At 45.5% G+C, this 69,931-nt stretch overlaps 1 protein-coding gene across 1 annotated transcript; it reads left to right on the top strand.

Annotated features, from left to right (window-relative positions):
- Nucleotides 1-9,373: 9,373 nt before the first annotated feature.
- On the top strand, nucleotides 9,374-53,639 carry LOC311234808 (TRPM8 channel-associated factor homolog; the record flags this gene model as incomplete). The annotated part of the gene is made up of 10 exons (XM_084322052.1): nucleotides 9,374-10,020; nucleotides 14,231-14,447; nucleotides 16,666-16,942; nucleotides 21,565-21,863; nucleotides 22,312-22,461; nucleotides 36,222-36,435; nucleotides 39,035-39,265; nucleotides 40,603-40,853; nucleotides 50,516-50,629; nucleotides 53,394-53,639. 10 exons carry the CDS (start codon nucleotides 9,374-9,376, stop codon nucleotides 53,637-53,639), a joined length of 2,646 nt encoding a protein of 881 aa, XP_084178178.1.
- Nucleotides 53,640-69,931: the final 16,292 nt, after the last annotated feature.

Below are 69,931 nucleotides of genomic sequence, written 5' to 3'. Positions count from 1 at the left end.
AGTGCACAGATTGGGTATGTAAACAGGAATATATGCAGATATATTCATACAGATATATACTGTGAGCTCCCCTCTGTGGCCTCCATTTATGCCACACAAATCCGGCGGAAAGGGGAAAAGGTGATCAGGGACCCGTCTCACCCTGCTTACGACCTCTTTAACCCCCGTCCCTCTGGCAGAAGACTCCAAAGTCTCAGGTGCAGGACATCCCGTTTTAAAAACAGTACATATCCCAAGGCTGTCCGTCACCTGAACTCAAGTACAAATGTACAGGCACTTTGCACAACAAGGGCTAGCACCAGCCAACATGCACTTTAAGGCAATATGCACTTTAAACTGGAACACTGAGCAATTTATTTTAGGTACTGTTGCATTTTTTTTTATTGTTTGTGTAAAACTTTTATTGTGGGGATTGTATTGCATGTATTCTTGTGTTTTTTATTGTATGTTTTTATAATGTCTGTACTGTATGTGGCACCAAGACAAAGGTAGGGGGGGGGACACACACTGTACATTGGAATACTGACATACATTTGACATGGAAACTGTACATTGGAGGAGGTTGGGTAGGTGGGGTGGGGTTGGGTGGGGCTGTACATTGGAATACTGACAAAGCCATGCTTGGTCTTTATTGTACAACTGGGTTAGGACATTTGTAGGGTCCAGTTTTGAATTGCAGTCTCCCGTAGGTGTTCTTTGAGAGTGTTTTTGAAGGTGGGTAGTGATTTACATTCCTTTACAGCTTTGGGTAGGGCGTTCCACATTGTTGTGGCATAATTGCGAAACGTGTTTAGTCCCTTGTTTGAGCCGAATCTGGGTTTTACATGATTTGTGGAGCTCCCTCTGGTGTTGTGATCGTGGTATTCACTGACCTTTGGGAAGTATTTTGACATGTACATGGGTACCATGGGGTAGGGATGGGTACAGAACCGAACCGAATTAAGGGTACCGACTGATTCACGTGAGATCCGCCGGTGCCACATTTCGGTAAAAAAAATTAAATATATATATATAATTTTTTTTTTAATATCTTGATGACGTCAACATTTCGTTTACCGCGAAACAAAACCTATGAAGTGTGCCGCATGTTCACGTCAACGTTCACGCGGACAACACACGCTTACCTAGGATTTGACTTGATTCAACAACAAAGCAGTCGGGGTAATGCCAAGCCAAAAAACTTCGCAAGTGTTGTTACACTTTACAAAGCTAGATGCAGACAATGCTTTCTGCAATATTATATACAGTATATATTAACAAATTGTTCTAAATAAATAATAATGACAATAAATTATTTGAAGTTTGGATTTTTTTTTGTTAGAGACTAAAGTACAGGGAAAAAAGGTACCGTTGGGTACCGGTATCGATTCACAGGTACCGGTATAGGTTCAAATGTGAAAGGTACCTATACCCAACCCTAGATGGGGGTGAGTGCAACAGGGCGGAAGCCATCGCCGCACGATGGAGGTGGTTTTGAAGCACGTGGGAACAAGCTGGTGACAGATTGAAGATGTCAGTTAGGACCTCAGTCAGCTGCTGTGAGGACCATGGGATGCCGTCAGGTCCGCGTGAATATTTTCCCTAAGGTGGTTGCACTTCCGAGTTTGGTTTGCGCGATCTGATTGGCCACTGACGTTTCTGGTCATGTGACATGTGCGCCAATCGTGTGACGCCTGTTTCTGCACTTATTTCCGCCTCTAACAGCCTGCAAACTACCTAACGCCTAGTTTATCACTGGTTAAGCTTAGGCGACTCTTTCGAAGTTGGTTCAGGTTAGAGTTTGGAATCAGGGCTGGTGTTCTATCGCCCTGCTCTAAGACAAACTCTAACCTTAATGATGTAAATGATGTAAATGATGTAAATGACCTAGTATGGTTGTCAATATCCCAATGTACAGTTTTGCTTGTACAGTTGTACAGTGTTTCCCCCCCCCAACCCCTCCCTACCCAACCCCACCCAACCTCCTCTAATGTACAGTTTTTACGTCAAATGTATATACTCCCTTTTCTGGACTCTTTTTGTATCACAAACAGTACTGTATTTGCAAATCTGGTATGTCATAAATGTATAGATGTAGCAGTACTGTCTATCTGTATGTCATATATGTCCTGATGAATTGAAAATGGGGGACCCTGATGTAAACAAGACGAAAGTCTTTCTCTGGTCTGCATCCCCTTAACAAATTGTGTGTATTGAGCTGTACTGTATTGTACCCATTCTGCAATCTGTTAATAAAGTTTTCAATCAATCAATCAATCAATCAATCAATCAATCAATCAATCAGCCCTGAAGCAGCACCTCCTCTCATGGTCTCTGGACCTAAAGCCAACCAGCGCAGACCAACATGGCGCTCACCCTGCAACTACGCCTGTCACGCAATAGAGATCAAGGAACCAGGCGAGACAACCGCAAGAAACACAGACAAGCCCTATAGAAGCCAAGCGTATCAACCAGCCTGTCTTATGCCCTATATGTAATCTTGTGACATGTGTTCTCTGCAGAGCTGAAAGGCGTTTCTACAGTAGTTGTCGGATCTGGCTGTCAGTCAAACTAAGTTTTTCTTTTACAAATATTGACGTGAGAATTGTGTTTATATCTCACGGGTTGAACAAACCTCAACGTTATTGCCATTAAATACAATGTATAGTATTGTTTCCTTACCTTTCTGTGAATGTCTACAAAAAAAAAAAACACGTCGCAATCTGGTGAAAATGGCGGAGCTATGGACATTATACAAAAGTAACTGTACTTTTGTACAGAATGTATGTATAATAATAATAATAATTTATATTCTCCTTTGGTTCATTACAATTTACTCAAGCATAGTAACAGACACAGCAATCTTCCATTTACTTGGGTATGTACTTTTAGGCAAATTTTCTGAAAATATGGCTAGGGCTTAACTTGTTAAGTCAACTTAAGCCCTATTTTCTGAAAATCCGCCTAAAATAGTAAATGGAAGATCGCTCCATTTTTACAAGGTCCATTTGCATGTTCTTGGTATCTAGGGACATCTATGGATCTCAGGGAATGTATTCCCAGTGTCAGAAATATTGTGTCTGTTACTAGGCTTGAGTAAATTGTGATGAAACAAAGGAGAATATAAATTATGATTTTTCTTTGCATCTTTGACAGTGAAAAACACCATGCAAAAAATCAACAGCTGCCACTGAGCTCATTCAGCACCTTCTTGAGATCACTGAGCACAAATCTAAGCAAATGAATAAAGGGAAGATGATTAAACAGAAGGTTTTGTAGATACAGTACTGAATTCTGCCATCCGGACACATGCTATTTGAAATATTATTATAGAATATAGAATCCGGCCTATAAATTACCGTTATTATAGTCAAGTTGCACATTTATGGATTGGGCCAAATCTACTCTTTCCAATGGGAGAGTTCAATCTGGATTTAGTATCACCAGGCGTGCAGCAAGAACCGTGAATGAAATCTACTGTAACTACAGTTACTTTTCTATTATGGAAACTGATCCGCCATTTTGAATCGGATTACAACGCGGATTTTGCTAAACGTTCACAGAAAGGTAGATAAAGACTAACTGCGTTCTAATTTATGCCAGTAACGTTCAGTTTTGTGGTAGAATCAGGTAGATAATCGGGAAAAATAAGGGAAATGAAAAAAGTGATTCGACAAGTCATTTGAGCTGGGTAGTGTAGTTTTGCGAAATTTCAGTGGTAAGATGGTAAGAGATGTGTGTGTGGAGGGGATGGTAAGAGGTGTGTGTGTGTGTGTGTGTGTGTGTGTGTGTGTGTGTGTGTGTGTGTGTGTGTGTGTGTGTGTGTGTGTGTGTGTGTGTGTGTGTGTGTGTGTGTGTGTGTGTCTGTGTGTCTGTGTGTCTGTGTGTGTCTCTGTGTCTCTGTGTGTCTGTGTGTCTGTGTGTGTCTGTGTGTCTGTGTGTCAAGTCAAGAGTTTTATTTGTCACGGCATACAAGTATACAATGAAATGCGGGTGGTCTTGCCCGCAACGATATGCAATACAGTAGTACAACATATAATAGAATCCAATAGACAACATTGTGCAATAAACAGGTAACATAGTGGGATATCACGGTATTTGTAAATAGTTATTTACAGAGCATGAAGGACATGCTAGGTCCCTAGGTAGTGCAATACACTGTTACTATACTATTTTTAAAGTGACCTTTCTTTGTGTCCATAAGTGTGGGCGTGTGCAGCATGAGTGAGTGCTTTCTCATGTTAAAGTGGCTGCTAGTGTGCAAGTGTGCACAGCGTGTGTGTCGTGTGTGTGCTAATGTGTGCTTGTGTGTGTAGGGTTCAGTGTTCTGTGACCCTCAGTGTTCATTGTTCAAGGCTCTGATGGCCTGGGGGAAGAAGCTGAGCCAAAGCCTCTCTGTCCTAGTAGCTGGTGTTCGCAGGCGTCTGCCTGACCTCAGCAGCTGGAACAGGCTGTTATTGGGGTGGTGAGGGTCTTTCATTATTCTGCAGGCTCTGGATTTGCACCTTTTGTTGTATAGAACCTGCAGGGGAGGTAGTGCAATACCCGTGGTGCGCTCGGCAGAGCGCACCACTCTCTGTAGGGCCTTCTTGTCCTGTGCCGTGCTGTTACCATACCAGGCAGTGATGTTTCCAGTCAAGATGCTCTCTACAGCTCCGGAGTAGAAGGACTGGAGTATCTTCCCCGATACTCTGAACTTCCTTAACTGTCTCAGGTGGTAGAGGCGCTGCTTCGCCTTTTTTACAACTGTGTCTATGTGTGTTGACCATGTCAGATCCTCTGAGATGTGGACCCCCAGGTACTTAAAGCTGCTCACCCTGTCCACGGTGGCCCCGTTTATCCTCAGTGGTGTGTGTGTCTCCTGCTGTCCTCTCCTATAATCCACGATCAGCTCCTTGGTTTTACCAATGTTCAGGAGCAGGCTGTTGTCCTGGCACCAGCGTTCCAGTACCTCAACCTCCTCCCGGTAGGCCTTCTCGTCGTTGTCCGAGATCAGCCCCACCACCACCGTGTCGTCTGCAAACTTCACTATGGAGTTGGAGCTGAACTTGGCCACACAGTCGTGTGTGTATACTATAGTGAGTACAGCAGGGGGCTCAGAACACAGCCCTGGGGGGACCCGATGCTCAGGGTGATGGTGTTGGAGGTCTGACCCCCCACCCTGACCGCCTGGGGTCTTTCACTCAGAAAGTCCAGTACCCAGGCACTCAGAGCGGAGCTCAGACCCAGCTCGATCAGCTTGTCCACCAGTCTGGTGGGGACTATGCCTGTGTGTGTGTGTGTGTGTGTGTGTGTGTGTGTGTGTGTGTGTGTGTGTGTGTGTGTGTGTGTGTGTGTGTGTGTGTGTGTGTGTGTGTGTGTGTGTGTGTGTGTGTGTGTGTGTGTGTGTGTGTGTGTGTGTGTGTGTTCGTTCTCCAGAACACTGCAAGCAGCAATACTGCGGTTCTCAACAACACTGTAAGCACTAAGCAGCCCTTCTGAGGATCAAGCAGTCGCCCAGCTCCCAACGGACAGGCGCTCTGAACAGCCATGTTTCCAACCGGCACTGCACTATAGTCTAGTCTTAAGTCAGTCCCCACAACGCATTATGAATACATAGGAAACTACTCAGACACAGAGACAGACATATGCCCATTGGGGCTGCGGTGGCCTAATGGTTAGAGAAGCAGGTTTGTGACCGGAAGGTCGCCGGTTCGATCCCCGGGACCGGCAGGAAAAATATGCCGCTGAAGTGCCCCTGAGCAAGGCACTTAACCTCCAACTGCTCCAGTGGAGTTGCTCAGTGGCCAATGGTGTCAGACTGTGGTTGTACTGGGCAGCTCCCAGGTGTGAATGGAACTGTGTGAATGTGAAGCAGGGCGTAGCTGAAAAAGAGCATCTGTGCTCAGCGAACCTACCCTGGGTAAATAAAAGGTTGAACAATTATGAATACATAGGCAACTACTCACACACAGAGGGGCTGTTGATTGACAGACATCTTTCAGTCTCCACCACCCATTATGAATACACAGGAAACTACTCACACACAGAGGGGCTGTTGACTGACAGTGGTCAACAGCAGGGGTGTATTGTACTTTGTTACAATACTGCCCTGTCAAGGCAGACCGCAGTAACTTCCAAACAGTGAAACTGAGAAAAATGGCTTTAAAGTTTTTTGACTTGCCATCCAAAATGTGTTATAGGTAGATAGATGATAGTACCCAGATGTAACATGTATTAATGAAGTAATCTTTAGGCATACAAAAATATCACGTAGTTATTTTAATTAACCCCAAAAAAGCAGATACTGCACTCTGCTGCACGATTTCCTTAAATAATTATACAGGTAATGTACAGGCAAAGTGCAGTAACTTCAAATACAATGTTGTTTTCCCTCCAGCTTTCATAACTTAACCTAGCCATTTTATTTGGATCATCATCATTCCAATATATTCAGGTATTAAATTTCATTTTCAAAATGGCTAGGTTAAGTTATGAAAGCTGGAAGTCAAAACACTTTAAAGCCATTTTTCACTGTTTGGAAGGTACTGCGGTCTGCCTGGGTTTTGAGTGTGATTTTGTAGTTACTGCAGTTTTTAAAACCACATATCTCCAAAACTGAGCGACATTAACATCTGAAACTTGGTCACAAGATAAAACATTTATTGACAAGGTCAATTTCACTCATAACAAAATTTTTACTTTTTTCAAGTTACTGCGGGTAGCCTTGACAGGGCAGAATACTTAAGTACTGTTTAGGGGGATTTGTACTTTACTCGAGTATTATTAGGTTTGTATACTTGTACTTTTACTCAATTACATTACAGAGAAAAAAAACATTTTACTCCTTACATTTTAAATGCAGACCTACAAAGTACAAAGTACAAATCTCGCAGGTCCAACCATTTTAATTAGTATATTTGTTTCTCTGGCCGAACTAACGTTAACGTTATTAATCCTGCAGCCGGACTTTATTAAAAAACAGCCAATCAAATGCCCATCAATGGAAAATTAACCCACCCATACCCATGCTGCTTGGTCCTTGTGCAAGACTAGATCTTTGATTAAACACCTGCTAATATCAGAAGAATAGTTTCATATCAAATGAAAACTTGGCCCACGATGGAATGAGTTTGAGACCCCTGGTCTCTATCCCTTGCAATAAAAAAAAGTTTTTACTTTAACTTTTTTAGTACTTAAGTACATTTAAAAGTAGAAACTTTTTTACTTTTACTCAAGTGTGTTTTTAAGCCAGATACTCTGACTTTTACTTGAGTACGATTTTGAGACAGTACCCATACTTTCACTTAAGTATCATGTCTGGGTACTTTTCAACAGTGGTCCTCATTCCCACTTTAGGTTCTCAGTCTCTGTCCATTCTCTCTCCTCTCAAGGCAGCCTGGCCGACTCCAAACAGGAACTTCAAACCTCTTGTGGTCGAGCACCTCAACATGGTGGACCAGCCCTGAAGCAGCACCTCCTCTCATGGTCTCTGGCCCTAAAGCCAAGCAGCGCAGACCAACATGGCGCTCACCCTGCAACTATGCCTGTCACGCAATAGAGATCAAGGAACCAGACGAGACAACCGCAAGAAACACAGACAAGGGGCGCCCCAGTGGCGAACCACATAGCGCGCTCGGCCGCGACACGGCCGACCCGGGTTCGACTCCCGAACCCGTCGTTATTTGCCGAATGTCTTCCCCCCACTCTGTCTCCCATTCCTCATCTGTCTTTCCCTACTGGACTGCCCAGTAGAAATAAAGCGATAAAACGCCAAAAAATAAATCTTTAAAAGCCAAGCCCTATAGAAGCCAAGCGTATCAACCAGCCTGTCTTATGCCCTATATGTAATCTTGTGACATGTGTACTCTGCAGATCTGAAAGGCGTTTCTACAGTAGTTCATGTCATGATAAATCTGGTTAGGTCAAAACTACAGGAATATACATATATATATTTTTTTTATAATACAATAAATATATATATATTATCGGTTATCGGTAGGCCTATCGCTATCGACCTTGAGGAACAGAAAGTTATCGGTATCGATATCGGGGTCAAAAAATCAATATCGTGCACCCCTAGTTATAATGTTACCAGAATGGCTCGAATTTTACAATTGATGGCTTATTTTGAAGGTATGAACCTGTAGTTTCATATTATGTAAAAAAAAGAAAAATTTGACAATTCCCGGGGAGGAGGGGCCCAATAGCCCAGACTCCCAAGGGTTCCGCTGGCGCAGACTCCCAAGGGGTCTCTGGACCTAAAGCCAACCAGCGCAGACCAACATGGCGCTCACCCTGCAACTATGCCTGTCACGCAATAGAGATCAAGGAACCAGACGAGACAACCGCAAGAAACACAGACAAGCCCTATAGAAGCCAAGCGTATCAACCAGCCTGTCTTATGCCCTATATGTAATCTTGTGACATGTGTTCTCTGCAGAGCTGAAAGGCGTTTCTACAGTAGTTGTTGGATCTGGCTGTCAGTCAAACTAAGCTGTCTATCATCTATAGCATTACTAGCTGCCAATCATTCTGTCACATTATGTTACAGCTATGACTCAACAGAAAAACCCTGCCCTCCTATAGGATTTGGAAACGTATAAAAGCACTTTGGTTAGAACTAGAGGACATGATGTGTGTATCTGGCACTGTGTTGTATCACACACACTTGGACCTTGTGCTTCCTGCTTTTTGAAGACTCATTTTCTGTCTGATCTTTTTGATCAACTTTGTATTCTTTGTCTCGTATACATCTTCAGAAGACTTTCTTCGACTCGTTCCTCGTATGTGAGTATTCTCCTCTCCCACCACCTATGCTGGGTAAGAAATTGACTTGGATAGGATTTACATAAGATTGAACCATAGTAGTCGGGGTTGACTTATCACTAGATAACCAAAAATAACTAAAATGGTTACCTTTATACCCGAATAAGAATGACTCATCACTAGGTCTCTTGTGCAAACTGTGTCGTTTTAAACTGCAAATTAAAAAAAACTAAGGCTATCTTTATACAGAAGAACACACCGTTTTAGCAGCACTTTGGTGGGTATACCAAAACAAGTATTAAGATTGTCATTGTAATTGTAATCACTAGGTCACTAAAACACAAAGATAAGGGCTTCAGGCTTGAACCACGTTGATCTCAGGAGGCAGTAAGGAAGAGAGCAGGCCTCCACACGGAATGTTCTCCCCGTCGGACCCCTGAAGGAGGCCTATCCTAATAGAAACCATATTCTCTGTTTATCTTCGTCTTTATTTGGTATCTATTGGGACCAAGGACACTCTAGACTTTACTCCACCCTAAGGTGACAGCTTGACTCCACCCCTACATCCCTACATCCTTACATTGTACTTGTCTCTTCCATCCTGCCTCCACACTCTCCACTTGCAGAGTCTCACTCCACCACTATCATGTCTGCCACGCCTGCTCCATCCTACCATGAGGAGGCCTACAGCTCCTTGATGAAAGGCCTGACGGAGCTGGACCTGCAGGGCCCCTCTGTCCCCTGTCCCTTGGTCCTGATCGGGGACGACGCCTTCCCTCTAGCCATGAACACCCAAGGCCAGGTTCTGATGGCAGCCTCCCGGTATGGCCGTGGAAGGATAGTGGTCCTGGGCCATGAGGCGTACCTGACTACCTTCCCTGCCCTGGTAGAGAATGCCCTCACCTGGCTGAGGGGGTCTGGATCAGACAACCTGCTGGTGGGGGTCCACCAGAACTCCAGGTCAGTGGCTCAGAACCTCAGCGGAACCAGCTTCCAAGCCAAGGAGGTGGGGGGCTTCCATGAGAAGCTGGGGGTCGGAGTGTACGTGACCGATGCCTCCGGCGTCGGCGCCTATGCTAAGGGCCTCGTGGAGTATCTGAAGGCCGGAGGAGGCGTGCTGATAGCCGGTGAGGCGTGGAACTGGGCTGCGCTGAACCCTGAGGAGAATGTACTCCAGAGCTTCCCAGGGAACAAGGTGTCCAGTGTGGCAGGCGTCTACTTCACAGATCACCGCGGGAAGGTGGAGTGTCTGCCTGTCACCACTGGGATCCCATCTTCCTACCTGGCCGTGGCGTGAGTTTATACATTTATACACATTTATACACATTTATACACACTTATACACATTTATACACACTTATACACATTTATACACACTTATACACACTTATACACACTTATACACATTTATACACACTTATACACACTTATACACATTTATACACACTTATACACACTTATACACACTTATACACACTTATACACATTTATACACACTTATACACACTTATACACATTTATACACACTTATACACACTTATACACACTTATACACATTTATACACACTTATACACACTTATACACACTTATACACATTTATACACACTTATACACACTTATACACACTTATGTGTGAAGCACATGGGTGTATTTACTTTACTACTAACAGCAGTAGTAACCTTCATATTTCTTATCTGTTCAAACTTGATAGATACTAGTAGGTTGACATCCTGCACATTTGAAGTTTTTCAAAGATGATCAGTGCAGAAGGAGATCCGTGTCTTAGCCATTGGTGTATATCTTAATAAAGGAACGAGACGGGGCTCCAGTGAGGTTAATATGATGACAATACTTTCCTCAGTCTACTTGGTATTTTAAATGTGTACAGGTAGCCTCTCTCTGATTGTCATTCTAGTTGTTGTTTTTTTTAACAATTTTTTACTACTAAAAGGTGTAAACCAGGGTCTCAAACTCGCGGCCCGCGGGCCAATTGCGGCCCGCTGGATGATATGTTGCGGCCCCCCAGATGATTTAAAAAAAAGAATAAAAAATTCCCACATTTATTATTTTAATTTCCAGTCATGTCATCACAAACACTGGCATTTAAAGGGTACAAATAAAACAATTCACAAAATCTCCTGGTGGGGGACCCCCCGCTTAAAAAGTGGCCTGACTTATATTTCGCACTATATTTCCTGGCCTGAATGATTTCCCCAGTCCGGCCCTGGTTTGCGTTTGAACGTTTGCATGTTTCAACCATACATTTCCATAAAAATCAAAAAAAATACTTGAAACCCTTTTTGTGTGGAATATTTGATGCGGCCCAGCCTCACCCAGACTCTACCTCCAGCGGCCCCCAGGTAAATTGAGTTTGAGACCCCTGGTGTAAACTGATTCCAGGTCAGTTTACCCTCTACTGTCACCTATCCAGGGATGTGGTGAAGGATAATTCTCTAAACTCAGTTTACTCACCTGTCTATTTGTCAAACTGTTTAGGGTTAGGTTCATATAGTGTAAATCTTCATGGTTTAAATGTGTGTTACATGTTGTAGTAAGTAGTATCAGATTGATAAATCCTCCATAATAGCCTCTTTATATTATAAATATAGTATTTATTTTTGTATATGAGTGATTATTGGTGTTGTTACTGTGATCTACTGAAGGGAGGTCATAGTTTATTCCATAGTACCACTACATCACTGGTGCCATTATTTATTCATTGTTGTAAGTCAGTACTTTATGAACAAAGAATATAGACCCTTGAGGGTCCAGCCAAGTACAGGAGAAGCATCCATCTGCAGAGCGGCGCTCTCAGGCCCCGCGCTCTCAGGCCCCGCGCTCTCAGGCCCCGCGCTCTGGGGCCCCCGCTCAGCAGCGCCACCCACCCAATGGCTGAATTGGAGTATTGCACTGTGCGGGCACAGCTGTGAGATCCGCACGAGGCCAGATATCTTGAATGAATGCGTTTATTTAAACTTTAATTAACAGATTGCAGAATGGGTACAGTACAGTACAGCTCAATACACACAATTGTTAAGGGGATGCAGACCAGAGAAAAACGTTCGTCTTGTTTACATCAGGGTCCCCCATTTTCAATTCATGAATGACATTTATGACATACTCAATATACAGATATAAAAATCTAATCTAATCATCTAATCTAAACTAATCATGACATTTATGACATAATACATATATGCAGTACTGTTACATTTGTGACATACAAGATATGCAAATATACAGTACTGTTAAACAGAGATCCTAACAGTAAATATATACAAGGGGGAGGGAACTGTACATTTATGATGAATTGAAAATGGGGGACCCTGATGTAAACAAGACGGAATTGCCCATGGGGACAATACTTTTGCTATATGCTATACACTACAGTCTATGTGATGTGGTGGGTAGTGGGTACGTATGATGGTAATTAAGGAATTATTATACATGACTATTATATGCAAGTAGGCTATGTCTAAGCTATTTTACAATATTATACATGAACTGCTTGTTTTTTTTAATCTGTTTATTACTTTTTTTTATTATTATTTATTTTCAATTTATGTTCGAAATAAATAAACTCATTCATTCAAGATATTGTGTGAGCAAAAGTATAGTTACTGGCTGTACAATACTGCTGTAGGCCTATAATACTTAAAGTAAGGCAATTGAAATATAACAGAACTTGCGGCATCATATTGTTAATTTTGTTGTCAAAATCTGCAGTACAGCTCAATACACACAATTGTTAAGGGGATGCAGACCAGAGAAAGACTTCCGTCTTGTTTACATCAGGGTCCCCCATTTTCAATTAATCATAAATGTACAGTTCCCTCCCCCAGAGCGTCGGGCCTGAGAGCGAGGGGCCTGAGAGCGCGGGGCCTGAGAGCGCGGGGCCTGAGAGCGCCGTGTTCTGCGGCTCTGCAGTTGGTTGCTCAGTGACTAACTGGTGCCTCTAGGTGGCAGCGTGGGCCACATGTCCTACTGGACTAGGCTCTCTGGGTCCATTATTCATAGTAGGACTGTCCTTAAAAGATGCCTTCTGGTAAACAACTGTGGCAAACCTCCAGTAAACAAATGTACTTTTTTAAAGAGATGAATTACCCAATATTACTGGATGGAGACTCATTTAACTCATTGACTGCCACGCTGTTTTTCCATCTTTACTCCCTGGCGCCAGCGTTATTGACCATTTTCACGATGTTTGCGGACCCATCGTATATTCTGTATTATAGCTATGGAGACAATGGTATGGCTCATTTGACAGGCACTATTTATACTCCAACAGGGACAAAACAGCTTATTTCTACATACCTTCGTTTGTGCGCTATACCACGCTAAAAATCACCCCGTTTCACAATAATCCAGGCTGGTTTTCTAGAATCAGTGGATATAGTGTTTTGTGCGCATATGCAAAAATCTCACGGCTGCTCGCCTGGAACCTATATTATTGCCAGGTCAAAGGTAAACACGACCGTGTTTCTTCACAAAGCGTTTTCCGACGCTGCTATCATTACGAAAGCATGTTTTATGATGGGGTTCGGTAAAATAGACGTAAAATAGACGTTACCTTTGTCAGAAGGTACTCCACTCTCGCTCCGAGTGTCTTGAATCAGAACAGGATCAATACATATAACGTTAGGTGGCCATTATCCGTTGTCTTCTTCTTCTATAGTCAGACTATATCGGGCCAGAATATACCACGGAGCCGAATAGGTTTCCTCATCGGCCGGTTTGACTATAGTATTTTTATGATTTATCAGAAGTGCTGAGTCCAACATAGTCTGGTGGAAACGCACCTTATCATCCATAATCATCATCCATATAATACGTTTTGTCTTCTTCATAATATCCAATGTTCGCTCTAGGCGATCGCCGTTGTCGAACGTTAGATTGCTGTAGTTTGCTCAGTGCTGCCATGCCCCTGCTGCCACTGCTGGGAGCGCCCTAGTGATCCCTAGTGATTTGGTTGCTCTCAGCCGCATGCAGGTCATAAGGTAGGTGATACTGCCACCTGTCGGGATTCAATCGTCATTGCAGGTCCCAGCCACACTCACAAAGGCCAGTGCGAATGTTTAGAATAAGAAAATAGAAAAAAAGGAACTAAAAACAAGATATCTCGTTTTTGGCGCTCAAGCGTTGGCGCTCAGAAACGAGATATCACTTTATTGGCTCTCAATGAGTTAAGGGACAAACAAACTCTTGAGTAACAAAAGAATAATGTGAAAACTAAAACTATTGACTACTACTGACTATTAACTCACATTGAAATATAATGAGCAGTGGGGCATAGATAGATAGCATGCATCCTCTTATATAAAATGTAAAACAACTAGAAATGTATCTAAAGAGCCAAATAATGCTTTTTTTGTGTGAATATGACAAACCCTTTCATAGTCATTTTATGTTAAGTTAACATGCCAACTTAATTATTTACACCAAAAGGCACCTTACAGCAATATTGACCCACTTATCTATCTTGTCCTCCATCTCTCCTTCTAGAATGGGAAAGGATTTCAAGGACGACTTAGAGTTGCTGGTCCGGGGTGTGTCGGAGTTTGATATCAGTGGCGGAAAAAGATTTTCTCAGATTCTGGTTCATGGCCCGCTGGCCTTCCCCATCGCTACCGCCTCCTTCAATGTGGCCTTTGTGGCCGGGGCGTACTACGGACAGGGCAGAGTCATTGTGATCTCACACGAGGACCTCCTGGGAAATAAGGTGTGGTGTGAATAACTTCAATTTGTGACCTGGTGACAACATTTAAAAAGTATTTAAATATATTCTTTCTTAGTAAATTAATACTATGTCTGAAGAAATGTTGATATTCCCAATGGTCTCTTTCCTCTGTCATTATGACGTTGCATTTAGTAAATCGTTGGTCTTTGTGGCTCCAAGACGCATTGCCCAGTTGCTTAGCAACAGTGACCTTTAACCACTTGAGTGCAAAGCACATAATTTACTCAACTTCAGATGTCGAGACCACAAACTCACACGTTCCATTTGAAGGCAGCATCTGTCTCAGCATGGTAATGGGGGCCTTGCATGGAATGATTGTGAAGTTCTCGTTTTTACAGTATGGCTGCCTGTAACATAGCAGCCATTGTTTTTTTTACATCGGTTGGTTGCTATGTGTTGAAAATAGCTAATATTTTCTGGACCTTGTAAACAAATCGTAGTTATTTTCCAGTGTTCTACCTATACTCTACCACTGCACAGAAATTAGGTATTTTCTTTTGAAAGTGGTTACCAATGGCTCCAGACAGCCATATTGGAAGAGAGAGAACTACACAAACATTCCATCAAGGCCTCTATTTGATCACTTGCTAACAGGGGAGGAAATTAGGCCACTTTACTGGCCAAATGCTAGTATTTTTTACGTTTGGCTGGTAAAAAAAATCAGATACCCGCCAGTTGGCTGGTAAGCCAAAAAGTTAGTTTCCTCCCCTGCTGGCGAGTATACAAAAAAATAAAACATTCTGCAATCACTGCACTGGCAAACAGTGCGTGTCTTCTGAGTGTTCGCTTTAGTTGACAGTGCCACGAGAGCACTGCACAAGACCACCCGCGGACATATAATGTTTAATAAACGTTTGCGCAGTACTGGCCAACCCGCGGACATATAATAATAAAAGTCCCGCAGTACTAGGCTAGCCATCAGGAGCACTCGCAAACAGATAACGTTAAACACAGCAGAAGATGGAAAACAGACAGACTGACCAACGGGGAACTGCATCCAACCCTAGTACAACCCTAGAGTATAAGTTACTAAGGACACATTTAAATCACAGAGGTGTAATGTTAGTCTACTGGACTAAGTGGTTAGCTTCTAGTTAGCGTTTTAGCTATAGCTGCTTGCTAGCTAACGTTAGCCCCTTGTGCTCAAAGCAGCCAGCTAGGTGTATCTGTTATGACTATAATGTTTCCAAAAAAGCACCGGACTACGACGTAAGGTTAGACATTTTATTTCATGCTCAAAAGCCCCTGGCTTGCACATCGCAGTCACGAAAGGGGCTAGCTCAACCAGTGCACTGTGCACAACAGCACACCAACCCAACTGACGTTACCACAACACTTGACGGTACTTCACAGCACTGTCGTAAGACCACCGTGCTGTCTTAAAGGCACAGTGTGCCTACCCAGATGCATACACAACATTGACGCGGCTTGACATACAAAGAAGTAATTATCACAATTAGCGATTTTTTTTGTCTGGTAAAAAATCTGCTTGGCTGGTAAAAAAAATCAGATACTCGCCAGTTGGCTGGTAAGCCAAAAAGTTAGTTTCCTCCCCTGCTTGCTAATATGCTTCTATTGTATATTTTCAACCTGCACACTTTCAGTATCTCTGTATCTCTATTCACCACCCAAATCCTACACCCGATGATGCATCACGGGTGACAGTCGCATAGTTTGTTGATGATAACAATGATATTGAATGTGAAAGAATGTTTATTTTCAACCTTTATAGTGGATATAATTAACTCACAAATGCAAATGAACAAAAAAAATATAGGCAATTCAAAATAGAAATCATACACTGTATTAAAACTTTACATGGACTGAAGAAGAGTGGGGCAATGAAAACAATATCATTTGTATGTATTTGGTTGTTTGTTACATGATGCCCCTGTTTATATATTTTTGTCTTTTTCATTTAACTTTGCTTTAAATTAAACCAATGGCTTTTTCCTAGCGGCAAATGCAAATGGCCTCAGAGGGAAACCAGACAAGTGGACACCTCGGTGCTGCTACTCGGCGTGTGACGGCATAATCAGGCGTAGGATTTGGGTGGTGAATAGAGCGCGTCTCAGAGACAGTACTGACATGCATGAAAGTGTATCGGCATGTCATACTATGATACATACATACATAGTGATGATGAGCAGAATGATCTTTTTCATATTTTTAATACTATCTGATGAACTGTCCTCTCCAGGAGCTGCAGACATTTTGGAACAACGCCATTCAATGGTTGGACCAGGGACGTAAGGGGGTGGTTGGTGTTTTACCAGCGCTAGGCCGCGGTGCCCACTCCTTGTTCAGCGACGCCGGACTGAAGTGTAGGAAGACAGACTTCAGAACGGACTTGAGTGTATATGTCTGTGACTCATACTCTGACGCACATATGGAAGAGATCCAGGCCTTTGTGGCTGAAGGAGGAGGTCTTATCGTAGGAGGGCAAGTCGACAAGTCTAGTAACGCTGACTACCCAGGTAAGACCCTGGTACCATACACTACGCCAAATCAGACCACAACCCACTAAACCATTTTGCAAGTCATTGATCAAAAGCTCCTCACCACCTATTCACGTGTGCACTGATATTACATTGTATCCGGCTATGACATGTGAAAAAAGTTGTAGAACGCGCTCACCTCACTAGACTTGACACTGGGAGCTGTAACCTCTGATACCATACATAAAAAATAGGGAAACAAGTCCAGGCACACACTCCAGGTTTTTCAAATGTATTGGCAGCCTGAAATCAGGACGTTTCGGTGTGAACACACCTTCTTCAGAATGGCTTGCATGAAGCATGAAGGGTAAGTGACCAAGTGTATACAAGTCAACAGGAAGTGACAACATAGGAAGTGACAGCACATTCCAACAAGAGATCTGCACAAGAGTACAAAATACAAAATACCACGTACAAGCACAACCTTTTCAGAAGTATGTCAATCAAAAAGAAGCATGTAAATCAAAAAGATATATCTATATATATTATACAGAGTAGGCCTACATCTTAAACTACTGAAATATAAACACTCATGACCCATAGTAGCCGTCTTTCAATTATAAATATAAAGAATGATAAATGAAAATTAAATAAAAATAATTAATAAACAATCGAATGAAATTAAATAATCAAATGAAACGGGTCAAAAAAAGTTCCTCGTTGAGGCCTCTAGGCTCTAAAGTTTAAAACAATCCAGAAAATGAATATAAAAGCTTTCCCTTTGTAGCAAGAGCCTGTCTCTGTCGCCGCCTCTTGGTGGTCTCAAGACTTGTTCTAAACCCATGTATTTTAAGCCAGAAATATCATGTCCTAACTTATTAAAGTGCCTTCTCTTTTTTTTATCCACTTTTTCTCCTTATTTTCTATTTTTCTCCCATCCCAATTTTGTAACGCCAATTCTCCCCTCCCCTGTCTTGAACGTTGCTAGACTATGCCCCCCACTGGTCGGTTGTAGTGAGGATAGAAGCCTTGCATCACATGTCCCCTCCGGTACATGAGGAGGCAGCCTGTCGCATCTTTTCACCAGACAGCGCGGACTCTTAGTGGCGAGGAGTGTCGCGTGGGAGGCTCACGCTGCCCCCTATACTTCCTGTCTCTGCTGTGCAGGCATCACACAACCGACCTGTAGGAGTCGCTATCCACAACGTCCAATCCCCACCCATCGACTTCCACCTGCTACCTCTGCCAATTGAGATAGTATGACGACTGGCCCAAGCCGCAGGCAATCGTCATTTCTTCTTATAGAACATTTGTGCTCAGAAATTCGATTTTTAAAACGTCTTCTTGTTTTTCCAACATAGTAAAGGTTGCAAGGACATTTAAGCAAGTAAACCACAAAATCAGAATTACAGGTGATCCGGCCTCTAACAGCGATACTCCTACCTGTACTTGGTTGTAAATAAAATTTCTCTTTAATCATGCCATGACATTGGGTACAAGACAAACATGGAAAATTGCCATTTGGAATATTGGCTATAAAATGGGTAAATTTTTTGGGAAAATCTGTTTGAACTAACTGGTCCCTTAAGTTAGGTTGCCGTTTGTAGAAGTATTTGGGTGGTTCCTGGAATACACCTCTGATCTTAGGATCTGACTTAAAAATGTACCAGTATTTGTTCACAATATCACGCATATCTTTAGAAATAGGGCTGAAGGTGGACACCAATGTTACTGAGTTGCTTTTTACTTTGTCTTTATGTGTAAAAAGGGATTGTCTGTTTATCTGTTTAGTTTTATTAAGATAATTCTCAATAAGGGCCTCACTATATCCTCTAGATCTAAAGTTTTGACAAAGCTCCTTGGCTTGTGTATCAAAAATGTCATCTGTATTACAAATACGTTTATATCTCAAAATCTGACTAAATGGAAGGCTCCTCTTGAGCTCTGGCGGGTGATAAATGCTATAATGGAGAAACGAATTTCGATCAGTCTCTTTTTTGAAAACTTCGGTATGGACAATATTGTCTCTCCTTTTCACCAATACATCGAGGAATGCTATGGAATGTGAATCATAATTCATAGTAAACTTAATAGTCTCTCTCTGAGAGTTGAGAAACAAGTGGAACTCTTCCAGAGCCTCTTTAGTGTCTGACCATACAAAAAATAAATCATCAATATACCTCCAATAGGCTTTAATCTGTCCAACATATGGATTATTATTAAAACTACATTCAGACTCAAACTTCGACATAAAACAGTTGGCCATATTAACCGCTACCGGGCTGCCCATAGCTAGGCCTCTTTTCTGTAAATAATATTGATCCTGAAAACGAAAATAATTCTTATTAAGGACTTCCTGAGTCAATGATATTAAAATGCCTCAGTACAGGGATGTAGCTCTATTCGCTGATCCAAAATATTTCTAGATGCATTTAACCCATCACTATGTGGGATGCTAGGATATAAACTAGAAACATCCATAGTACACAAAATATCAGTAGCTTCTATACTGCACTCATACAGCTTACTTAGAAAGTCGGTAGTGTCCTTTAAATAACCAGGTTGTGCTGCAGCCAGTTCTTTAAGGTGCGAGTCAACACACTTTGAGATAGGTTCTGTAGGTCAGGGGTTCCCAAACTTTTCAGGCCGGGACCCAGAAAATAAGGCGTCAGAGAGCCGCGGCCCAATGCACATCGTCAGGCTTTTCTTCTTTTTTTTTTTTTGCCAGGCGACCGATTTTTTAAGCCAAATATCACTTCAATCCTATTAAGTTAGTTCAAGTTAGTTATTCATTTTTATACAACGGCATGCAAATTTCTCGATTCTGATTGGCTGAAACAGTCCATTTACACGTATGTATTGCGATCAGTCCACGCTTGCTGGCCCAGGACCCGCCCACAACCGAATCACATCACATCAATCCGCCGGATCACAAGAAGGTGGACAATAATCTTTACAAATGGATATGTTGATAGCGACTAAACGACTAAATATCAAGCGATTCTGTCACAGCGAATGTCTTAGTCGTTTAAACAATGTTGGATGATGTAATTGATGGGTCTTGAATAATTGTGTAACAAAAGAAAAATCGCGATTTGATTGATTGATTAATTTACATTTTTTTTTCAATTTCTTTTTCCTCCTCTCTGACTGTCAGTGCTAGCTCTAGTCTCCACCCACCGCCACCCCCCCCCCCCCCCCCCCCCCACACACACACACACACACACACACACACACACACACACACACACACTCCTGTCTGCAACGCGGGTCAGACTGAGAGAGAGCTGGGTGCTGCGCTGTTCTAAGTGAGCATGGCCTATTGAGTTGATTGATTGATTGCTAATTTTATTACTGTACGCTTGGTTTCCAACTGGTTAAGTTTAGGCCCTCTACAGTAGGTTTAAAAAAATAAATAAAAAAATAGGGCGAAGAAAACGTTTTTTTCCTATAGGGCAAAGAAAACGTTTTAATTTGTTTTACCTACTTTCTATAGAAGCATCTAAGAATGAAGTTCTATGGAAAGTAGGTCTGCATCCCCTTAACAATTGTGTGTATTGAGCCGTACTGTATTGTACCCATTCTGCATCTGGTAATAAAATTTTCAATCAATCATTCCAATAATACACAGTTGGATGTGTTAGTTGGTTGGATGCACTTCAAGCTGCTTCCACATGAGGCAACTTCTCTCAATCATTCCAATAATACACAGTTGGATGTGTTAGTTGGTTGGATGCACTTCCGATCTGCTTCCACATGGAGGCAAATTGTCTTTTTTGTAGTTGTGGGAACTACTTTTTCTGGCGGATGGTTTTTTCAATAAATCTTCGATTAATGTGTGTTTATTGTATAGAAATAAGGTTGGATGAATGTGGCAGTTGTATAAAAGCTTTACACCACTTGCAGTCGTGATTTGTGAACAATAAACCATGCCTAGGGGGGTCTAACGACCACCCCTAGGCATGGTTTATTGTTCACAAACCACTCCTGCACGTGATGTAATGCTTAAATATGTACTATTTATGAGAGGGCTAACTTGTTGCAAAATAATAATGATAATAATAATAGCCTCATTAAAATACTATTGTTACTTTGAGATAGGTTCTGTAGGTGACCAGTTACCAGCCACAACGGGTCGACCTGGTGGGTTATGAAGATCCTTGTGAATTTTGGGCAAAGTGTAAATAATAGGTCTTACTGGGTTATCATTCACCATGAACTTAAATTCCTTCTCAGAAATCTCACCCTCCTTAAGAAGGCGCTTTAGAACCTCTTTGATCTCAAAAGAGAACCGAACAGTTGGATCTGTGCTTAAAGGAATATACACATCTGTGTCTGCTAATTGTCTGTTTATTTCAGCAACATAGGAGCTCTTATTCTGCACCACTAAGGCCGAGCCTTTATCGGCCTTCCTGTACACCAAATGATCTAATTATCCGGCTATGACATGCGCCACAGGCGTGACCAACAACTTTCTGTATAGCTTGATATATACAATACCACTGCATACACCGTGCTCTACGTGAGAAATAAAACATGTTTTGCGGCATAAGTATTATTCTAAATAAATACTTTTGTCACTGTCTGACTGTATATAATAATGGACTCTACCGTACAATGCATCTGATCAATAAATCACTTATTTTAAAACTGTGTTCCAGTGAACCACATTCTGACCAAGATGGGTCTGAGCATCATGAAGCATAAAGCGAAGCCAGGCTGCTTCAAGGCCCCTGTCCCTGGCAGGACCCGTGAGGATGGCTACCTCTTCCGCCACCTGCTGCAAAGGTTTGCCAGTCATGTGATCCGGGGGGAGGAGCTTACCGAGCATGAAAAGGGGCTTTTCACGAGGCTGACCAAGGACTGTGTCAGATACCTGCGGATGAAGACTTATGCTTCTTCATCATATACACCGGTCCTGTCCCTCCTCACGGACATATCGAAGAAGGCATTCCCACAGGTGGGCAGGGGATGACCAGTCCAGTGTTTCACCAATACTTGATGCAATAATATTGTGATTCTTAATGTTTTGCAATGCCTTAAACGCACCAATTAAGGTTTTAGATGAGTTCCGTGCAGACTCAACCACATATAATTACGTCCTAAACGCGTTATGTAGTAGTTGAGTCTACACGTGTAAACAACTCAAAATATGTACAGCCGTGATTGGAAGATCATTTTAAGTGGTTGAGTCTAAAGTTCCCTCATTTAAAATCATCTAAAATCACTGTAACCCCCCCCCCTCCCCCCACTAATCCCAGTTCAGCTCTAGACTAGTCATGATGTACAGAGTGTCCACTCTTCTCAATAGTACCAACAGACAGAAGTTTACGTAACCATTGACACTTATTCTAATGCCAACGTGCCTATCTCATTCTCTCTGTGATGTCCTCTTGTCTTACACCCAGGTGTGTGCCACTTGCCCGGTGAAGACACCTGTGCACCGCTTGCTCCTCCGTGTGGGAACAGAGGTGTACAAGGTGTGCCCAGACCCCGAAGCCCTCCTACCTTACCTCATCAAGGACATTCCTGAGATGCCCGCCGTCTATAACAGCACGGTGCATATTAATGTCAACACAGCAGGTAAGACCTCATTATACCCCATGAAGACAAGATGGAAACCTGGATATACTCTATATCAGGGGTCAGCAACCTTTTTGACATGAAGTGCCAGTTTGAAATATAGTTGTAACTAGTGTGCCTTATCAACAATATTCCATGCATCGTAATTTTTTTCTTCTCATAATCAGGTATTTTTTATGATAATTTTTACATTATTACATCATTATTGTTATTGTTATTATTAACAATATTATTATGATGGTTGTATCAAATCAAATCAAATCAAATCAAATTTATTTATAAGGCCCGACAACACACGTTAATGTCCCCATGGGCCGTACAGGTCTTCTTTAAACAAGTCAAGAAGAAAACATAACAATAAGTCAAGAACAGAACAAGAACACCATAAGGTCCAAACATTTTTAGATGAATGCAAAATTTTTTAATAAAAAATTAAAGAATGCAAGCACTCCCAGACATACCCCACGCGAAGGTAAGGAAAAACTCACTAAAACCTAACAATAGGGAAAAAAGCTCCACAGGCAGTGTGGAGGAGAGAAACCTTAGAAGGGCCATTCAAGGGGGGGTCTCCCTTCTTAGATGTTGGTGATAGTAGTATCAACCCTAAATCTGAGTTGGGGCGGGGGTGCAATGCAGACAAACAGTTTTGGTTGTGACAGACACAACACCAGGCTCACCAAACACAGACGCAGAACGTGTGGCGTGGGAGACGCTTGACAGCACAGCATTCTCACGGACAGACCCAGGCCTAGCCAGCAACTGGGTGTCAGCACCTGTCCCCATGAGAAGCGAAACGTGGGGCCGCTTGTGCTTCACTGAAGGCACGCGGCCCGCAGCCAAAGGGAACAAATCAGAGCCCGTATCCCGCTGGTGTTGGGGGGGGGGGGTGACTGGAGAGCGAGCTAGACACAGCTAGACGGCGAAGTTTTTTTAGGGCGTGCTCATCTAATGTAGCCGATCCCTCGGCCGCCAAGGCTGTCGGCCTGTTGTCTCTGTGTCCAGGGTACCTCAGGCGGGGAAAACATGGCCGCTGGTCGGGGGCCTCGCCACAGCCGCTAGCGAGGCCGCGCCCTCACCTCTGGCTGCGCGGTGTTAGGCGGTGTGGGGCCTAGGTCAAATACTGCCTGCGCTCCTGTGGAAAGACCAAAGTCCCTCTGCGGAGAGGGGAGCCCTGAGGAGGGAAAAACCTTCTCTCCTCCTCAAGGGGAGACTGATCCAACCAAAGATGCCTGTGAACAAGCGTTGACAGCATCCTAGCCCTCCCTGTGGTTATAGCTTGCGGCTAGGTCAAAAGCTAATAACCTCAAAACCTTGCGCAATGTTTTGACGTCGGCTGGTCATAAGGCCCCACCACCATTTTTGACAGAAAAAACAGCAATTCTAACAATGTTGCCAGTCGCTGCTAATTCTATACCGCAGCGGTATAGGCTTTAACAGCCCACCAGTCACCTGCCAGGCCAACTCGCCTCATGGCGTCAGCCGGGCGGGACACCATTCCACCATGTCAGAGGCAAAGGACAGATGCCACCTGCTTCACAAGCACAGAGCACCAGTGGTGGCTGCAGACAAAAGACTACTACTAGTGAAGCACTGCCTCACTAGTAGGCATGCAGCAACCTCCACTGTGGTGTGCACCCATGAAGGGGTAAATGAATAAATGAATAAATGAATAAATGAATAAATGAATAAATGAATAAATGAATAAATGAATAAATGAATAAATGAATAAATGAATAAATGAACGAAAACTCCACCAACACACTGCAGAATGGGCTAGACCATACACACAATTGTTAAGGGGATGCAGACCAGAGAAAAACACCAGTCCCGCACACAATTCATAGATTCACAAAAAGCACACCAGCCCTGAGCCTCAGCCCATCCACCCATGAAAATGGTAAACAAGCCCCCATTAAACCCCCAACATTAGACACCGATTGACCGTCAGCATGAATGGTTAAGAGGAGGGAAGACCTTTTAGAAAAGACAGCCCTCGGCGGGGAACAAAGAACGGAGACCCAGCATTGTAGCATTAGCATTAGCCGCGCGCACTAGGATAGTTGGGAAAACACCCAAAACAGAGTCATGACGGCCATGCTTTCCCAAATATCCTGCCCCTCGCGCCAATACATCACACAGCTGTCTCACGGGACAACGAGCAGTATTACTCATGCTAGTATCAATGCCTGACAACGCAGGCCTACCTGTGCGCGACGTAGCTCGACTGCTAACCGTCGCGCGATGTCGGTGTGAGTGCAATTGTTTGTTCGTGAGCACAGTAGATGCTAGGAGATAAGAGATATCTCATAATGATGAAGAGCGAGACACGATGGCCAGTATGATAATATAACTGTGCTACCTCTCTATCTCTTTGTATTTAATTTTTTATGCTCGCTTATGCCTGTATTTTTTACTGTTGTGAAGCACTTTGAATTGCAACCTCTGTATAAAAAGTGCTATACAAATAAAGTTATTATTATTATATAATTGTTTATGCAAAACTATAATATTTAGGGAATAACAGCATGAAGACAATCTTTATTACAATATTATTTCCAATATTAACCTAAATTGATCTCGTCCAATGCACTACATTTGAGTAAAAAGGGAAAATTGAGATTTCTTTGTTTTTTTTTCATCGTTTTTTGCTTTTTCTGTCCTGAAATGTAATCAAGATGTGTTTGAATCTTAAAAATAACAATTGTACTAAATTCCTTGGGTCAAACTTGTTTGGGAAAATGTTTTAATTTGTCTCTATACAAAAATGTTAAAGGTATGTTTGATATGCTATTGTTGGATATTGAGTAATTTTCTGTGTATGTGTGTGTGTGTGTGCCTGTGTGTGTGTCTCTGTCTGTGTCTGTCTCCTGTCTGTCTGTCTGTCTGTCTGTCTGTCTGTCTGTCTGTCTGTCTGTCTGTCTGTCTGTCTGTCTGTCTGTCTGTCTGTCTGTCTGTCTGTCTGTCTGTCTGTCTGTCTGTCTGTCTGTCTGTCTGTGTGTGTGTGTGTGTGTGTGTGTGTGTGTGTGTGTGTGTGTGTGTGTGTGCCTGTGTGTGTGCCTGTGTGTGTGCCTGTGTGTGTGCCTGTGTGTGTATGTCTGTCTGTCTGTGTGTGTGTGTGTGTGTGTGTGTGTGTGTGCGTGCGTGCGTGCGTGTGTGTGTGCGTGCGTGCGTGTGTGTGTGTGTGTGTGTGTGTGTGCGTACGTGCGTGCGTGTGTCAGAACAAATCGAGTGGATCAGCACAGGTCTCTATCTCTCACCTGGTCAGACCACCATGACGATGCCACCTGAGATGATCAATACGGGATGGAAGGTACATGATAACATGTTATTTACTGAGGGTTTCCACTCATTATAAGGGATGGAAGGTACATGACAACATGTTATTTACTGAGGGTTTCCACTCATTATAGGGAGGTGTAGTGGTTACGTCATCTTCATTTTTCCCTGTTCCACCCTCTGTTCCACTCCATGTATTTCCCCATTGACCATTTCTAAATCGGCTCATTTTAGAGAAATAAAGCATTAACGTTGGCATGGTGTACCTTTCTGCACGTATTCATCCGCAATCTATAGCTCAACATGAAAATATTCGCAATTAATCGTAAAGGTAGCAAAATAACAACGTTTATGTTTTCGTTCGCTGGGAAACTACACTGCTATTTGGCGCTGCTGACTGACGTCACCACAGCGTAGACGCCTGGCTTTAGCCACAGACCTAGGATCAGATTTCCCTTACATTCCATAAGCTTAACAATTCGTACAATGGGAAAATAACTGACCCTGAATCTGTGGCTAGTATCTCTCTGGTGGTCATAACCATTAATCTCTAAAGCCAACCACCATTTTTAAAATCAACAATCACGTTACCATATTTGTATTTATATTTTAAATCGTATAACGTTATTTCGCTGCATATTAAATCACTGTAAATACTAATGTAAATCATTGTTTCGTTGTACATATTGTGTATAGTTTATAACGTTAGTTTTTTACATGACGTTAGTAGCTAGCTAGCTTGCTAGCCGGCATGCCCGAAACTGTCACTACGGATGTTTGGAGGGAGTGAGTTCCAGAGGGTGGGTGCGGCCACAGAGAAGGCTCTGGGACCAACAGTCTGCATGTTGGTGGTGGGGATGGAGAGGATACCGGAGTCAGAGGACGGCAGCCTCCAGGGCGGGATGTAGGGATGGAGGAGGTCCGCTAGGTACCGGGGGGCAAGGGAGTGAAGGGCTTTGTAGGTGATGAGGAGGATCTTGAAATTGATGCAGGACTTGACTGGAAGCCAGTGGAGGTGGATGAGGGTGGGGGTGATGTGGTGCCAGGACTTGGTGTGGGTGAGAACCCTGGCAGCAGAATTTTGGACATATTGTAGCCTGTTCAGGGCATTACTGGGTAGCCCTATGAGGACAGAGTTTGCGTAGTCAAGACGGGAGGTGACGAAAGCGTGGATGAGAGTCTCTGCTACGGAGTCGGGGAGAGATGGCCGGAGTCGGGAAATGTTCCTGAGATGGAAAAAGGCTGATTTGGTTATTGTTTTGATGTGGGAATGAAAGGAGAGGGTGGAGTCCAGTATGACGCCCAGGTTGCAAACTTCTGGGGAAGGGTGGATTAGGCAGCCGTCCACTTCAAGGAGGAGGTCTCCAACCTTCCGGAGCAGTGACTGCTTGGCCACAACCATGAGCTCAGTTTTCTTGCTATTTAGCTTCAGGAAATTGGATGACATCCAGGCCTTGATGTCAAGGAGACAGTTGATGAGGTGCTGTGGGGGGAGTGGAGGGTGAGCTGCTGATGTAGAGCTGAGTGTCATCAGCGTAGGAGTGGAAATTGAGACCATGTTTCCGGATGATGTGACCAAGGGGGAGCATGTAGATTGTGAAGAGGAGTGGACCAAGAACGGAGCCCTGCGGCACACCTTGGTTGACTGGGGCAGGGGTGGAGGTGGAGGTGGAGTTGCAGATGGAGAGGAACTGTTTTCGGTCAGTAAGGTAGGACTCAAACCAGGTGAGAGCGGTCCCAGTAACACCCAGGTGGTCAGAGGGGCGGTTGAGGAGAATGGAATGGGAGACCGTGTCAAAGGCTGCAGATAGATCCAGGAGGATGAGGAGGCTGATGTGACCGGAGTCGGAGGCAATGAGGAGGTCGTTGGTGACCTTGGTGAGGGCAGTCTCTGTGCTGTGGTGTTTCCTGAAGCCAGATTGAAAGGGTTCATAGAGCTCATGGTTGGACAGGTGTTGGTGCAGTTGGGCGGCCACTGCTCTTTCCAGGATCTTGAGTAGCAGGAATAGTGAACAGAACAGTGTGGTGGTCAAGACACTGTATATCAGTTGGAGTTGTACCAGTGGAGCATACAAGATCTAAAGTGTGACCTTTGGTGTGGGTGGGACCTATGATGTGATGTGTGATATTAAAGCAGTCCAATAGGGAGATGAGATCAATGGCTGCAGAGCAGCTGGTGTTGTCCATGTGGATATTGAAATCCCCAAGCAGGAGTGTGGAGGAATAGGTGGTGCTGCCCCGTGCTGCACAAGGAGTGCACCTGTCCTAACCCCAAGAACATTCTTGTACCTGTTGCACATTCTATTTGTTAAACTGTCTGCTTGGGGAAACAACATTAAAACACCCTAAAACGCTCCATTCTCTCTCCTCCTGTGTTCTGCTATTGGGCTCCGCCAAACCCCATCCTCACAGAAACTCTGAATGAATGAATGAATGAAAACTTTATTTAACAGATTGCAGAATGGGTACAATACAGTACGGCTCAATACACACAATTGTTAAGGGGATGCAGACCAGAGAAAGACGTTTCAATTCATAGTGTTTTCAATTCATAGTGTACATGCCCTCTAACATGCCCCGATTTAAAATGGTTCTCTCCTCTTTGTATATGTTTGTCCTCACAAACAAAGTATTCTGCCAGGGAACTTATGGACACGACAGTAGTAGTAGTTATAAGGTTTTTGAGCTTGTAACGTTAACGCACCGAGTGCATCACAGTCACGAAAGGGGCTACTATCGTGGTATCAACGGGCCGTGTAGCTAGCTAGCTTGCTAGCCGGCATGATGCGTGCAGTGCTTTGCCCCACAGGTCTGAGAAGAGGACCTGCACATTTTACTTGTTCCCGAAACTCCTCTACATGCCCCGATTTAAAATGGTTCACGACAGTAGACATAATGCTACGTAATAGCATTTAGCGGGGTAACGTTAACGTTAGCTAGCTAGCTTGGTACTATGACCCGTGACGGGGATAAGGCGACAGCTAACAGACCAATAGCGGCTGCGTACTGAACAACAGGCTGCCTATGTAGTTCTTTTTTTTACGACAAATTAAAAACCTTATAACTACCTTTGTTTCAACCAAAAATGCTTAAACAATCATGTTAGTGGTAGAAGGGAACTCATTTTGTGCAAAAATGGAAAGCTTGCCAATGTTAATGCGGCAGAATTGTTACAATAGCCGATAATCCATTTTCCCAATGATAAATCCCTATACGGGTGGAACAACCAGTGACGTCAGACTACACCTCCCTATAAGGGATGGAAGGTACATGATAACATGTTATTTACTTCAACTTCTTGAGATCAAGTCTACAAAAAAATCTAAGCTAATTAATAAAGGGAAGATGATTAAACAGAAGGATTTGTAGATACAGTAATAAATTATAATTCATTTGAATTATAAATTCATGTTTGACCTTGGACTTGACCTTGACTGTGAGGTTTTGTCCGCTGCTCACCAACTTTCTCTGTTTTCTTTAAGCCTACTGTTAAAAATTCCCTTCTCACTCACTCTCTCTAGCCCCCACCCTCTCGTTCTTTACTCTCGTTTACTCTCAGTGGCCACACCTGGACTATTATCAATTACCTCTCGCACCTGTGGTGGCAGGCTAATTAGTTCCCCTGTGGGCTTTAAATACCAGGGCTCTTCCCCTCGTTTCGGCGTGGGGTCGTGTTGTATTCATGCTGAGTCATATTCTCTAACATCTAGACTCTTTCGGGAGATCCTCTGGTCTACCAATGCTGTATATGGATTTCTCCAGCCTTGAGATGTTTTGCTCCAGCCTTCGTCTGCTGTCGCCGTAGCCTGTGGAGGAGACTGTTCTGCGCTCCCTGTACTTCCACGGGAGGCACCCCAGCGCTCCACTGCAGACCCCAGCAGCTGTTCGTCCTGACGCACATCTAGACCAACGCGCATCTCCCGGACCCTCGGGCTTGGCACGCTCTCCAGTCACCAGCGCGCAACGCGCATCTGCAAGGGCTTGGCACGCTCTCCAGTCACCAGCGCGCAACGCGCATCTTCAAGGGCTTGGCACGCTCTCCAGTCTCCAGCGCGCAACGCGCATCTTCCAAGGATCCTCGGGCTTGGCACGCTCTCCAGTCACCAGCGCGCAACGCGCATCTGCAAGGGCTTGGCACGCTCTCCAGTCACCAGCGCGCATCTTCAAGGGCTTGGCACGCTCTCCAGTCTCCAGCGCGCAACGCGCATCTTCCAAGGATCCTCGTGCTTGGCACGCTCTCCAGTCTCCAGCGCGCAATGCGCATCTTCCAAGGATCCTCGTGCTTGGCACGCTCTCCAGTCACCAGCGCGCAACGCGCATCTGCAAGGGCTTGGCACGCTCTCCAGTCACCAGCGCGCAACGCGCATCTTCAAGGGCTTGGCACGCTCTCCAGTCTCCAGCGCGCAACGCGCATCTTCCAAGGATCCTCGTGCTTGGCACGCTCTCCAGTCACCAGCGCGCAACGCGCATCTGCAAGGGCTTGACACGCTCTCCAGTCACCAGCGCGCAACGCGCATCTTCAAGGGCTTGGCACGCTCTCCAGTCTCCAGCGCGCAACGCGCATCTTCCAAGGATCCTCGTGCTTGGCACACTCCTCCTCGCAGACGCACCCCGAGGCGTCTCTCGGTTCCGACGTGCACACCAAGGTGTGGCGCGCCACTCTGTTCCTCGGCTCCGACAGCGGCTACCCGGTGGACGACACCCTCGCCACCGCCGCTGTTCCAGCACCCTGTTCCTCGGCTCCGACAGCGGCTACCCGGTGGACGACACCCTCGCCACCGCCGCTGTTCCAGCACTCTGTTCCTCGGCTCCGACAGCGGCTACCCGGTTGACGACACCCTCGCCACCGCCGCTGTTCCAGCACTCTGTTCCTCGGCTCGGACAGCCAGCTACCCGGTGGCGACACCCTCGCCGCCGCTGCTGTTCCTGCACCATTACGCATACGCCTGGGTGAGTTTTGATTGTGATGTCACTCACCCAGCGTAATGCCTCTTGCCCCCGTCCCGCTGCGTTTCCTGTACCATTACGCATACGCCTGGGTGAGTTTTGATTGTGATGTCACTCACCCAGCGTAATGCCTCTTGCCCCGTCCCGCTGCGTTTCCTGTACCATTCCGCATACGCCTGGGTGAGTTTTGATTGTGATGTCACTCACCCAGCGTAATGCCTCTTGCCCTCGTCCCGCTGCTGTTCCTGTACCATTACGCATACGCTTGGGTGAGTTTTGATTGTTAAGTCACTCACCCAGCGTAATGCCTCCTTTTTTGTTCTCACTTAGTTAGTAGTTTGGACATTTCATCTCCCACTCTGTTTTTGTTCTCACTTAGATAGTATTTTTGGACATTACATCTCCCCCTGTGTGTTTGTCACACGAAGATATTATTACTTTGTTACTTTGTTTATTTGGACTGTTCTGCATCTGCTCTGTTTGTTCCCTTTTGAATATTAACCCTCTCCTCTGTTCTGCAGAGCGGCCCAGATGTTTTCCCACCAGTCCCCAGTTCCTCCCTGTCCCCAGCCCGCCTCCGCGGGCCTCAGTCCCCTCTGTCCCTAGTTCTCCCCTTTCTAGTTCCACCTAGTTCCTGGTCCCAAGTTCTCCCCTTCTAGTTCCACCTAGTTCCTTGTCCCTAGTTCTCCTAGTCCCCAGTTCTCCTGTTCCCTAGCTCTCCTTGTCCCGACATCTCCTAGTCTCTAGTTCCTCTGTTCCTTTAACCTTCCCCTAGCGTTTCCTTTAATGTTTCCCCTAGCGTTCATTAACCTTCCCTTAGTGTTCCCTTTTCCTGCCCGCCTCTTAAAGGCACCTAGTTTTTCCCCTCTTGTTATATTCCTGTATTTGTGTTCTCCCTTAAAGGGACAGTGCCCTTTTTTCCCTGTCTCTCAATAAATATCTGTTTCTTGGCAAACCATCATACCTGTCTTGTGTTGTGCGATTGGGGTCGGTTACAAACCTTAACAGTACGACCCCACCAAATCGACGACCCCAGCCAGCACAGACGGTGTATGTTGAGTTTGCCTTTTTTTTTTCTTGTTCCCTCTAGCTCCCCATTTGCTTCCCTCTTAGCCCTGTTTGACCCCCCTGCAGCTTGTTAGGCCTCTACTACCAGCATGGCCCTGTCTGCTAGCTTTGCCCCGGCGGCTAGCACAGCCTCTATGTTAATGCAGCCCTTACTGCTGGCATGGGCCCTGTAGCTAGCCATGCCCTGGCAGCTAACCCTGTCCCTCAGCAGAGCCCCAGTCTGCTAGCTTAGCCCCGGCTGCTAGCACAGCCTCTATGTTTATGCAGCCCTTGCTGCTGGCATGGGCCCTGTAGCTAGCCATGCCCTGGCAGCTAACCCAGTTCCCTCTGCATGGCCCCAGTCTGCTAGCTTGGCCCCGGCTGTTAGCACAGCCTCTATGTTAATGCAGCCTTGCAGCTGGCATAGGCCCTGTAGCTAGCCAGGCCCAAGCAGCTAACCCGGTCCCTCTGCATGGCCTCCACTTTTTTGTGTAGTTTATCCCACTGCTAGGACTGCCCTTTCAGCTAGCAAGGTCAGTTTATCTCCCACTGCTAGGACTGCCTTTTCAGCTAGCAAGGTCAGTTTATCTCACACAGCTAGGACTGTCCTTCCAGCTAGCTTGTTCTCTCATGCTGGTCCAGCCCTGTCTGCCAGCCTAGCTCCGGCAGCTAGCGCAGCCTCTATGTTAATGTAGCAGTACAGCTGGCATAGGCCCTGTAGCTATCAGTGCCTTGGCAGCTACCCTTTCCCCCTGCTAGCCTAGCTCGGCAGCTAGCGCAGCCTCTATGTTGTTGTGGCAGTACAGCTAGCATAGGCCCTGTAGCTATCAGTGCCTTGGCAGCTACCCTTTCCCTCTGCTAGCCTAGCTCCGGCAGCTTGCGCAGCCTCTATGTTGATGTAACAGTACAGCTAGCATAGGCCCTGTAGCTCGGTGCCCTGGCGGCTACCCTTTCCCTCTGCTAGCCCTTTCCCGGTGCTACCATGGTTACCCCTTAGCTACCCTGCTTGCCCCTCAGTTCCTCTAGACCAGTTCCTCTAGACCAGTTCTCTAGACCAGTTCTCTAAACCAGTTCTCTAAACCAGTTCTCTAGACCGGTTCTCTAGGCCAGTTCTCTTGGCCAGTTCTCTAGGCTAGTTCTCTGGACCCAGTTCCTCCTGACCCGGTTCCTCTAGGCCCGGTTTCCTCTAGGCCAGTTCCTCCTGTTGCCCCTCTGCTACCCTAGTTACCCCTCTGCGACCCTGTTTCTTTTGCTAGCCCCACTCTTGTGGTGGCTTCCCCTGCTGGCTTGGCCAGTACCTTTTGTTTTTGTCTTGTTTTGCCCCCTGCCACTCTGTCTGTATTTGTTTTGGGTCGCCAGGTGGCTCCCGTTGAGGGGGGGGTACTGTGAGGTTTTGTCCGCTGCTCACCAACTTTCTCTGTTTTCTTTAAGCCTACTGTTAGAAATTCCCTTCTCACTCACTCTCTCTAGCCCCCACCCTCTCGTTCTTTACTCTCGTTTACTCTCAGTGGCCACACCTGGACTATTATCAATTACCTCTCGCACCTGTGGTGGCAGGCTAATTAGTTCCCCTGTGGGCTTTAAATACCAGGGCTCTTCCCCTCGTTTCGGCGTGGGGTCGTGTTGTATTCATGCTGAGTCATATTCTCTAACATCTAGACTCTTTCGGGAGATCCTCTGGTCTACCAATGCTGTATATGGATTTCTCCAGCCTCGAGATGTTTTGCTCCAGCCTTCGTCTGCTGTCGCCGTAGCCTGTGGAGGAGACTGTTCTGCGCTCCCTGTACTTCCACGGGAGGCACCCCAGCGCTCCACTGCAGACCCCAGCAGCTGTTCGTCCTGACGCACATCTAGACCAACGCGCATCTCCCGGACCCTCGGGCTTGGCACGCTCTCCAGTCACCAGCGCGCAACGCGCATCTGCAAGGGCTTGGCACGCTCTCCAGTCACCAGCGCGCAACGCGCATCTTCAAGGGCTTGGCACGCTCTCCAGTCTCCAGCGCGCAACGCGCATCTTCCAAGGATCCTCGGGCTTGGCACGCTCTCCAGTCACCAGCGCGCAACGCGCATCTGCAAGGGCTTGGCACGCTCTCCAGTCACCAGCGCGCATCTTCAAGGGCTTGGCACGCTCTCCAGTCTCCAGCGCGCAACGCGCATCTTCCAAGGATCCTCGTGCTTGGCACGCTCTCCAGTCTCCAGCGCGCAATGCGCATCTTCCAAGGATCCTCGTGCTTGGCACGCTCTCCAGTCACCAGCGCGCAACGCGCATCTGCAAGGGCTTGGCACGCTCTCCAGTCACCAGCGCGCAACGCGCATCTTCAAGGGCTTGGCACGCTCTCCAGTCTCCAGCGCGCAACGCGCATCTTCCAAGGATCCTCGTGCTTGGCACGCTCTCCAGTCACCAGCGCGCAACGCGCATCTGCAAGGGCTTGACACGCTCTCCAGTCACCAGCGCGCAACGCGCATCTTCAAGGGCTTGGCACGCTCTCCAGTCTCCAGCGCGCAACGCGCATCTTCCAAGGATCCTCGTGCTTGGCACACTCCTCCTCGCAGACGCACCCCGAGGCGTCTCTCGGTTCCGACGTGCACACCAAGGTGTGGCGCGCCACTCTGTTCCTCGGCTCCGACAGCGGCTACCCGGTGGACGACACCCTCGCCACCGCCGCTGTTCCAGCACCCTGTTCCTCGGCTCCGACAGCGGCTACCCGGTGGACGACACCCTCGCCACCGCCGCTGTTCCAGCACTCTGTTCCTCGGCTCCGACAGCGGCTACCCGGTTGACGACACCCTCGCCACCGCCGCTGTTCCAGCACTCTGTTCCTCGGCTCGGACAGCCAGCTACCCGGTGGCGACACCCTCGCCGCCGCTGCTGTTCCTGCACCATTACGCATACGCCTGGGTGAGTTTTGATTGTGATGTCACTCACCCAGCGTAATGCCTCTTGCCCCCGTCCCGCTGCGTTTCCTGTACCATTACGCATACGCCTGGGTGAGTTTTGATTGTGATGTCACTCACCCAGCGTAATGCCTCTTGCCCCGTCCCGCTGCGTTTCCTGTACCATTACGCATACGCCTGGGTGAGTTTTGATTGTGATGTCACTCACCCAGCGTAATGCCTCTTGCCCTCGTCCCGCTGCTGTTCCTGTACCATTACGCATACGCTTGGGTGAGTTTTGATTGTTAAGTCACTCACCCAGCGTAATGCCTCCTTTTTTGTTCTCACTTAGTTAGTAGTTTGGACATTTCATCTCCCACTCTGTTTTTGTTCTCACTTAGATAGTATTTTTGGACATTACATCTCCCCCTGTGTGTTTGTCACACGAAGATATTATTACTTTGTTACTTTGTTTATTTGGACTGTTCTGCATCTGCTCTGTTTGTTCCCTTTTGAATATTAACCCTCTCCTCTGTTCTGCAGAGCGGCCCAGATGTTTTCCCACCAGTCCCCAGTTCCTCCCTGTCCCCAGCCCGCCTCCGCGGGCCTCAGTCCCCTCTGTCCCTAGTTCTCCCCTTTCTAGTTCCACCTAGTTCCTGGTCCCAAGTTCTCCCCTTCTAGTTCCACCTAGTTCCTTGTCCCTAGTTCTCCTAGTCCCCAGTTCTCCTGTTCCCTAGCTCTCCTTGTCCCGACATCTCCTAGTCTCTAGTTCCTCTGTTCCTTTAACCTTCCCCTAGCGTTTCCTTTAATGTTTCCCCTAGCGTTCATTAACCTTCCCTTAGTGTTCCCTTTTCCTGCCCGCCTCTTAAAGGCACCTAGTTTTTCCCCTCTTGTTATATTCCTGTATTTGTGTTCTCCCTTAAAGGGACAGTGCCCTTTTTTCCCTGTCTCTCAATAAATATCTGTTTCTTGGCAAACCATCATACCTGTCTTGTGTTGTGCGATTGGGGTCGGTTACAAACCATAACATTGACCTTATTATGGCCAAATCATACATCTATCTATGGATAGGGAAAATGCTCCTCTTTCCAATGGCAGTGTTACATCTGGATTTAGTCATTTCCTTGGGTTTTTCTTCTTTTTTTCGAGAGATAGAATTTGCATTTTTTCTGATAAATTCATATTTTCGGTAAATCTTAAAAACATCGGTAAACAAACGTAGTGCTGACAATATACACTTTGACTGCTGTTTCGATAGGGTTAAGGTCTTTACTCTGGGCTACATTTGAAAAAGAAACACAACATTAATTAATACGGTCTGTATTGATCGATTTATGATAAAAACAGGGGGACCCTACAGCTGAACAGGTTAAACCTATGATATAATTGATGAGTCCGGATCCACCACAATGTCTTCACATTCCCTGCTGTATCTTATATCCTAAGAGCTTGTTTTACTGGCTGCCTTTGTGGAACTGATGACTCTGATTAGTGTGATTACTCTGTTTTGAGCTTCCAGGCACCAAGGACACCTCCATCATTCTGGGAAATCTCACAAAGTAACGTATAGTTCACTCTGTGTGTCGCTCAGGTCCAGATTGGCTGTCATGATGACAATCTTAAGAACAAGGAAGTGTTGAAGAGGGCAGAGACTGTCGTGGAGCGTTTTCCTGTCAAGGCAGAAAAGGTGCAGGTGTCGAACATGTGGGGCGGCCTGATCTACCTGGTGGCTCCACCCAGAACACAGCTGGAGGGGTCAGAGGTCATGGTGGAGAAGGCCATACGTGCACCATACTACAAGTCTGGTGAGTGGGTTTATGTCTGTGGGTGAGGATTATATGCGTGGGGGGGGGGGGGGGGGGGGTGCTTGTGTGTACATTGTAAGGGGTGGTGATAAGGATGCAGGGGATAAAGGATTTATGGGATAAGGATGCAGGGGATAAGGATGTAGTGGATGGTGATTTGTTACTGTCCCATGCTGCATCTCCATAGAAGGCTCATACTATGCTCTTAATGCATAACTCAGCACCTTCATTCTAGCCGTTGCCCTGTAATGATGATGACTGGCACGGATCAAATAGACCCGTTGGTCTCTATTTTGGTATAAAGCCAGAACACAACGGCAGGCTATTGAATGGAATGAACTATACTCTGTGACGTCACACAGTTTCTGTCTGCTTTTAGTACTGCAACAACTCACTGAAATCACCTCTCAAAGTGGTTTAGGCAACTGATTTGTGGTTTAACTTAAAGGGGAACTCCACTTTTTTTGGAAATTAGCTTATTTAACATCTTCCCTGGAGTTAGACAAGAAGATACATACCTTTTTTTTCTCTGTGCGTGCATTTTAGCTTTGGGAATAGACGCTCCGTTAGCATAGCTTAGCTTCATCACTGGAAGTGAGGCAGGACAGTAGCCTTACAGTGCCTTACAGTGTATTGCAAGGTCTGACATTGACCAAACTTGATATGCATGACCTTGGTGGGCTCTAGGTCAACTCCTGAAAAGGGGGTCAATGTCAGACTTTCCAATCAAAAGTTAGGGGGCTAATAACCCTTGCCATAATTTCAGTGCGCCCCTAACTTTTGATTGCAAGGTCAAAAGTCAAGGTCAAGAAGATGTTAAATAAGCTAATTTAAAAAAAAAGTGGAGTTCCCCTTTAAGCATCGGGCAAAAAAATTGGGCTATTTTTTTTATTTAAATGTACAATTGCATAACCAAAGTAATATGCGATTTATTATACTTAATACTTATAGCACATACATGAGTCTGGTCTCCTTTGAAAGGTAACATTCTGAAGTTTCTTACACAATAATGAAATAGAGTACCACTGAAGTAAAGGCTTTGTGTACTCCCATTTCTTTTTACTGGTTGCCAGATGCCTGTTTTTAAGTCCCAGCTGAGAGGTAGGAGCTGGAAAACATAACGGTTCCATAGCCTGAAGTCTTATGTAGGACAAAATACGACAGATTCATTCATCATTTTCGCCATCAGCGGTGACTGGTAAGTTCAGGACTGTGCACAAACCTCGTCTGAACGGCTTGTCAAATGACACTCGCCGGATTGTTTCATCTTGTAACTCGAGAATGGAATCACGCAATAGTAGAGTGTGGTGACGATCGATAGATGGCAAATTCAACTTTCCAACAATGTATTGGTTGATTGGCGAAAACGCAGCCCGGAGCCGACAGACGAGGACAACGTGCTGCGACGTGCCGTGTCTGTAGTAAGGGTTAGGGTTAGGGTTAGTGCCGTGTCTGTAGTAAGGGTTAGGGTTAGGGTTAGTGCCGTGTCTGTAGTAAGCCCATTCAAAATAGCCTAGATGCATTTAGTCATCTAGCATTTCTTAAACTTTTTGCACTTGGGGACCAGTAGATGGTTGTCTTTTTGTCTTGGGGACTGGCAAGCAATAATATTACCACCTCCAAGGTGACTAATCAGTAACATCCCAGTGACTGCTCAGTAACATCCCACTGACTGCTCAGTAACATCCCAGGGACTGCTCAGTAACATCCCACTGACTGCTCAGTAACATCCCAGGGACTGCTCAGTAACATCCCAGGGACTGCTCAGTAACATCCCACTGACTGCTCAGTAACATCCCACTGACTGCTCAGTAACATCCCAGGGACTGCTCAGTAACATCCCACTGACTGCTCAGTAACATCCCACTGACTGCTCAGTAACATCCCAGGGACTGCTCAGTAACATCCCACTGACTGCTCAGTAACATCCCACTGACTGCTCAGTAACATCCCAGGGACTGCTCAGTAACATCCCACTGACTGCTCAGTAACATCCCAGGGACTGCTCAGTAACATCCCACTGACTGCTCAGTAACATCCCAGGGACTGCTCAGTAACATCCCAGGGACTGCTCAGTAACATCCCAGGGACTGCTCAGTAACATCCCAGGGACTGCTCAGTAACATCCCACTGACTGCTCAGTAACATCCCACTGACTGCTCAGTAACATCCCACTGACTGCTCAGTAACATCCCAGGGACTGCTCAGTAACATCCCAGGGACTGCTCAGTAACATCCCAGGGACTGCTCAGTAACATCCCAGGGACTGCTCAGTAACATCCCAGGGACTGCTCAGTAACATCCCACTGACTGCTCAGTAACATCCCACTGACTGCTCAGAGGGATTTTGATATTTTCTAATTTCCCTACCTGGACATTCAATATTACGCTTATTAATCTCTAAATCTAAGAGGCAATCACTATTCCTGGGCCTTGATAGTCTTCAACATGATTTATATCCCTGTGTTACTAAAGTTTAGGAACAAAAGCATCGAATCCCTGTTTATTCCCTGAGTTATTTCCCCCCAAAAGAGCTCTGGTATCATCAGAATAGAGATGAATTATTGCTGAGACCTTGACCGCGCCTCTCTTTCTCCAGGTGTGACAACACCAGCTGATTGGTTGTCACTGCGTACAGCCCCCGCCCCCTGGGCGGAGCTAGAGTTTGAAAATATCATCCTTACCTTGCCGTCAAAAGAAGTCCGGGGTCTGGATCATCCCGACCAGGTTGCGTCACTTTGGGACGACGTCATGAAGGCCGTCTATGACCTGGCGGCCCATAAGTTCCAGCGCAAAGAGCGCATTGTTGCAGATATCCAAATCTCCGTGGGTGAGTCTTTATTCTTGTTCCCTCCAGGGCTTGGTGATATCTGAAAAGATAATAGTACTATATCCTCATGTGTAGTCATTTACGCCCCACAAAGTTTTCACAGCAGAGTTTTAGTTTCAATGGGGTTTCAATGGGGAATCGAAGGATTGCTGCCATTCTGTATCCATTCATTTATACAAGTTTAGGCTGCCAACTGCAAAAAACTAGAATTAGTTTAGAGGATTACATGCTGTGGAAATGTAATAATTATAATAATAATACACTTTATTTATGTAGCACCTTTCATACAAGAACTGCAGCCCAAAGTGCTTCACAGCAGTGATGTACACATAAAATAGACATAGGCATAAAATTGGCATAAAGTTGGCACAATTATAGAAAAAAAACGAATAAAATTGAGAAAGTATTGTAATATTAAAATATTGAAGTCATTCAAATCTATAAAAAGTAGGGATGCTCAATATTGGCTTTTTTACCGATACCGATATACCGATATTGTCCAACTCTTAATTTCCGATACCGATATCAACCGATATCAACCGATATATGCAGGGTTCCCCCCCCCCCCCCCCCCCCCCCAAAAAACGGAATAATTTCAGGTAATTAACATTACATATCTCTTGTTGTGGAATTAACACAACATTATGCATACCTTTGACAATAAATGAAATCAGAATTTGTTCTTACTTGCTTGCCTGGTTAAATAAAGGTTATAGAAATGTAAAAAAATAAAAATAAAAATAAAAAATTTAAACCGATACCGATATTTTCCGATATCACATTTTAATACCAATATCGGCCGATAATATCGGACATCCCTAATAAAAAGGATTGTGATAGATGTTAAGATTTCCAACCCCAAGAGGGCTTCCTGCACAGGTCCCCCCCCCCCCCCACTACAGTGTCTGAGGCGGAGGCCCCACTTGTACTGGGAACGGTGCAAAATAAAAGCAATGCTTAAAAAGTGCAGACATAGAATGAGTAACAAACATGTAATATAACACGTTACTAATGGAATCTCCGGTAATATTATAAGTAACGTTACCGCGGACATGTTTCTTTTGAATTGTGTCATAGTCTAATACTCTAATCTCTTCCAAACTGCGTAAATGGCTGATGCATTCAAATCTGAAAATAATATATGTTTAAAATGTATACCTCACTCCAATATTCAGATAACTTTGGTCTGGTTTGAACAGATCAAGTTGAGTATCACTCTCTCTCTCTCTCTCCCTCCCTATCTCTCTCTCTCTCTCTCTCTCTCTCTCCCTCGGTCCCTCCCTCCCCCTCTCTCTCTCTCTCTCTCTCGCTCTCTCTCTCATGAACTCCTATACCAGGTTCGCTGCATGACGGCTACCCTATTATGATGCATACCACCGGAGCCAATCAGCTGGTCGACGTTGAGGAGACCCGGCGCTCTGGCCAATGGGGCTTCTACCATGAGCTCGGGCACAACCAACAGCGAGGCTGCTGGGAGTTCCGACCAAACGCCACCGACTTGGAGTTCCGACCAAACACCGGAGAGTGCACGTGCAACCTGTGGTCTGTGTACGTGAACGAGGAGGTGCTGGGGATCGACAGTGCAAAGGTGGAGTAAAACTGTCCTGTTGTAATACAGTACTTTTACCTTACCACTAGATGGCACTATCAGTCAATACCACCTCTGCTTGTAAACAGAGTTTTACAACATGAGCAATTTGATCCCGTAGGCGTAGATAGACTGGCTGTCACACAAACCCACTGCACATTAAATCCATTTTGGCCATTACAGTCTGGAATACAGTTAAATGGCTGCTTTTTTATATAGCGCTTTTATCCAAAGCGCTTTACAATTTGTTACTTACATATTACCCATTCACACACCGACGGCGGAAGCAACCATGCAAGGTGCCAACCTGCTCATCGGGAGCAATTAGGGGTTAAGTGTCTTGCTCAAGGACACATCGACACGCTGCCCAGGAGGAGCGGGAATCGAACCGGGAACCTCCGGATTGCCAGACGACTGCTCTACCTCCTGAGCCACTGTCGCCTCTAGTTTGGTATCATACCACATGAAAACAGTCTGGAATACAGTTAATAGCCTCTAGGTTTGGTATCATACCACATGAAAACAGTCTGGAATACAGTTATATGCCGTATTAGCTATCGCGTTCCGCTCTGAGCCGTATGAGATATTCCATATTCTATGATACCTATTGTATCCCCTTACGAACAAAAATTACATGCACCCCACCTGTATGGGGCTCCGCCCCCATGGTGGCACCGCCCATATAGTAGTGACGATAGTCACCACACGCCCTTCCTCTATGTTCGTCCCAGCGTACTCGGATACGTGCACCATACGATAAACTAGTAGGATGAAAAGATTAAGGAAGATTCGTAATATTGAGGGCTTACCGGAGGATTGTGTTTCCCTGGATTCTCCGGAGCTTGTTTCGACGATACAGACCTGTGCTGGTGGTTCCTCGGCTGACGGCGACGGACCGGGGGGCAGCGTACAAGGTTTGGCTAACGGGTCGGCTTGTACAAAGGTGAGGTCTGTGTCAGTAGGCATCGATGTCGGTGTTAGTCGTGCTGTGGAGTATGTTTCAGCACCGGGGCCGGGACGGCTTGGCGATCGTTCCACTGTCGTGGGCGATGTCTTGGCGATCCTGGAACATGCTGTTAACACTAATGCTACTACTGTTTTTTCTGCTAACACTGATGTTGACGCTGGAATGTCTAGTAATCCCCGCCGCGGGGTTCCGCTCTTCCCTCCTCTTACCAGCTTCATTGATGAAGGTCAATCGGTGGTGGATGTGGGGGGGGGTTTGCTGAGCTTTATTTACCTTTTTTACGGGTGAAGGGGCTGACAACGGGGTGCAGGCCGGGGGTACCTTGGCTAAGTAGTCAGGTAGCTTTTTTCCTGTGCCCAGGCGGGGATGAACGGTGTTCCGCCCGGCCGATGCTTGATAGCATGTCGGCTCGGAGGGTGGCAGTATGGACGGATGAATGGTATACTGCTGCAGGATGGCATTTAGCGGCGGCCAGTGTTGTGGCTCAGCTGGCTACGTTCCTATCCAAGATGGCGTCGGGTTGTGGGTCTTTGGGTCAGACCGACATTGTAAACATGATTCATGTTTGTGGTGTTATAGAGATCTTGACTCAGTCGCAAGCTATAACTGCGGGGAGGATTCGGATGCTATCAACTTTAGTTGTTAGGCATGTTTGGTTGGAGCAGTCTCCTCTTGGGGAAGAGGATAGGTTTTCTCTCCTCATGACTCCTTTTTCCACAGATAGTCTTTTTGGGCGTTCTGTGGAGGCGCAGGCGGTTTTTGATCGGGGTCCTACACCGTCTCACGCTGTGCGGCCAGAGGTGGGGGCACGGTCTCGTCAACGACTGTGGCGAGACCCTCGACAGGCGGCCATTTTTCCCCCGCCAGTGGTGCCCTGGTTGGAGTGTCAACGGGGTATCGCGAGGCCGACAGCCTTGGCGGCCGAGGGATCGGCCATTTTGGGTGATTTCGGGTTTGGTATACCAACCCGTCGTCATTTTGCCGCGAGCAGCCCGCTCCCCGTTCGGTCCGTTTTCTGTTACCCTCAGAAGCGGGGCTCTGAGCGTTCTCCTTTGGCTGCGGGCCGCGAACCTTCTTTGAAGCGTATGCGGCCCCATTCTTCGCTTCTCATGGAGACAGGGGCTGACACCCAGTTGATGGCTGAACCTGGGTCTGTCCGTGAGAATGTTCCGTCGTCGCATGGTTCCTACACCACAGGTTGTGGGTGGGTGGAACCTGGTGTTTCAGCTGCCACTAGCTCCAGTGGTCAGCAGGGGGACTCGGTGCCTCTTCTGTTGAATGCTCAGCAGGGGTTACCCCGGCCTCGCCCTCGCCAGGCGGGGTGTCGCGCTGTTGCCTCCCACTCCCGTCAAACCGGCAGTGGTCTGCAAAGAAGAGGCGGGGGTGATGTAAGTGGTAGCAATATCACTGCAGGGCTTCGGCGTGTGGGAGCCCATGGGGTCCTCATGCCTTGCGTGTCTAGCTGCAGAACGACTCCTCAGCTTACGCTGGTGGGGTGTTCAGGGGGCGAGTATGTGTCCACAAGTTTGGTAACAGCTCCTCCCGTATCAAACCGGCCCTTTCTGTCGGGGTCCTCCCTTGGGTGTTTTGCACGACGGGGGGGACCGGGCCAACTATCTACGGTTCCTTGCGGCCCAGCGTCAGTTGACGGCGGGGGCGCTGTGGGATTATGTTCACATATGGCGACGGGAATGCCTTTTGAATCGGTGGTTGCAGAGAACGTTAGAGGCGGGGCTGGTTTTGCAGTTCGCACAGCCCCATCCTCCGTTCTCAGGTTTGGTACCGACCCTGTTGTCAGGGTCGGACGCGGTGACAGCCCTGGCCGACGAGATCCACTCTCTGTTGGCGAAGCAGGCCGTCGTTGTGGTCCCGAGCGAGGACGCAATGTCGGGCGTCTACTCCCGTTATTTTCTGGTGCCCAAGAAAACAGGGGGGGTCAGACCTATACTGGATCTGTCCGCGTTCAATCGGTTGATTGTAGCGAGACCGTTCAGGATGTTGACCGTCAGACTCCTTCTGCTTGCTGTCAGGAGGGGGGACTGGTTCACCTCCATAGACCTGAAGGACGCGTATTTTCACGTTCCTATTTTCCCTCCTCACAGGAAGTTCCTACGGTTCCTGTTTCAGGGCGTAGCGTACGAGTACCACAGAATGCCGTTCGGGTATTCTCTGGCTCCCCGCACATTCACCAAGTGCGTGGCGGCTGCGTTGGGGCCTTTACGTCGTCGGGGGATACGAGTTCTGTTCTATCTCGACGACATGCTACTCCTCAGTCGTTCGGAGGAGGTTGCCAGGTCTCATACCAGGCTGGTGGTGGAATTCCTCACCAGCCTGGGTTTTGCTGTGAATTGGGAGAAGAGTACCCCTCTTCCCAGTCAACAGGTGGAGTACTTGGGCTTGACCTTGGGGTCAAGGCCCATGGTTGCGACCCTCTCGGTGCAGCGTCGGGGGTCTCTCCGTCGCGCGCTCGGGGGTTTCCGTCCGGGAGGGACGGTTACGACGCTGCAGGTGATGCGTCTGCTGGGCCTTATGTCGGCTGCTCACGTGGTGGTTCCTCTTGGCCTCCTCTTTATGAGGAGGATACAGAGGTGGTTTGTCTCTTTGAGACTGGATCCAGTGAGGGACAGGAGGAAACGGTTGGCGGTTCCTTTGTCGATATGGGGGGACCTCGTCCATTGGGGGAGGCTGGGTATCCTCTCCGTTGGGGTCCCCATGGGCGGCAGGAGCTCACACGTCACGGTCTTCACCGACGCCTCTCTCACGGGTTGGGGAGGGGTGCTTCGGTCTCGTGCAGTGGGGGGCAGCTGGACGGGTCATGCCGATCCGGCTGTCCTGCATATCAATGTGTTGGAGTTGAAGGCGGTTCTTCTGGTCCTTCAACGGCTCCACCATTTTGTGGTGGGCAGGCACGTTTTGGTCAGGACGGACAATGTGACGGCGGCGGCGTATATCAACAGGCAGGGTGGGACTCGTTCCGCCCACCTGCTCCGGGCGGCACGCGAACTGCTGCTATGGGCATCCCGCAGGCTCCGCAGTCTGACGGCGCTCCACGTTCCTGGTACGGAGAATGTGGGGGCGGATGTGATGTCTCGGGGCGGTCTTCCTCACGACGGGTGGGAACTCCGCTCCGACATAGTCAGGCAGATTTGGGATCGGTTCGGGGAGGCCTCGGTGGATCTGTTTGCGTGCCGACGTTCTCACAAGTGCCCCTTGTGGTTCTCGCTCAGGCGAGCGGATCGCCCCCCCTTGGGGGTAGATGCCTTCTCGACGTTTCCGTGGCCGCCCGGTCTTCTGTACGCCTTCCCTCCGGTACAGCTGTTGAGTCAGCTGTTGGAGCGGATACGGAGGGAGCGCAGGACGGTGATCCTGGTCGCGCCGGACCGGGCCATGGCGGTATGGTTCCCGGCCTTGATCCAGCTTCTGATCGCTCCTCCTTGGGTCATTCCGTGGTCGGAGACGGCCCTCTCTCAGCACAACGGGGTGTTTGTCCGCCCTCCGGTGTTGGGTCAGCCCCTGATGGTGTGGCTGGTGGGGGGGTGAGTCTGGAGGGCATGGAGCCTTCTGTGGTTGATACCATTCGGCGTGCGTTTGCTCCCTCCACTGTCGCGGTTTACGCGGGCAGGTGGCGTGCGTTCAAAGAGTGGTGTAAGGGGGGGGCTGGGACCCAGTCTCCTGTCCCCTGGATGCTGTTCTGAGTTATCTCCAGTCTCTCCTTGATGGGCTGTCGGCTTCGACAGTGAGGGTCTATGCGGCAGCTATATCCTCTTATCATGAGGGTTTTGAGGGGACTGTTTTGTTCAGCCACCCTCTTGTAAAGCGTTTCCTGCTTGGCGCTCGACGCGTTAAGCCGGTGCAACGCTCCTTGGCTCCGAGTTGGGATCTTCAGTTGGTCCTCGGTCGGTTGTCCTTGGCTCCGTTTGAGCCGCTCGAGCAGGCGTCTTTGGGCCGGCTTTCCTTCAAGACCGCGTTCCTACTGGCTGTCACTTCCGCTAAACGCGTAGGTGAGCTCTGTGCTCTCTCGGTGCGTCCAGAGTGCCTGTCTTTTCGTACCGATTGCGGTGCCACTCTGTGACCTAATCCTGCTTTCGTGCCTAAGAATATCCGGAGTTCTTTCCGCTCCCGGGATATTGTGATTCAAGCTTTTCGTCCTCCTCCTCACGCTAGTGAGTTGGATGCGGGCCTTCACCTGTCATGTCCGGTCCGTGCTTTGGGGTTTTACCTCAGCCGTACTCAGGGCTTCAGGGTCACCGATCAGCTTTTTGTCTGTTACGGTGGGGCTCATGCTGGTAAAGCGCTGTCGACGCGGCGTCTGGCTTGTTGGTTGTGCACGGGTATTGCCCTCTGCTACACGTTGGCTGGGCAGGATCCTCCTGGGGGCGTCAGGGCGCACTCCACTCGTGGGGTGGCTGCCTCTGCCGCCCTTCTGGGTGGGGCCTCGGTGGAGGACATTTGTGCTGCGGCTTCTTCGTCCTCCCCGGGCCCCTTTGTTAGGTTTTACCTCATGGACATGACCGGGGGTTCTGTCTCCCAGGCGGTTCTGGGGTCTGTGGCCTTGCCTGCTTCCCGTCCTTTGGTCGGGTAGCGGGAGTGTATGGGTATGGGCCACAGTGTGTTGAGTCACACGTGGTTCCGCCTGTACGGTGTGTTCAAGGGGTTCTAGTTTCCCTCTTGTTCGCATTCAGGTGGAGTTGACTGCGCCCCCTCTTCATTAGGGAGGGTGGGGTGACAGGGCTCCCCGCACCCCTTGATGTGGGCTTACGGGTCCTCAGGGGGTACATTTGTCGGGCTTCGCGTCCGCTCTTCCCCATATCTCATACGGCTCAGAGCGGAACGCGATAGCTAATACGGCATATAACGGTAGGTTATGTAGATAACCTAGTTATATTAGTATTGGCTGAGCGTTCCGCTCTGCGCGGCCCTGAGTTCCCTCTTGAGGAATCTTTTTCCTGGGACGGGTTTTTGGCGAGGAAGGGCGTGTGGTGACTATCGTCACTACTATATGGGCGGTGCCACCATGGGGGCGGAGCCCCATACAGGTGGGGTGCATGTAATTTTTGTTCGTAAGGGGATACAATAGGTATCATAGAATATGGAATATCTCATACGGCTCAGAGCGGAACGCTCAGCCAATACTAATATAACTAGGTTATCTACATAACCTACCGTTAATAGCCTCTAGTTTGGTATCATACCACATGAAAACAGTCTGGAATACAGTTAATAGCCTCTAGGTTTGGTATCATACCACATGAAAACAGTCTGGAATACAGTTAATAGCCTCTAGTTTGGTATCATACCACATGAAAACAGTCTGGAATACAGTTAATAGCCTCTAGTTTGGTATCATACCACATGAAAACAGTCTGGAATACAGTTAATAGCCTCTAGTTTGGTATCATACCACATGAAAACAGTCTGGAATACAGTTAATAGCCTCTAGTTTGGTATCATACCACATGAAAACAGTCTGGAATACAGTTAATAGCCTCTAGTCTTGGTATCATACCACATGAAAACAGTCTGGAATACAGTTAATAGCCTCTAGTTTGGTATCATACCACATGAAAACAGTCTGGAATACAGTTAATAGCCTCTAGTTTGGTATCATACCACATGCAAACAGTCTAATTAAGCATTACATCACGAGACAGAGTGGGTTATAGAGATTAGATCACGCCTATGGGTGGTTGTTAGGCCCGAGGCGCAGCCGAGGGTCGTTAGACCCCCATAGGCGTGATCTAATTTTTATAACACACTCCGTCGTGTGATGTAATGCTTTTATACAATGGCCGATTTCATCCAACCTTATTGCTATACAATAAACACACATTAATTGAAGATTTATTGACAAAACCATCCGCAGAAAAAGTTGTTCCAAAAAACACATCCAACTGTCTCTCACTAACACATCCAACTGTTCTCACTAACACATCCAACTGTTCTCACTAACACATCCAACTTCTTTTTTTTTTTTTTTTTTTTACATACTTTCTATAGAAGCATCTAAGAATGAAGTATTAATGTCCGCCTTGTTTCGAACTGGTAAGAACTGTTAAGAACTTCATTCTTAGATGCTTCTATAGAAAGTAGGTAAAAAACAAAAAAATACGTTTTCTTTGATCTATAGGAGGCAATTTTTTTTAAACCTACTTTCTATAGAAGCAGCTGGGAGGTGCACTGTTTTAAGTGAGCGTGGGTTATTGAATTGATTGATTGATTGATTGATTGAACATTTTATTAATGTCCGCCTTGTTTCAAACTGGTTAGGCTTAGGCCCTCTTTCGAAGTCGGGCCTAAGCCTAACCAGTTTGAAACAAGGCGGACATTAATAAAATGTTCAATCAATCAATCAATCAATCAATTCAATAACCCACGCTCACTTAAAACAGCACACCTCCCAGCTGCCTCTATAGAAAGTAGGTTAAAAAAAATGACTGACCATTTCTTGTCTTTACACGTTGGAGTCAATCAGATAAGTAGCTCTGAAGCATTTGAATCAAAGCCAATACAGCATAGTTTTTGTAAAAGAAGAGGAGGCTCATTGTGTCAAGCACCTTTGACAGATCTACAAAAAGGCTGCACAGGCTGTTTTCTTTTGTCAAGGGCAGATACCACCCGAACATCCCACCCACCCAGACAGTCACACTTTACATTCTCTGTTCCTGTGTAGCCAGGGGCGTCCATTTGGTATGGCAAGGTATGGCACTCGCCATACCTTGGCAAATAAAAATGTAAAAAAAAAAAAAAAAAAATTTTTTTTACAATTTTTTATGTTGATTTAGAATTCGAATGTCAACATTATGAACGAAGCTTCGAACTATTCGGTACAGCCCTAGCATGTTTTGATATTGTCAATTATCTCACTTTTACTAGGTGACTTTTGCTGTGACTAACTGAAATATGCCCCAAAAAAAGGAAAATGGACATAGGGACGTTTTTTAATCAAAGGGCAGCAGAGACAAGTGATACAGGGACACAGGTAAGGTCTGGCTTAGTGATTATAATAGTGCAGTTCAGCATTCAGTAACCCATACTTTTTGTGAACGTGTTTTTGATACTACATTCTGTTGAACACACACCTCAAAACCGTACCTAAGGAAAATTGGCTCAATTGCAAGAAAAGTAATAGACAGTTATGATATTACATTCTGCATAATTCGTATGCAAAATATTGTGGTTCCCTGGTTCCCTGTCTGTTGACACATTTCTATACTAAAAATGCTTGTGTAGTCCTGTGTCATACCTAAATGTCATATAACTGAATTGTATAGAAACAACTCACCAAAAGTGACTATTGCACAACTGATTTGACAAAATAAATCCACCAAGGGGGGGAAACCCCACCTTCAACCCCCCCCCCACGCCCTCCCTTCTCGCCATACCTTGCCTTTTAGTGAATGGACGCCACTGTGTGTAGCTATTTGTGTAATGACAGTATAACAGGTATTGTACTTAGTCATTGTTGCAATGTACTTACTGCATTGAATTGACTCAATACCTAGGAACAAGGTCAGGGTTAGGATTAGGAATATAGTTAGGGTTATTGTTAATGTTAAGGAAGTGTAATGCGCCGGTAAGTACACTGTGTAACAATGAGTACTGTATGTAATTACAAAAACCAAGTACAAACTTAATTAATTAAATTGTAGAGCACTGTGATATATTGTTACCAATATTTGCTTTGTTGTCTAGTCCTCTATTCAGTGTGTGTGTGTGTGTGTGTGTGTGTGTGTGTGTGTGTGTGTGTGTGTGTGTGTGTGTGTGTGTGTGTGTGTGTGTGTGTGTGTGTGTGTGTGTGTGTGTGTGTGTGTGTGTGTGTGTGTGTGTGTGTGTGTGTGTGTGTGTGTGTGTGTGTGTGTGTGTGTGTGTGTGTGTGTGTGTGTGTGTGTGTGTGTGTGTGTGTGTGTGTGTGTGTGTGTGTGTGTGTGTGTGTGTGTGTGTGTGTGTGTGTGTGTGCGTGCGTGCGTGCGTGCGTGCGTGCGTGCGTGCGTGCGTGCGTGCGTGCGTGCGTGCGTGCGTGCGTGCGTGCGTGCGTGCGTGCGTGCGTGCGTGCGTGCGTGCGTGCGTGCGTGCGTGCGTGCGTGCGTGCGTGCGTGCGTGCGTGCGTGCGTGTGAGTGAGTGAGTGAGTGAGAGGCATCCGGGGCAGCTGTCCATGGTGCTGAGAGCTAACTCAGAGGCCGCGCAGTGATAATGTGCAGCATATATTTGCGAGTGCTATCTTGACTGAGAGGGTGGCCAGGACAGTCTTAGTCGCCCCTTATGCTTCTTAATGTTAAATTAATGTGGCTAGCTAGCTAACAAACACCGTAATATTAGTTTAATAATACACGTTGTCAAGCCCTGCCCCTGACCCATGTTTATTCACAGTAGGTGTTGACCCTTGACCCATGTTTATTAAAATAGCTGTTGACCCCTCCTTATTCTTGTCTACTCTACCAGCTAAGCTCAGTATGGTTGTTATTGACCCCTGACCCTTGCTTATTCTTGTCTACTCTGCCAGCTAGGGCCAGTATTGTTGTAATTGACCTCTGACCCTGGCTTATTCTTGTCTACTCTGCCAGCTAGTCGTTTGCCCCCATTCACAGCAGGATCAAGAGGACAGGGTTTGAGATAGGTCAATAGGTCAATAGCATCAAGAGACTCACTCTGTCTTGGTCCGTGTCACGCGTGGTGAATGTGATGTGTGCAACACAGGCACATGGAGCCTTGACGCTGGAGAAGAGGAAGAAACTAACCGAGGAGTACGTGGAGGGAGGCAGGAGACTCGACAGCTGGAGTGTGTGGACAGCCCTGGAGACCTACCTGCAGGTGATCAAAAGTTGACCTACTGTACATTCCGAAGGGGAAGAAAAAGTAGACTTAGTTCTTTTTTTTTTTGATCCACTTTTTCTCCCATTTTCTATATATTTTCTCCCATCCCAATTTCGTATATCATCCAATTCAACCCTCCCCTGTCACGAACGCTGTTTCTTGCCTCCCCACAAGCCGGCTGCAATGTGGACTAAGTCATACATAGCACAAGTCCCCTCCGGTACTTGAGGTAACAGCAGTCGCATCTTTTCACCTGCGCAGCTCGATCTCTCAGTGGCGAGGAGTAACGCGTGGGAGGCTCACGCTGCCCCCGACACTTCCTGATTCTACTGCGCAGGCGCACCAACCGACCTGTAGGAGTCGCTGTCCACAACGCCCGATCCCCACCCATCAGTTTCCCACCCCCTAATACGGCCAATGTGTATTAGTATGAACGACCAGCTAAACTGAAAGCAATGTGGAGCGCTGGGCTCGAGCAGGCGAGCCCAGCGTCTCCGTCATTCGTGGCGAGCGCCTTGCCCACTACGCCACCTAGCCGCCCAAAGTAGGCTTAGTTCTATGGTTAGAGGGATAGTTCAGATATTTTAAATCCTAGCTGTATACTATTGATTATGTTGATGGGGTCAAACTTCTGTCCGTACAAGCCGACTGGAGTTCACTGAACTCTTGTATACAGACAGGAGCTTGACCCCATTGACTTTGCATTAGTTTGGCTAACTAGCCAGAACTTGTATAAGCAGGGATCGTGCTGGGAAAGGATGCTACCATCGACAACATCATCGGTTATTAGGAAATAGGGCTAGCATAGGGCAGCTGGGTGGCGCAGCGGAGGTTGCGCTCGTCACCAATGCAAGAGGCTCCAGTCTCGAATCCGGGTGTCAGCATTGCTTGGGCCGGCCGTCATACTGGCTCAATTGGCAGAGTCAGCGGGTGGAAGTCGATGGGTGGTAATCTGGACGTTGTGGACAGCGACTCCTACAGGTCGGTTGGGGGACGCCTGCACAGCAGAGACAGGAAATGGCGGGGGTAGTGTGAGCCTCCCACACGTTACACCTCGCCAATGAGAGTCCGCGCTGGCAGGTGAAAAGATGTGACAGGCTGCCTCCTCGTGTACCGGAGGGGACACGTGATGCAAGGCTTCTATCCTCCCTACAACCGACCAGTGGGGGACATATGTGAGCAACGTTCAAGAGGGGGGAAACATAGAAACACGAAATTGGGATGGGAGAAAAATTGAAAACAAGGAGAAAAAGTGGATAAAAAAAGAGGAAATAAGGCTAGCGTTCCACCAATCAGAACTATCCCTTTAACCTAAATAACCAGTTAACGGTATGGGTTTGACCTACTTTAAACGGTATGGGTTTGACCTACCTTAAACGGTATGGGTTGGACCTACCTTAAACGGTATGGGTTGGACCTACCTTAAACGGTATGGGTTGGACCTACCTTTAACGGTATGGGTCAGATCTACCGTTAACGGTATGGGTCCCGACCTACCTTAAATGGTATGGGTCCCGACCTACCTTAAACGGTATGGGTTGGACCTAGCTTTAACAGTATGGGTCAGATCTACCTTTAACGGTATGGGTCAGATCTACCTTTAACGGTATGGGTTGGACCTACCTTTAACGGTATGGGTCAGATATACCTTTAACGGTATGGGTTGGACCTACCTTTAACGGTATGGGTCAGATATACCTTTAGCCCTCCTACACCTGCAGGCCCAAACATTTGTGATAGATTATCAAAGTACCTCATATTTGGTACCATTTTGAAGCCAACAACTAGGGCTTTCCAATGATATAAAATATGTGTATGATTATCATCAATATTATTTGTTATTATTATTCATATGTAGTTGCACTTGAACTTGTTGAACTTAAACTTGAAGATACAAATTTATTTTCAAGCACTTTCCTTACTTGGGATTAGAATAATTAGAGTATATGGAATGTAGACAATCTTGTTGGCACTATAGAACAGTTGACAGATTAGAAATAGCAACTGGTTCAAAAGTTATGAATGAATTAATTAAACTATATTAGATCATTATATTAGATTTTTACATAAAAATGTGCATGTGTGTGTTAAAATTCTTCTTCAAACTTACCCCGTTCTCTTACTAGAGCCTTGTCTTCCTCCATACTCTCTGCCTCAATATGAGCCTCTTGCCTGGGGGCAGGGGGTAGCCAGAGCCCTCTGGATCTCGACTTCCTTGTTGATAGCCACTGGTTAGCCAGCTGTCATCTCAACTTCCTTGTTGATAGCCACTGGTTAGCCAGCTGTCATCTCGACTTCCTTGTTGTTATGCCAGCTGTCATCCTCCGTTCTGGGTTGATACAAATGAAATATATTATATGTAGAATTAAAATGATCCAGTAATGAATCAACTAAATACAGCAATGTGGCTATTTCAAAACATTGCATTCGCTAAATAAATACATTGTCCGTAGTTGTTGTTGTATTATTATTATTATTATTATTATTATTATTATTATTATTAGTAGTAGTAGTAGTAGTAGTAGTAGTAGTAGTAGTAGTAGTAGTAGTAGTAGTAGTAGTAGTAGTAGTAGTAGTAGTAGTAGTAGTAGTAGTAGTAGTAGTTTTGACAGTGGTGGTAATTGAACCTTTTCACAACAACAATAATGCAATGTATTTATCATAATATTTGTAAACTTTGTCTATAGTTCACAAAAATAATCGTTAACAATACCTCTTACAAGTCTATCTTGCCCCCCCCCCCCCCCCCCCCCCTTCACAGCTCAAGGAGGAGTTTGGCTGGGAGTCCTTTAAGAAGGTGTTTGCTGCCTACCACAACATGACACGTGACATCCCCAACAACAACAAGGTCAAGATGAACCTGTACGCCGAGACCTTCTCCGAGGCTGTAGGGAGGAACCTGGTGGACTTCTTCAAGGCCTGGGGCTGGCCTATAGAGCCAGCTACTGAGGAGAGCCTGTCCAGCCTGCCTGCCTGGGGGGACCACCCCATGGTCCAGTATGGATGAAGGAAGAGAGACAAGAGAGAGATATACAGTATATACGGTAGAGACAACACTGGGCTTTTAGCAAATCCATCCCAGGGGATCCAAGTGGGACGGGGTTTTTGGTGATGAGGAATCTGTAGTTGTCCATTGTAAGAGTGATTTGACCACTGCTATTGACACAATGAATGAATATGTATAACCACTAACTGTGTGTGAGATATATATGCCACCTACTAGGGTAATTGCATGTTCACATTCATATTATATTTTATTACAGGGTATAAAACGGGCATTAAATGTGGGCCAGATAATCTTATTCGCTTTTTTCTTTGGCGTTCTATGCAATACATAGCTTTGAAAAAGTATAAAGTTAAAGTTAAAAAATGTTCATCTCACAAGGATATCACACCTGGACATTTCTTGGTTGTTCTTGTTATTTTTCTTGGTTATTTTCTGTTCAGGCATACATGATTGGATTGTTTACAAATCGCTAAAAGAATTATAATAAAGGAATTGCAATACTATTGTGTGTTGTGAGTTTGGATTGAATAACCTCTTGAACAAACTGTCTGTCATGGAACAAGTCCCTGGACTGGTCCTGTTCATGGCCGTAGCCAGCTATGAGGTGGTAACTATTTGTAACTACAAAATAATTTTTTTTATAGAAATATCTCAATATAAATGTACAGTCGGGAGTTTAAAATGTCCGGTAATGTCTGATGTTTGATGCACTCCACAGGTCCTGAAAAACAAACTTCAGACAGCTGAAAACAAATTAATGAGAGTAGTCCTTAAGCTACCTCCACGCACTCACCTAGGGCCAACTTTCTTTAGGCAACTAAACTGGCTTCCGTTCAATAAAAGGGTAATCCACATCAAATTAGGTCTCACACACAAGATAGTTCAAAATCCAGGTCCGAAATATCTATCCAATTACTTTAATCGATTCCGTGACAATCATTCATATTCCACTAGAAGGAGCAGTACGGATTTTATTCTACCAAAATGCAACTCATTAATGGGCACAAATACTTTTTTATATTCTGCGGCACTGGAGTGGAACAAGCTTCCAGTGGCCCTGAAAAACATCGAAGAGGGGGGAAGCTTTAGACGTGCCACAAAGAAATGGCTAGCCAGCGAAGTATAGAATAGCCACGTCTAGGAAGGAGAGGGTAGGGCGTGTTTTATGGGGTTGCTATATGTTTTATTACGATGCTCTATGTTTTTTATTATGATGATCTATGTTTTATTATGATGCTCTATGTTTTATTATGATGCTCTGTTTTATTATGATGCTCTATGTTTTTATGATGTCTGTCCATGTCCAAAATCAGGGACCATGATGGAAATAAGTGCTTGCACTTTCTCATGTTTTTATCCCTTGGATGCTGTCTTTTACTCCACAATAAAAACCAATCAATCAATCAATCAATCAATCAATCTATCTGGCTCTGTAGACCATCTACAGAAGCAGCCTAAGCTACAAAGAAACACGTTGAGTGTCATCCCGGTTCTGACCACCAGAAGACCAATCAATCACAATTACTCTCTATCACGTCCCATATGTAAATCGAACCTCATCAATGTCAGTGTTCAACCACAGACTGTCTCATGTTAGAGCGCTGAAACAAAAATCATTTCTGATAAATGAAAAAAATGGTGTACATTGTATGTTTTTAGTAGAGACATGGCTAGACAACATCACTGGTGTATAGCAACACTGATTGAGACCTGCCCTTCCAATTTTAAATTCTATCAATCAAACAGACAGAGTGGGAGGGGAGGAGGAATAGCAGCCATCATCTCCACTCAGTTTGTGTGCAGTGATATTGACCTGGGAGCATTTCCATCATTTGAATACCTTGCTATTGTATTGAAAACAGAACTGCCAGTAGTGTGTGACATTGTATCGACCACCAAAGTACTCACCACTCTTCATACAGGAATTTTCAGAACTCATAACGATCTGCATTACCAGGTATGATCGAATCATTCTTAATGGAGATCTAAACATTCATATCAACAAAAAGGATGACCCCAGGGGTTGCGAGTTTCTGAACCTACTGGACAGTTTTGGACTGATGCAACATGTTCACGAGGCCACCCACCAACATGGCAACACTCTGGACCTACTAATAACAACAGGGCTAAACATTGAGAATGTATCAGTACAACAAATTCCAATTTCTGACCATTATTGTGTGTTCTATGGTACAAGTCTAATCTTACATAGGACCAGAAGCGAATTCCTAGTTCACAGAAGGCTTCTGGACGCTAGAGCTGAAGCAAAATTCTCTAGTATGATGAAATCGTATGACCAATGCAGTGAATCCTCCTTAAATCAGATAGTGCAAAACTTCCACAGCACATTGTCAACAGTGTTAGATACTGTCGCCCCTCTGAAGGTTAAGAAGGTAAAAACTGATAGAATCTCTCCATGGCTAAATAACACCAATGTTAAAGATAACAAGAGAAAATGTAGGATAGCCGAGCGAAAATGGAGGAAATTCAAACTCACAGCTCACTGTAATTTATACAAAGACGCCATGGGCGCATACAATAAGGCAATACAACTTGCGAGAAAGGATTATTTTTCCAAAATGATCTCAGAAAATATGGGTAACTCCAGGGTACTTTTTTCCACCATCGACCGGCTGATTAACATGCCACGCCCCCCCATATACCGCAGCAGTCAGCCACAAAGTGTGAAGAGTTTGCAGTTTTCTTTAATGACAAGATATCTTTGATTGGAGCAAGCATTGTCTCTAATATAGATCTGGCTGAGAGTGGCAACCCACCTGAGATAACTATGGGGGGATTCACATGTATTACATTACCTGACCTCTGTAAGATTGTCTCTGAGTGTAATTCCGCCACCTCCTGCCTTGATCCTATACCAACAGAATTTCTCAAGCGGGTGTTCGATAGTGTCTCAAATCATGTCCTTGAAATCATAAATATGTCGCTTCAAACAGGCACTTTTCCAGATGCATTCAAAATGGCTGTAGTAAAACCACTACTAAAGAAAACAAACTTAGATGTAAACAAACTAAAAAGCTATAGGCCAATATCGAACCTTCCATTTATCAGCAAGATATTAGAAAAGATAGTCTCAGTACAAATAAACTCCTTTCTCAAAGATAATAACATCATGGAGGAATTACAATCAGGTTTCAGAACAAATCACAGCACTGAAACTGCCCTTACTAAAATAGTTAGCGACCTCAGGCTAAACTCCGATGCTGGCAAAGTCTCAATTCTTGTCCTAATTGGACCTTAGTGCAGCGTTCGATACGATTGACCATAATATCCTGATCAGTCGTCTTGAAAGACTGGTTGGTTTTTCCGGTCATGTACTAAATTGGCTCATAACATAAATTAAGGGGAGAAAGTTCTATGTTAAGCTTGGAGACAATGTATCCGAGAAACATGACAGCAACTTTGGAGTTGCACAAAGTAGCTGCCTTGGTCCATTACTCTTCTCGCTATACATGCTGCCCCTCCAGGGTGCGAACCATGGGGGAGCTGGGGGCTCCCCTATATGAGACATCAGCCCCCCCGAAAGCATGATTTGTGAATTTTTACAGTAGTACCATGTAGTACCATGTAGTACCCTGTAGTACCCATGTTATTTTTATTTAACCTTTATTTTACCAGGTAGTCACCCCCCCCCCCCCCCCCCCCCCAAAAGAAAAATAATGAGCTCCCCCGAAGACCATGGTATGGTTCGCACCATGTAGTGCCATGTAGTACCATGTAGTACCATGTAGTGCCATGTAGTACCATGTAGTATGTAGTACCATGTAGTACCATGTAGTACCCTGTAGTACCCATGTAGTACCCTGTAGTACCCTGTAGTGCCCTGTAGTGCCATGTAGTGCCATGTAGTGCCATGTAGTACCATGTAGTACCCTGTAGTATCCATGTTATTTTTATTTAACCTTTATTTTACCAGGTAGTCACTTGAGATCAAAGATCTCTTTTTCGAGCAAGACCTGGCCAAGTAGTACCCTGTAGTACCCTGTAGTACCCTGTAGTACCCTGTAGTACCATGTAGTACCATGTAGTATCCTGTAGTACCATGTAGTACCATGTAGTACCATGTAGTGCACTACATGGGAATTAGGAATAAGTTTAATGATTAACGCCCAATGTGACATATATGTAACATTTCAGATCTTTGCCATTAGGGGGCGCTATTTTGAAATGTGTTCTTTGTAGTCTATTTAGTCAGTCTTATGCCCCTCATAATTTTCCTTGAAGTAGAAATGGGTGTGGGTTCTAATGGGATATATATGCATTATGTATATTGTTTATTGTTATTTGCACTTACAAACATACATTCTGGAATAAAATAAGTAAAAGAAGAACAGTTAAAATGTGCAGGAAAGGTCAAAAAGCCCAAGGGTTTATAAGCGACCTCCCCTCTTAAACCTATAATAGGATAACTACACCGAAAATCCCCCCCCCCCCCCCCCCCCCCCACACACACACATTATGCACAAACACACATGCGCATATTCCTCTCTCATACACACAGATACATACAATACAGCATTATACAACAATTATAATGTTGAAAAAAATGTCTACTCACAAATACACATGGATACAGAATACGGATCTGTAGTTCTTTTTTAAGCTTGCTTTTAAATGTATAAAATGGAACATGTTTCTGTTCGATTTTGTACATCATTCCACATCACTGCACCTTGATAAACAATGAGAATTTGGCAACAGAGGTCCTACAGAAAGGAATGCATAAGTCATTATTTCTTGTGAGATGTGCATGATAATGAGAATTAAACTCAAAATAACTTTGAAAGAAGTTAGGTAAAGATGAAGGAAGACCAATTACTTTATACATAAGAACCCCTGTTTGGTACTTGTTGACCTCATAAATTGTGAGTAGTTACAGTTGTTTAAATAATTGTTTGGTTGGGGCTAAATAAGAAGAGTTGTGTATAGAAGTATATATGCATTATGTATATATAATATATAATATATATATATAATATATTGTGGCAATTCCAGGTGTAGGGGTGGCAGAATAAACAACACACAGACAGGTTGCAGTTCCCAAAATCATACTTCTTTATTTTCTACTAAATAATAATCGCTTTCTGGCATTAATCTGTCGGCCGGGCGGCGTCTCCGCTCTGTGGCCTCTCGCCTTGTGCTGCTACGGGAGACTGAGAGGGGGCTCCTCGGCTCCATTAAGTCCCCCCTCCTCAACAGGCGCACCGCGCCGTGATTCAATAATCACTCCTGATGATCCTCTAGCGACAGGTGCGTCCGGAAGCGGACGCCCAAATATGCGCAGCGCCCAGCCATTGGGTCGCTACGTAACGTCCTTCAATCACCAAGCCCAGGGGTGGCTTGGGGTTGCCACAATATGCATTATGATTATATAATTCTCATGTATTATGTATATCAGGCTGTCAAAGTTAACGCGGTATTAACGCGTTATCACCCAATTCTATTAACGCCACTATTTTTTTAACTCACGATTAACTTTTAAGAAAAAATATATATATATATTTTTTCTTTTTTTTTTACATTATTATTATTATTTTTTACTAGACTTCACTCAGGTGTATTATTGATGCTCTCATTGATACTATGTTTGTTTCTGAAGTGTGTGTGTGAGATATAGAGAGAGAGGGGGGTGAGAGAGATGAGGAAGGGGCAAGAGAGAAAGAGAGCTGGGAGAGTGTGTGTGTGAGAGAGAGAGGGGGGTGGTGTGATTAATCAGCCCTTGTGTGGGTGAATGTAACAAGTTCCTAACGTTTTCTTTCTCCTATTATTTCATGCACACTTTATTCATTGTTTTAAATTATTATTTTCTTTTAAGTTATTTTGTGCATCACTCTGTTTTGAATTTGATACAAATTTGCAATGCATGAGGGTCATCCTTTAGTTGACTCGCATGTTGATAAGAGTATTAAAACTTGGAACTTGATAAAGATCCGTTTAAGGTAGAAAAAAATTATAAATAAATAAATAAAATAAATTATTTGTGATTAATCGCGAGTTAACTATGGACGATAATGCGATTAATCGAGTTAAATATTTTAATCGATTGACAGCACTAGTATATATTATATATATATAATATATATATATATATATGAATTATGTTAATTATATAATTGTCATACATTATGTATATATATGCATTATGTATATATAATTCTCAGGTTATTAGCCCTTTTGGGGAAGAAAACCTCCCAGGAATCTAATATACATATATACATAATTCTACAGTATATTACAGTGTATACTGTATGTTACATAGTGTATACTGTATGTTACATGGTGTATGTTGTTTGTACTGATTTCTGAAGTTTTTCTAAGAAGAATGGTGTGTAGCTATTATTTTCTTTTTGTCTTAAACTGCCCTCTGCAGGAGACACGAGGTAGTGCACCTACTGTATGATCACTGACTTATCATGGAGCATTGTCATTGATTGATTGATTGATTGAAAACTTTATTAACAGATTGCAGAATGGGTACAGTACAGTACAGCTCAATACATACAATTGTTAAGGGGATGCAGACCAGAGAAAGACTTTCGTCCTGTACAAATGTACAGTTTTGCCTGTACAGTTGTACAGTGTCCCCCACCCACCCACCCCTCCTACCCAACCCCTCCCCCCCCCCCACCCACCCAACCACCTCCAATGTACAGTCCCCCCCCCCCCCCCACCCACTCAACGCCACCCCACCTACCCAACCTCCTCCAATGTACAGTTTCTACGTCAAATGTATATACTCTCTTTTCTGGACTCTTTTTGTATTGTATTTGCAAATCTGGTATGTCATAAATGTATAGATGTAGCAGTACTGTCTATCTGTATGTCGTGTATGTCATATATGTTATGATGAATTGAAAATGGGGGACCCTGATGTAAACAAGACGAAAGTCTTTCTCTGGTCTGCGTCCCCTTAACAATTATATGTATTGAGAGCTGTACTGTACTGTACCCATTCTGCAATCTGTTAATAAAGTTTTCAATCAATCAATCAATCAAGTCTTGCTTAAGTACAGTACATTCAATATCAAATACTTTCTCTACTTTTACTTAGGTAGAATCTTGAATGGAGGACTTTTACTTATAAATAAATATTGCAGTGATAGTCCAGTTGAGTTAATGGATGGAGGGGGGGGGGGGGGGGGGGCAGTCCGGTTCACAGTTATTGTTGTAATGGAGTGTAAGTGGGAGTTATAGTTATGTCACCGGCGGTTGGGGACGGGCGGTGCGAGGGGACGGGGGATGCGGGCGGCCTTGACCGCTCTGTGGAATCCACAAAAATTGCTACAAGCCAGCCGGATAGCTTTCTACTGAACGCACAGAGAGGAAACTGGTATCTATCTTCTTGTCTGACTCTGGATAAGATGGTAAGTTCATTTCCAATAATGTTGGCTTCTTCCTTTTAAACCCTTTGTCGTGTGGCAGGGAAAGGGTTGACCTATTGTATTGCCGCCGTGAAAGGGTTAACCTTTTTTAGTAACTATTTTCCTAGTGTTAGTGAATCACACAGCCACAGAACGAGATCTAGCATAGCAAACCTGCATCCTCCAAGGTGTAGAACAAAGATGGGACCGTGCTCATTTGCTCACAAAGGAGCACAGGAGTGGAATGAGTTGCCTTTGACCACCAAACAGATTGTGAACCTGTATAGTTTCAAGGTGAACGTTAGGAAATGGCTCCTAGAAAATGTCCCAGAGTAACTAAGGAAGGTTCTAGTTTTTAATGAAGTGTAGTTTTAGTGTGTCTGTAAATTTTGTATATTGTATTTGTATATTTTATTAATAATGTTGTATTTTACTTTTTAATTCTATTTTTAGCAATATACTGTAGGCTGATGGTAATATGTGTAATACATGTTTATGTAAATACCATGTGCTGCTGAGACCAAGGACCACAATGGAAATAAGTCTGTGACTTTTTTGTGCTATCCTTGATAATCTTAGGATGCATGACTTGTTGTAACATGTAATGTATTTTAACAATTGTCAAATAAACAAAAAAAGAAAAAAAAAACATTTGTTAGTGTGGTAGTGAAAGGGCTAAATAAAGGGAAGGCAGAGCTGTTCCCAGGACAGTTTCTTCACATTTCATGAAGATGTAACACTAGAAAGCGGGGATCTTTGATTAAACACCTGCTATCACAAGAATAGACGGTCAGAGTGACAAGCAACAGAAGATGGCCACAAACGATAGTACAAGTGATGAAGAGGGCGAAACGGAACATTTCATTGCCCTGGAATAAAAAAAAGTTTTACTTTTTAGTACTTGAGTACATTTAAAAGTAGTAACCTTTTGACTTTTACTCAAGTGTGTTTTTAGCCAGATACTCTGATGCAAGTAATGTTTTAAGTCAAGCCTGATGTCTCTTCCACCCCAGTCTCTTCCACACAGTGAGGCATACAGTTGAACAATGGGTATGGGATCGGTACTCGGTATCGGGACCGAAAAAGTCGGATCGGTACATTCCTCATTATAACACCAGGAATCATGTTAAAACTTGAGAGAGAGTTCACGCACTAAACCTGTTGAGATGAGGAACCGGTGCTGCTCAGATAAGAATAGAACCATAATAGTCATCAGAAAGGAAGGTACTGTTTTTTTAATATATTTAAATAGGGTCACCCTATTATTATTGGATTTTATTTTGTACTTTCTCATAATAATGTTTTCCTTCTTCCAGAGAAGGAGAATGAAGACCAAGTACAAGTATCTTCAAGTCTTTATCTTCTTCTGGATCGTGGCCCTCGTCTACATCGCAAACTTGAGCAACATTATATCAAGGTATAATAAAGATATAATAAAATATAATAAATAATTAAGGAATGAGGCTGCTTTCATATCTGGAGCATTCACCGGCGCCACCCTGTTGTTCCAATTGAAGTCTGGTCTGCTCCAAACTGCTCTCAGATCCACCTGTTTGACATTTACATTTAATCATTTAGCTGACGCTTTTATCCAAGGGCAGCTAAGGGTTAAGTGACATTGTTCATCCAACAGTGTCAAACTTAGGTGCATAGTAGTATAGACAGTGGTGCGTTATTGAAATCATCTGGGGTGACACGCACCACGTGCACGCGCGCTCCCGGCGCGTGCGCGCGCTCCCGCGAATGCGCATTTAATGTCCCCTCGCTTGGGCACAGACTAAAGACAGTGCCTAATTGCCTCTACGAATGGAATGTAACACGTCTTCACAACAAGGTTAGGTGTGAATGTGTCTGAGAACGTATTTAACACACCTGACGACCGGAGCTATTGATATGCAAATAGCGAGTGAGGTCCCACACCGTGCTACCCCGTCCCATGAACAACGCATGCCTGAGTATAGACATTAGGAGTGCAACGATGCATCGAAATGCATCGATCCTAATGTGACGATTCAACTACATCGATTTAAAAATGTTAGAATCGATTATAACCGAAAAAAATATATATATATATATATTTCTTTAAAAAAAATTTATTGACCTATAGTCCATTCATGCTGAGTGAATCAGTTCCCCCAGCCACATTTGTCTATTAAATTTTTTTTGGGGAATTAACTGATCGAATCGAATCGTGGTCAAATGAAGAGATTTCATGATGCATTGAATCGTTGCCTGAGGAATCGTAATCGAATTTAATCGTTGTGGGGTTGCATCGTTACACCCCTAATAGACATAATTAGCATAGTAGGTAGTAGTATAATACAAAGGTTAGTAATTCTCGTGCCAATTCTCCCTCCCCTCCCCTGATCATTGCTTGCATGTGCCCCCCACTGGCCGGTCGTAGGGAGGATAGAGGCCTTGCATCACATGTCCCCTCCGGTACACGAGGAGGCAGCCTGTCACTTCTTTTCACCTGCCAGCGCGGACTCTCATTGGCGAGGTGTAACGTGTGGGAGGCTCACACTACCATCGCCACTTCCTGTCTTTGCTGTGCAGGCGCCCTGACCGACCAACCAGACTACCACCCTTCGACTCCCCTCCCACTGACTCTGCCAATTGAGTTAGTATGACGGCCGGGCCCAAGCCGGAGGCAACGCTGACAGCCGGATTCGAGACCGGTGTCTCTTGCGTTGGTGACGAGCGCAATGTCCGCTGCGCCACCCAGACGCCTCTTAATATTCCATATTCATACCATCTTGTTGCGCGCTCCTGGCCACCTGCCTCAGTGCAGACACACACACACACACACAGACACACACACACAGACACACACGCACGCACACACACACACACACACACACACACACACACACACACACACACACACACACACACACACACACCCACACACACAGACACACACACACACACACACGTACGTACTGTATAGCCTTTGGTTTAGTTCTTATTTATTTATCCACTGTCATTTGCAGTGTTGGTGTAGTGCTTTTATTTATTTTCAAGCATCACGATGCCTCTTGAGGCACGACAGTAAATGTAAAACGTAATTTTTAATGAGACAAAGATTGAGACAAAATATTTGACAAAGAAACATTTATTATTATTATTATAATTATTTTATTCCAAGGATTTCTGTAGAATCGACGTGAACGCAATCACCACGATTCCTCCCGAATAAAGCCCTTAAGAACACGGCGCACACCAGTCTTTCCGACTTAAGACTGCTCTTCCGTGCTAGTAAATCCTGCTCTTAGCTACGAGCGAATCCCCGAGAAGGAACCGTTCGTGAATGCCAAAAATCGGCCCCGAAAAGGTCTTAAGTGGAGCTACGATGAAATGTGCTCTTAACATTTGTCTTAAGTCCGTTGAATGAGACCCATTGTCTGCACAAAAAAAATATGCCCAGCTCACTCACTGAGGAGTGAGTTATTCAACAAAATACAAGGTTTTTTCCACTGGGCATTTTTTAAATGTCAAATATTGTATGCTCACACAAATGTAATGTATGATGGTGACTTTACACTGCACCAGAAATAAAGGGTAGGTTCTCTTCAATCATGAAAGGTATAACACTTGATATTGACTCAACAAACTATCATTACACATGGGCAAAACAGAGTCCATTCTCTTCGGTTCAAATAACAAACTCAGCAAGACCGACGGCTTCTCGGTTACAGTGGGTGACAATATTGTCACACGGAAAGATGAAATTACCTACCTGGGTTCCATCCTAGAGGCAAATCTTTCCTGTGACAAAATGGCATCCAATGTAATAAAAAAAGTCAACCAACGAACTAGATTCTTGTACCGGATCTCCTCACTGGTAAACAAGAATACCCTGAAGACTCTGGCAGGAGCACTCATTCAAGGGTACTACGACTATGCTTGCACCTCATGGTACCAAAGCACCTCAAAGGCGCAAAAAACAAGATTACAAACATCACAAAACAAACTGGTCAGACTACTACTTGACCTTACCCCTAGAACCCACCTCACCCCTGCCCACTTTGACAACCTAGGATGGCTTAGAGTAGACGACAGAGTACAGCAACTTGCAATGGGCCTGGTCTACAAGATACACTATACGACTAAGGTACCCATGTACATGTCAAAATACTTCCCAAAGGTCAGTGAATACCACGACCACAACACCAGAGGAAGCTTAACAAATCATGTTAAACCCAGATTCGGCTCAAACAAGGGACTAAACACGTTTCGCAATTATGCCACATCAATGTGGAACGCCCTACCCAAAGCTGTAAAGGAATGTGAATGTGAATCTTAACAATTGTGTGTATTGAGCCATACTGTTACGAAGGATCAGATTAAACCGAATATATATGTTTATTGATTGATATATATTGCATAATATTTGTATATCGTTTGATATCCCTTGTATATTCCTTGTACATATACACGGAATATCCCTTTAGCCTAGTACAGACCATAATATTTCATTCTCCTATTGGACAGCGGTCCACAGGCGCCATGGCCATACCTTCAAGGTCTGGTTCAAAGTCACCGCCGGGGACATGCCTGGACATGAACGGTATTGCGCAAGGATACGAGACAGGAATAAAGCTGGTACTAGTTTGTTCATCTAAGCGTATAAATACGGTGCAGGTGAATACAGAATAACTAAAGTTGTAGCCTCACCCACGATACGACGTGCGGTGAAGTATGGCCTGTTTGGCCCCAAATAGAGCATTGAGACCGCGTGCGAATTAATAACTGAAGTGTCAGAGTTTAACGCTGTACCGTCGAGTTCAACCTATTCTATTAAGTCAGTAATAGTCTATTTGTGTATAGTGTATCGTGCGGCTAAAGTTCTACAGTGACCAGCATCACCAACGTTTCCTCGTATCAGCTAGAGTGCTTATCCAGGCTGGGCTGCTTACCATGGCGCTTTCACCCGAGGGGCCCTAGACGAGGACCGTGTGGATTATGTACACTGGATAACCTACCGATGACTGCATAGCCCTTTTCGGCTGGATTATATTTGCTTTTGGTCCTGTAATTAATGGAGCGGAGAATCGCCGACAACCACAAGTGTGTGGGATTTAACCTGTGAGGAGCCACGTCGAGTCTGACTCTCAGAAGTCTGAGGCCGGCTAGCTTTCTTCCATGTGGAGCTACATGCTACGGAGAACAGCTGTATTCGTCTGCGGATCAAGATCTTATTGCACCGTCTCCTGTACTCGGAGTCTCCTTATCATCGTTGACCCAGACTCTACTACCGACAAATCCTCTACCCTTGCTGGCTTACAACCGGGGGGACCCTACCAGTATCTCCCGCTATATTACTAGTGTACCATAGATATAATTCCCTAAGATTCAGGTTGTATGATTATCTCCTGCGTAATATGAGAATGGACATTCGTTATTGATTTGCCTACGCACATTCCTTTGCCTTATAAGCGCATCTAGAGTGAAGTAAAGTAAAGTATATTATGTACCTTTTGCTGCTAATAAATACTTAAATCCAGTTTTGTGTGGAACCGAGTTATTGTGGGGAAGTGTTCATCATTAGATACCTGTGTACTGTATGGCCAGTAGGAATGTACATAAGACGGTAGTGGTTTAATGATACCATACTTATCAATACAGTCAGGGAATTGTACCCCTCAGTTACAATTGGTCCTTCGAGCCGGAGGGTAATTAGCGTAATATTAATATAGTGGTATTAATATTGACATGGCCAATGATGAACACTCCACAAAACGGTTCTCCTAAAATAGACCGCCCGCAGCGTAGACGGCAGACACCTCAGTACTTAGAGGATTACGTTGCCAGTATACTACCTAGCTTTCTACAGACGGTAAACGCGGAAAAAGTAGATAGTAAAATTATGTCCGACCCTATCGACCAGGCTACCCCGCCAGTAGAGGCCCTAGTGGGTTCTAACGTAACTGACCAAGCTCACGGTGGGGACCAGGAGGGACCTGACATGACTTTACCCCCCGCCAAGACCGAAGAAGTAGTCCCCGGAGAGCTCCAGGATAAAGAAAGCCCTCCAGGGATGGAACTCGACCCACTACAAGAAGGGACGAGCACCCCAGAGATGGATCTCCTCGATTCGCCACAGGAGAACGGATCTCCAACGAGTACTACCAGGAGCGGATCACCTCAACCAGCGTCTTCCCCCAGCGAGGCGGACAAGATGCTGGCACAGGCCTTCCTCGCCAGCCTGGCAGCCTCAACCGAGCGCGATCGACTCCAAGCACAGACGCTTAGTGAGCGCGAACATTCTTCCATGGAAAGAGAACGCCTTCAAGCGCAGCAACGGAGTGAAGAAGACCGTATCCGGGCCGAAGCCCAGCGCGCCGCCGCCGAAGCCCAGCGCGCCGCTGCCGGTGCCCAAAGAGAAGCAGAGCGCGACCTCGCTCTCACCAAGCGCGAAGCCGAGCGCGACCGATTACAAGCGCAGATAATGGAGCAGCTGATTACCAGGGCAACCCCCCCTCCCTCCGCACGGGGCTCCAGGGCCTCGTCAAGACAAGGGTCAAGGGCACCCTCCCCTACCCGATCAAGCGACCCTGAGCCCGACCACCAGAGAGAGCCTATACCCCTCTCCGAACCCCTTCCCCGACCGGTCCAAGCGAGACCCAGCTACAGGGAAGAACCGGTCTACACCGCGGAGAGGCTAAATAGACGACTACAGGATCTAGATGACCTGCCAGAGGAAGAAGAAGAGGGAGAGGAGGAGAGTCAAGCCCAACAGCAGCACAGTACTCCACAGGACCAGGAGGTCCAGTACAGCCCAGGCTTTACCCCCGCGGCTCTGCGCTACAGACCCCCGACTCAATTCACGGGTGAGCTTGACGCACGACCAGCCCCGAGGAACAGCACCTGGGTACGCGGGCCATGGTACCCAGCAGGTACCAGCCCACCAAGACACGTAAGAGGAGACTCGCCTAGGAGGCCTCTCCTCCAACGCTCACCGATGTGCCAGCCATCCATGGCATCGTACATTGGCACACCGACGTTCCCGGACTTCACACACGAGAACAGAGCACAGTACACAGAGCTACGAATGTGCTTAGAGACAATGATGTCCGATGTAGCTGATGAACCGTACAAATATGCTATCCTACTAAAGCACCTCAAGGTGCCCCGAGCGCACAATATAGCGCTGGCATATGCCACCTCTACTACCCCATACACCGCGGCTCTAGCAGCACTCGACCAAAGATATGGACGCATATGGGACTACGTAATACAAGAGATAAGGAATATTGACCGTCTACCCCCAGCCACAGACAATCGCTCACTAGATGACCTGTCTATCAAGGTACAATCCCTGGTAGGGATGCTGGGGGCGCAAAAGGAAAAGGGTATTGTAACTGAGGGGTACAATTCCCTGACTGTATTACTAGATATGATACTTACTACCACTACCTTTGTACTTAATATTCGGCCACCCAGTACACGGCATAAATATATTATCATAAACACTCTCACGTAGATGAAACGGATCCAACACAAATGTACGAAGTCGAAACAGGTCTTTATTTCTACACAGCGATGGTGTGTAGAACAAGCACTTAATCACTTAATTACATTTATGAATTGAAATAGTATGCACTTTTATGGCAAAGAGTATTCGTCGGTATATCAATAGAGAATGTCCAATCTCTGAAGGCGCAGGTGGTAAATATACGACCTGGAATAGTTAAGGAATAACAGCAATGATACTTTAATGATTATATACTAGATACACTAGAGGGGGTTAATCCGGTCGCTTGTAAGCCGACAGGAGTAGGAGGGGGGGGGGGGTAGAATCCGGCTGCCTCGTCCGGCCAAGGGTATCCCAGGTGAACCCACTGTAGTGCCGTTCAATGCGCCGGCGATCCTTGGACCACAGATGAAAGCAGGTGGACTCTTTGTGGGCCGGCTCTCTCCGGTCCACGGGGGAGAGACGTGAAGCGACCTCGTCTTGCAGAGCGTCTCCTCACCTTGCGTCCTCTCCAGGGGGGGGGGTTCCAACACACGGCAGTGTCGGGGGTCTTTATCCATGGAATAATCAAAGTATACAAAGCATAATCCGTGCCTGGGAAGGCGGGCTGTCGTCGGTAGAATAATCCGGTATACAGGTCCACTCGCTCGTCGGCTCTGGGGCTCCTCGGGTGCAGCTTCACATGGGGTCAACCACCCTGGGTAAGCAGCCAGTTCTCTGCCCGAAACGATGGGGTACTGACTACGGTAGTATTCTCACCGCACGAAGCACTATATATTAACAGACTATTATTAGCTTAATAGACTACGTCCAACTCGACGATATAGTGCCAAATATGACTATTCAAATATTAATATACACGATGTCTCAATACCGATGGTAGGCGAACTTGGCCTTACTCCCACACGTGGCGTCGCGGGGAGGCTTTACGTCTGTGACTCTATTGGAGGGTAAGAAACTGGACTGAAAAGAAAGTCCTACTTTAGTAGCGCAGTATATATACGCACTATGAACAAATAGTCCCATTAGTGGTGCGGTAGCCAGATTCCTACGCGGAACTAGGACTTGTTCGTACATGTGGAGCGGTACGTTTGAACTGGGTCTGAGGGGTATGGCAGCCTGGCACCAAGGTCTCGACCAATAGTAGAATGGAGACTATTATGGGATGTTCAGTAGGCTAGAATGGATATTCAATGCATATTGTACAAGGAATATACAAGGGATATCAGGGAATATTAGAGAATATACAAATACAATTAAATATATATATATAAATAAATATATATATTCGGTTTAATCTGGCCCTTCACAACAGCCACCCCCTGAATAGGTCCCAGACCTAATCAGTTAAACAGAGACAGATTAATCGCGTTGTCTATTTACACATAAGGGTTTGCTGTAGGGGTCAGTCAACTTCACAAAGTCATAGGGTTGTA

The sequence above is a fragment of the Notolepis coatsorum genome (assembly GCF_963971535.1).
Source record: "Notolepis coatsorum genome assembly, chromosome: 9".
Lineage (NCBI taxonomy): Eukaryota > Metazoa > Chordata > Actinopteri > Aulopiformes > Paralepididae > Notolepis > Notolepis coatsorum.
This window is presented reverse-complemented; position numbering and strand designations above follow the sequence as displayed.